Genomic DNA, 60,948 nt, shown 5'->3' with positions numbered 1-60,948 from the left:
TAATAAAATATAACTTTTTCTTGTGTTAATCAATTAAAATACAAACATATATATGCCTCATGTAGGTCAAGATGAGGCAAACATGTTTAATCTTGAAGCTAAAAAGCTAGCAAAAATAATGTAAGATTATATATTTCTTTGTGACCTACTTTGTATAGTTGTGTTTAAAGTCTCTTTTGCTTTGGTTGAGTAAGTGTTGAGTCACTTGTAATTTTTTTTGGTTCAGGTTAATCAATACTTTCAAAGGTTAACCCGTAGATCTGAACTATAAGATGCGCTTGGACAAAATAGTGAATGAATTTAAATGCATTGATCTTTCTTTGTTCACCCTAGTTGTAGTTACCTTCAAGTGATTGCAATTTCTTTCTCTCTTTTTTTTTCGTTCTCTTGCACTCTCTATAATTAAAGCTTTCACAACGGCAAATGAGCCATCAGATAAGCTTGCGGCGATAAAGAAAAGATCGTCGTACCGCACTGGCCTATTGAAAAAATAAGCCGGTGACAATATATTTGGTGTTTTTTTATAGGTTGGGTTTGGTATAATTGAAATGTTGGTTTTATTTCTCACCCGTCTGTAAAGATGGGCCATTATTCAAAACCTACGAGTGGTGTCGCTTGTTGCAATGTTTTGTCACTGCCAGCATCTCACGGACAGACCTTGTGCAAACTTAGTTGGCTCAGGGCCACATGCAACCACATGATTCATGAAAGCCCTAGAAGCTTCCAGGATCATATAAGGTAAATAAGCAACATGCACATGTAATTAATATCCTTAGAAACAAAATTAGCCTCGTAGCACCACAAACCCCTTATTTTCCCCAAAATAGTATCATTATCTTCTTAATTAAGGAACAATAATAATGCAATGCGGCTCGCAATCAGCTATCTGACTCGGGGAACCAATTCGACTCGGTGACAGTCAAGGACTGTCATCTTCCTACTCCTATAGCGGAAATCAATATTCTTTTATAATTACTTGACATTGCATATCGACTAGCTGACTTGAGGCTCGAACACCACTCTGTGACTCGGTCTACCCCTTAGCCTCAAAAGCTTGCTTAATTTCGAGTGTCTTGTACAACTTAGAGCAGTCATACTAGCTCTTTTTGCATCAAGCCGAGTCTTTGACCGGGGACACATAGCGATCGGTCGCGATCCTACTGACTGCAGACCAAGTCCCAAGCCAAGAGGGTGTTGACCGAGTCCGAGTGTTCCTCCTCTTGAGCCTTTCCCAAGCCTTGCCGAGTCAGAAATCTGGTTCGGTCAAGAAGATAGAAAGAGTAACATTAGGATGCGCGCGTGTGCACAACAAGACATGAACCGAGCGCTTTTACATGATGGGGGAAAGTTCGTTTCTTTTGCGTGTTCACATCTCTCTCTCTCTCTGCTGATCTCTTCGACGTGTTTGGTCTCTCTCTCTCTCTCTCCCTCGGCTGATCTCTTCGACGTGTTTGGTGGTACCCAACAATCCTTGATGTGATATAATTTTCTCGCTTTTGATTCCATCTTGGATGATGGACGTGGATTCTCGTCAATATGAGCATGTGGTATGGATTTCCTTTTGAATCTGATGGATTATTAGTGTATCAGTTTAAATATGTGAGTAGTGCCAGAAGCTATTATGTGGGTATCTTTATTTTTGTCTGATTGGAGTTTAGATTCTCTTGTTTGATTCTTTTGATGGTATTGCTGTTGCTTGGTTTGTGTGGCATCTAAGTTATACATGGCGGTATTGATAAATGGTTTTCTTCTCTGTGATTGCAAATGGTAGAAAAAAATTCTCTATTTCTTATTTTTCCTTCGTTGGCCGTGATAGAGACGGTAGGAATATGATGTGATCTATTACTTTATGAGTTTGTCCATGATTCAGTAATTCAGATTGGATGGTTTGAATGGTTGTAGAGGTTACTGTGGGATTCCCTGACTCTGGTTTATTCAAAAGTTTGTTTTTTCTTTTGGTGGTTAAGGGGAGGGGTTGTATGAATGGGTTTTGAATTGAGATGGCTACTATTGTGACTTACAAGAAGATTTTAATTATATATACGACTAGAAATATGTGCGTTGTATTTGCATTATTGTCTTACTGGAAGCATCATTTGATATGGAGCACTCTACTATATGACCCTTCTTTTGGGTACTTTGTATCTTGTACTAGAATCTGGTTATATAGCAACAATAAGAATTATTAGTATCATGAACATCTCATTGTATAGACTTTGCATTGTTTGGAAGGTAAGTGTTGAGTGCACTTTTAGGAGATGTCTTATACAAGTCAATAATGTCATTCATGGCAAGGGATTCTGAATGCACATTATCTTGCCAGCTCCATTTTTGCTGAACTTTTAGATATGGAATTACAAATGATAGGGGCATATCATTTTTGCAGTATTTTCAGATCTCTTTTGAGGTTACCGATTACACAAAATGTCTACCCTGTTTCATATATGTTCTAGTTAAAATTTATGTGCATTGCGTTGTTGGACTGCCATTTTTTGCATGATCAGCTATAAATGACACATCACTATCTATATGTATGGACATAACAAATGCAACTGCACACCTTTAGGAAAGAGTAACTTAGATTTTTGTTCAAAAGCATTTGTGGGAGAAATTTTCAAGAATCTTAGGTGGCATGCAATTATTCAAAGATACTACTGTATGAAAGGCTTCTGACTGAAAGTCTTTCCTTAAGCCTTTGCATAGGGCATAGTACCAATAGTCTCAACCATGTTTGCGCTTTCTTTCATACATCTATACCATTATGTGTGTAGGGACTATTAGAAAAGGAAGTCTTCACGTTCAGCTGTGTAGGAAAAGAAGGAACAAAATAACGGAAGAAGGGGCTGTAGGAAGAAAAGACGTCAGAGACACAGTCTCCGTCTATCAATGTATTAATATATTGAGTACAAAATTTTAGGGTACGAAAATACCCTCTAGCAATATCTTAAATTACATTACATAATAACTGGATCTTGACCCGGTTCAGTACATGGATCGGGTCGGGTCTTGTACATACACAAGTTGGGTCCAAGACCCAATAACGACTTCTTTTCAGCCTCCCTCAAGTTGTGCATGGTCTTGGACCATGAACAACTTGCCTTTCAGAAACCAAAATCTGTCCTTTGTCAGCCCTTTGGTGAAAATATCAACAACTTGCTTTTCAGTTCGCATGAACATGGGCTCAATCTCCTTTTCTTCAACCTTTTTCCTAACAAAATGCTGATCTATCTCAATATGCTTTGCTCGACTATGATGAATGGGATTGAAAGACATATTGATGGCACTTTGATTATCACACAGTAGCAGTGATCGAGCAATAGGTTCTCCCATTTCCGTTAGGAGATGCCTTATCTATGTGGCTTCAGCAGTGGCAGCTGCCATCGACCTGTATTCAGCCTCAGTACTTGACCTAGCAACCGCCTTCTATTTTCTACTGCTCTAAGATACCATGTTCGATCCAATGAAGCTGCAATAACCAAATACTGACCGTCGTTCATCTGGATCACTCGCCCAATCAGCATCAGCATAAATAATGATCTCATGGCCGCCGCCTGGATCTAATTCACTTTTCTTATATACCAGCCCATCACCAATTGTACCCTTCAGATAACGAAGTATTCGTTTGACTGCCTCCATATGCGACGTATGAGGTTCATGCATAAACTGAGACACCTGATTAACCGAATATACTATATCAAGTCTAGTAAAAGTCAGATATTATAGCATGCCAACTATGCTACGATACTTAGTGGGATCTCCATATATATCCCCTTCTTTAGAACTCAGTTTCTGATGAATGACACTTGGAGTTGCTAATGGCTTACAATCTGTCATACCTGCCCTGCTGAGAATGTCCAACGTGTATTTGTGTTGAGTAAGTGTGAGTGTATCACATCTTTTATCAACTTCCACCCCAAGAAAATACCGCAGCTCCCCTAAATCTTTCATTTTGAATCTTTGATTTAATAACTTCTTCACCTCCTCAATGTGACTTTTGCAGTTCCCTGTGATGACGATATCATCAACATATATCAATAGGAGAGTAGTGACATCTCGTTCATTGTGAATGAATAACGAGTGATCCAGAAAGGATCGAGAAAAGCCATGCCTTTGTATCTCTAGTGAAAAACTCTCGAACCAGGAATGAGAAATTTGTTTCAATCCATAGAGTGCCCTCTTTAGTTTGCATACATACTGCTTGGCATCTTGTTCTGCATACCCAGTGGGTTGCTCCATGTAGACTTCCTCTTTTAAATCCCCGTGTAAAAATGCATTTTTTACATCTAACTGGCTCAATGTCCATCCATGTTCAATGGCTAGACTCAACACAATGCGAATGGTTCCCATCTTAACCACAGGACTGAAAGTTTTATCGAAATCTTGTCCTTGTTCTTGTGTGAATCCCTTGGCTACAAGTCTAGCTTTATACCTTTCGATACTTCCATCTGGTTTATACTTTATCTTGTATACCCATTTTGACCCAACGACATTTCTATTTAGTGGTCTAGGCACAATCTCCCATGTCCCATATTCATGTAAGGCTTCCATTTCTTCGACCCATCTTCTAGAACTTGCAGCTTGATAGAACATGAGAGGCTCATCCTCTTTATTTATGGACGTCAAGAATAGTTGAAAATCCAATGAATTTTTTTTATAGCTTACCCATCTGTCAAGCGGATGTCGAATCCGTGAGGATCTTCTGATATTCATCATCTGTGGAGCAGGATCAGAAGGATCCGTATCTGTACAAGGAATGGATGAGGGCTCTTTCTCTCGCCGGGTGTATACAACACCCTTATACCTTGTTGACTCCAAGTTTTGTGTGACAATCTCTTCTGTTTGAGTTGCATTTGCTGATTCTTCATATATCTCCTTTTGACTGCAGTCTGCTGGGCAATCTTCCTTAGCACTGGAGAAGAGTTCTGAATTTAACCATGGGTAGTATACCTCAACACTCGGACTTGAGTTAACAACATGAAGACTTGAATTAGGCGGCTGATCATCAAAATTCAATTCATCAAAAACTACATTTCTTGATATTTTGACGCGTTTTCTCAATGGATCATAACACCTATACCCTTTGTAGTCTTCAGCATATCCCATAAACCTGCATTTTAAGGCTTTGTCTTGAAACTTATGTCTCAATGAACTGTCAATGTGAACATAGCAAATAGACCCAAACACACGTAATTCATGATAATCGGGTTGTATGCCAAATAGAGAAAAATATGGTGACTTATTTTCTAAAATGGTCATGGGCAGTCGATTTATCACATGAACTGTGGAATGAAAGGCTTCAGTCCATAGTGCTACAAGAAGATTGCTCCCGTGCATCATGTTCATTGCACTCTCAACAATATGTCGATGCTTCCTCTCAGCAATCCCATTTTGTTGAGGTGTATGTGGGCAAGACACTCTTCTCTTTATCCCATTATGTTGAAGAAAACTAACAAAGTCACTAGAGGCGAATTCACCTCCTCCATCACATTGGAAATTGAGAATGTTGGTAGAGAAATGGTTCTGAACAAAGGAATGAAATTTCTGAAACAATCCAAAAACTTCTGATTTGTGCTTCATGAAAAATATCCAAGTATAACGTGAATAACTATCAACGAAAATGAGATAATATTTACTGCCAGAAAGAGAAGCAATTGGGGCAGGGCCCCATGCATCAGAACATATGACCTCAAAGGGCCTTGAAGCTCTCTTGTTAATGGAATTGAATGGCAAAACACGACTCTTACATAAATGACAACTAGAACACTTTATATCAATGACTTCTGAACTCAGACTGGACTTAGGAATGAGATTATTCGAGACAAGTTTTTCAATAAAATAACGACCACAATGACCCAAACGACTATGCCAAAGTCTTGGCTTATTACATTCAGAAATGGCAAACACAAACTCAGAAGGAGCGAGAAATTGATGTTGATGAGGCTTCAAGGATGAATAGTCAGAATGAACAGATGAAGGATCTTCTTGAAAGATGTACATGTTGCCCCATCTTTTTCCCTCAACGAATGTCTTCCTCGTGCGAAGATCCTTAACATAAACAGAAGGGGGAGTAAATTCAACTGAAGCATTAACATCATCAACAAGTTTTGAGACAGAAACAATGTTCTTCTGAATATTAGGAGCATGAATAACATTTGGAAGGTTAAGAGAGGACTTGGACATGGGTATAATGGCATTTCCAATGTGTGAGATAGAATGATGAGAACCGTCTTCCGTGACTATGCTATTCTTACCAACATAAGGAGAGAGATTCAAGAGTTTACCCGCATCACCCGTGACATGAGTCGCTGCTCCGGAGTCGACGTACCAAGTGCCTTTATCATTTTGCTTCATATTCAAGTCTGCCAAGGCTGCCAACAACAACTCTTTTACTTCTCCATCCCTCCTAGCCTCTGCTTGTGGAGCTTTTCCCTTGTTTTGAGGATTGAACCAACAATTTGCTTTAATATGCCCTTTCTTGTTACATAAAAAACAGGTGGGAATGAGCCTTTGTCCTTGTATATTGGGCGTTGAAAGTATACCACGACCTCCAAAAGTATTTCTCCCGTGGCCTCCCCTTCCTCGAAAGAAATTTCCTCTACCTCTACCATAAGTCATTCCCATGGCCAGCACATCTTGGGTTCCTGAATGTCCATGAATGTCTTCAGAAGATCCTTTCAGAGTCATTTCATATTGCAATAGTTTGGCACGAAGGTCTTCAAATTTTGGAAGTTCTGGTAAACATAATAAAGTCGTCGTCATAGCATGATAATGTGACCCCAACCCACTAAAAGTTTGTTGTACCTTATCCTTTTCACTGACGAGACACCCCACAATAGCCAGCTGATCCGTGATACCTTTCATTTTGTTCAGGTATTCCATAATAGACATGGAATCTTTCTTCAACATTTGAAATTCTCGCTTGAGAAACATGATTCTCGCCTCAGAGATCTGCGAATATGTCTGAACTAGCTTGTCCCACAATTCTTTGGCCGAACAATCATCAGGAATGGATACAAGAACCTCTTGTGAGAGGGTTGAAGTGATGTATGCCACTAACGATTGATCCCTTTTCATCCAAGTAACATATTCTGGATTCTTGAGAAGAACAGTAGATTGCGCCCCTTTATCGTCCATCTTTTCCTGCGAAGTGAATTCTGGAGGAGGTGGAACCGATCCATTCAGATGATCAGAGAGGTCCTGACTCCTTATGAATGGAACAATCTGTCTTTTCCAGGTTAAGAAGTTGGAATTATTCAATTTTTAGATACTAGTTGACCGAGAAAGTTAGAGGAGAGACCTGACTGCGGAAGAGGGAAATCCATTTGAGAGGAAAGTAAATTATGACAAAAATCGGCACAGAGATATGAAAGAAAGTTATGATAGAGAATAAAAGTTTGACAGGGAATGAAATAATATTCAGATAGAAAAATAGAAAGATGATCATATATACTATTTCAGAACTGTGTAAGGCACACAATAGATCTGAAATAATATTCAGTTAAGTGAGACAAATAATGAAGAACTCGTGTGGACAGAAGAAACAAGAAAGGACAGATCTGAAATAACCAGCAGGTATAAAGAATAGAAAGGGAAGCTCGACTTTTGCGTGAAACAGGAGAAAGTGAATCAGATTCACGTGCCTGAGCAAATCACGTGAAGAGTTAGAAAGTAAAGCAAGAGAAGAAGGGCCAGGTTCACGTGATTAGGCAAATCGCGTGAAAGAATAGGACTCGAATCCAATAGATAACAACAGACTGAATATGATTCAGATCTGCGATGGAAGATAGAAAAGAGAAGAGGAAGAATCGTTAACTTAACAGAAAAGAAAAGTAGGAAGATAGTTGGAAACATAATCCACTAGGTAACAACAGACTGAATATGATTCAGATCTGCGATGGAAGATAGAAAAGAGAAGAGGAAGAATCGTTAACTTGACAGAAAAGAAAGGGAGAATAACCTGTCGACGAGGAAGAGAAAATCGATTTTTCACGTTGACAGAGTGAAGCCGAGACAACTCTTCACACCCAGAAGTCACGCTGCTCTGATACCATATTAGAAAAGGAAGTCTTCACGTTCAGCTATGTAGGAAAAGAAGGAGCAAAATAACGGAAGAAGGGGCTGCAGGAAGAAAAGACGTCAGAGACACAGTCTGCGTCTATCAATGTATTAATATATTGAGTACAAAATTTTAGGGTACGAAAATACCCTCTAGCAATATCTTAAATTACATTACATAATAACTGGATCTTGACCCGGTTCAGTACATGGATCGGGTCGGGTCCTGTACATACACAAGTTGGGTCCAAGACCCAATAACGACTTCTTTACAGGGACAAGAAATTTCTTAGTTACCTCCACTATCTACAAGCGGTTACTTAAAAGCGATGTGGTTATTCTTCCATCACTTTTGAAAATTTTAATGTCTCAAGTTGATCTCAATAAAGGTCTTGAAACTTCTGAAAACAGAAAATACATTGAATTTTATTTAAAAAAGAGTAATAATAAATAAAGGTCTTATAATGTATAAAAATTGAATAAATAATTACAAGGAGCGGTTTCCTGAACATCTGAATGGAGAGTATGAAAAGGATAAAAAGGTTCTTTCTTTTATTTATTAAATAGTAAAAGATAACTTTTAAAAAATGTGCAACAAACTTTTACAAAATGTGCAACTCTCACATGCTTAAGCTGAAAGTATCATAAAAAAACAGAATATACCACACCACTATTATGCAAAGCATCTAAAAACTCATTATGGAAATGATCAAGATGACTATGCCATAGTTTATGGCACTCTTTATCATGAATTTGAACATCTAACACGAGAATAAAAGACACTAACTAACCACATTCTTCCATAGGATCTGCTTTTAACGCATATATGTTTCAATGCTGATCATTCTTAGCAAACACTTGATTTGTATATGGGTCCTTCTTAACAATGAGAGGACATTTCTTTTTTGTCCAAGTTACTTCTGTTTGTGCCCAAATCACTTTGTGCATATCGGGAATATCTACATTCACAGATTCGAGTTCCACATCTATGAATTGGGATATCTAGAGAAAATAACATTAAAATCATACTTATGAATAGGATGAGACAGAGAAACAAAATAGTGCTTAATTTGTTGGAACAAAAAAAGTGCATAGAAGATTCAAACTGAAGATGTAAGAATATGTGCAAGGTCTGTATAAGACATATAGTACATGTTGCCATTACTTGTTACAAATTTCCCTTTTCCTATATAGGAGATTAACATAGAAAATTATTTGTATTACCAGAAACGTGATCAACAACCCTATATCCACATTCCATGAACCATTTCCTATGGTCTGCATACTCAAATTTAATGCATTAAGGCTGCATTATCTAAGTTTGGACCATCATTGCTATTTCCACTTATCAACTTCACATTGGGTGTGGATGCATTATTGGCTGGTCTTCTTTAAGAACCATTCCATTTGCAATATTTCCATGATAGTGCCAATAAATTGGATAGAAAGTGATGATGGATTCTACAATATGTTCAAGAATGAAGCATTTGTTTTGCACGTAATTGAACAAACATTAAAGAAAACAATACCCGAGGGTTTGAAAGTAGCAGAGTGTTCATTCCATGAGCATTTATTTGATCAAATCACTACATTATAGGATCAGACTGTGTTTCTCATTGTAGTTATTTCTTAAGTGAAGCCTTTTTCAAATAATCTTGTTTTTCAATATTTTCTGCTAACATCACTTCTCTATTTAACTTTTAGACCATTCGCCTATATAATCAATCAGTCTGTCTACAACTTCTCATAGTTTGATGTTTGTGCAAGGTCTATCACAAAGGGCTAAACACAAGCCACTAGTGGGCACACTCACAAATATCACTCAAAGAACACAAGAGTAAAAATGATATAATATTATTCACTTAGAAAAGAGCTTGAGAAAAGCATTCGAGAGAAGGGGACAAAAAGTTCCATTTATAGGCTAAGCACAAGGGCTATAAGGTCAAAAAACCTTAATGCCTATGACAAAAAAAAAAGAATAAAAATATTAAATCTGCCCCTAATGAGTAGAACCTATTACAAAATAACCAAAATGCCCATAGAGGACATTACCTATTACAAGCCAAAAAAAGATTATATATATATATATATATATAACAACCCCTCAAACTGACAGTGAGATAACTAAAAGTTTGATAATGAGGAAAGAAAACCGAGGTGACGACAAGGCTTTGGTCAAGAAATCTGCAAGTTAATCTCTTCATAGCACAATAACTTGTACCCTTCGTATCTAAACCAAATTGCCTATAGTAGGTTCAAATTCAACCATAAAAACTAACAAAGCATGTGATACTGTAACTTCTACTTAATAAAACCGACTAATCATTTTATATGCTTTTTCCTTTCATTCTTATTGTAGCAAACATGGGTTATACTTTTGACTACCTGCAGCTGCTTAACAATGTCTTGTTATTTCAAGCGTTGATGGAACAAGGACATCAATCAGCCTTACACTTGCAGATTTCTTAAAGCATTCTTCACTTAACACCCTCTAGTTCGTTATATTAAACAAAGTTTTTTTTTTCTTGTTTATTTTATTTGCATTCTCAATTTTCAGCCGTTATTGGATTAGCAGAATTATTCATTTTCCATTGGGAAACAAGATTAACATTAAAAAACAAAGATAATATTCTGAACTTTAATAAATGATGCAAGTTTAAGAGGCAAACAAATTGTTATCTACAGGTACATGAAGTAAATGATCTTCCTCATGCCCCATAATGACCTACGGAAGCTCTAACAAATGATAAGAATCATAAGATAACTAACCACCTCTCTCACCCTTCTTGTTTAAGATTTCACCTTTCTCTGTTAATCTGACTATATATAGCACCAATTATAAGCTATTTCTTTTCTCATTTGTGGCGGCAATTGTGATCCTTGAGATTCAATCAATCATAAGGAACCTGAAGTCTCTCTAATTTGCTAGTATAATGTGTCAATCACTGTGAAATGAGATTTATACCATTTTTTTTTTATAAGTTACAACTTATATGTCTCAGATAAATATTTATTTTTGTTAAGACACAAGAACACTCGCCTGCTCGCATGTATATATATATATATATATATATATATATATATATATATATATATATATATATATGCACGTGGTTATTTTTAAGTGTTGTCTCTATTTTGATATTGTATGCACTCTTGTGCTTGTGTAAGCCTTAGTGCTTTTTGGATTGTCTCATAGTGGACTTGTGCATGGGCACTTTGTGATTGTGTTCTTCATAAGCCCTTAGTGGGTTTTGTGCTTTGGACCATTTGTGGGTGTGATTTGTGCCTCTTGACTGAGGTGTGTGAAGACTCCATGTTTCATTACATGGTATCAAAGCGAGGGTGTTCTTGAACCTTCAAGGTGTGATCATCATGTGATCATGGTACTCATGTGATCGTGGTGCCCAAGAGGATGTGTTGTCTACGTCTTTCTCTCTCATAATCTTTCAAGTTAAATGGAGCTACATGATGTGGGCTTTAGTATGTATTCTAAAATCCTTATATATAACTATTTTTTAGTTCTCTACCTTTAAAAAGGGTATTTATATATTTTTGAAAAATTTGTTTGAAATATTATGGTTATTTCTTAATCGTGTAAAATGTGTTTTCTTTAAAAATTAAATTAAAACCAGAGTTTGTGTTTTGACATTAACTCATAAGTATCATATTGTTGAGCTCTTTATGATAAATCCTTCATATTTATTTTTCTACAAAAATATATATTTTCTATGCTCTCATGTATATCCATTAGTAAATTTGTGTACGTGTTCATTTAAAGTACATACATTTATTTGAAAATTTAATGCTTTTATAATTATTGGTAATTTCATGCATATGTCAAGGCATGTTCTTTGAAATCTTGGTAATTTCATGCATATTGCATTTGGTGGTAAATGATTTGTCGGTGCATGAAGGTGTTCAACCCCTTCTTACATTATTTCTTCATCAATAGAATATTAGTGTTAACCACCTTGGGTGGATTTGGTGTGTGAGCCCATTTTGTGGCTTGTGGTGCTTTGGTGGAACTCTTTGAGTGCCCACTTTGTTGATTGGTGAACATCTTTGGAGACTTTAATTTCCTTGCATATTAATTCAAAGTTTATTTTGGGTATATTAGTGTCTTTATGATTATTTGTGCATATTCCTATAATATATTAAAAATTATGTTCTAAAGTAAGTATATGGTTTCTTAAGAACTCTAATTACTATGATTATATGTTTTCTATTCCTCTTCCTTTCTTGTTGAACAAATTAAATTTTTATTTTGAGTTTTTTATGGATGCCCTTTTGTGGGCTTTGTTGGTATGCCCCTAATGGACACTATTTTTCTTGATTAACGGTTCTTGTCATTTATAAAATATTAAATATTATAGTGGATTTTATGTGGCCTTAAAGTTATTACACTGTAGAATATGCATGAATTTTAATCTCTTTGCGAGTATCCATGATTGATTGTGCTTGGATATGTTCATGGTCTTGTGTATGGTTCGTTGAGAATCGTTGTAAGTTTTGACCCCTTTTATGTTGTATACCATTGTTGTCTCATAATAGACTAGATTGAGCTATCTCTCTATATATCTTGTTTATATTGGCCATACACATTCTTCGTTGTTATTGATGTAACCTTGATTGTCTTTAGTTACAAGGTTTATGAAAAATTATAAATTAATATCTTGTGTGCATTTGATAGCACAAATCTTTATAAGGTTTTTACCTAACATTATTAGACTTGATTTAAAACTTTCTTTTTCAAATCAGATATTTGATATGAACTCACCTATTTGGAAATTGAATTATGTGAGTATCAATTGTAATGAAGTATGCGGAATTACAAATAACAAAGTATAAAACACTTACAAGTTCAATAATGGACAATTACAAAAAGAATAGACAAACACTCATATGCACACACAAAAATTAAGTATTATTGAATGGTGAGAGAAAAGGAATGAATACATGTAGGGGGGACACCCCTATTTATATACAAAAGTGAGAGAGAGGGACCCTTGGAAGCTCCCCATTCATAGTCATTAGGGAGCTCCCAATGGTCATATTTATGACTGTTGGAGCCCCAGTGACTCCATGAAGTGGGGCTCAAAAGCTCATAAAACAAGAAAAAAAGAAAAGAAGAAAAATAAGAAAAGAAACAAAAAATAGTTGTTTCTAATAAACAACTATTAATACATATAAAAAGACAAAAATGCCCCTATTGGGCAATACATTAGAATACCGTTTTTTATATATATATATATATATATATATATATATATATAATACTCCTCCTTAAACTTTGCGGGGAAAGAATCGAAAGTTTGCTAAGGAAAAAGAGAAAACAAGGAGCAAGAAGAGCTTTGGTGAAAAAATCAACCAACTGATACTCCGAGGTGACATACAATAATGTAATAGTTTCTCTCAGATATTCATCACGAACATAATGACAATCCATTTCAATATCCTTGGTGCGCTCATGGAAAGTGTGATTGTTTGCAATATAAATTGCACTCTTATTGTCACAGCACATCTTCGATGGTGTTGAGATGATGATACCCATATCATTGAGAAGACTATTTTCATTGTTGTTATAGCCATAACACGATATTCGGCTTCGGTTGAAGATAAAAACACCTTTTGTTGTTTCTTACACATCCAAGAAATCAACGAATCTCCTAAAAAAATACAAAAGCCAATAGTTGAGATTCTATCATTTGGATTACCACCCCAGTCAACATTAGTATAAGCAGTTAAATCAAAAGATGAGGAAGAGGATAAGAAAATCTCTTTTGAAATGATGTTTTTAATATATCACACAATCATCATCACTGCTGCCATGTGTACTGTGGTAGGGGCGTGCTGAAACTGGCTGGCCGCATGAACAACATGAGCAATATCAGGTCGGGTAATGGAGAGGTTAGTGAGAGATTCAATTAATTGATGATATGGAGTAGGATCTTCAAGCAATACACCATCTTTGAGTCTTAATTTAGCATTTATGACTTCTAGGGTCTTCACTTTCTTTTCATTTGAAACTCTTGACTTAGCACATATGTTAGCAACTAATTTCATTTGAGAGAGAATATATCCTCTAGGGGAGTAGGCAATTTCAATTCCTAAAAAGTATCTCAAGAAACCCAAGTCAAACATATCAAAAGTTTTATTTAAGATTGATTTAATTTCAATAACTCCTTTATCGTTTCCTGTGATGATCATATCATCAATATATAAAGGAAGAATCACAATTATAATACCTGTTTTATTGACAAAGAGAGTAGCGTCAGTATAACAAGAAAGAAATCCTAAATTAATTAAAACATTACTAAATTTGTCATACCAAGCCTTAGGAGCTTGTTTAAGACCATACAAGGCCTTTTTAAGTTTGCTTTTTTTTTCCATTTAAATTAACCCTTAGAGGAGGTTCCGTGTAGACTTCCTCACCAAGTTCTTCATTCAAAAATGCATTTTTAACATCTAATTGAAAAATAAGCCATTTTTTAATAGAGGCAATGGCAATGAGAGCTCGAACACTTGTCATTTGTGCTACTGGGGCAATTGTTTCCTCATAATCTATTCCATATTATTGACTGTACCCTTTGGCAAATAATTTTGCTTTATATCTTTCTAATGATCCATCACTTTTGGTTTTAACTGTAAACACCCATCTATATCCTATAGGTTTCCTGCTTAAGGGAGGATCAACTATTTCCCATGTGTTGGCTTTCTTAAGAGCATTAAGTTCAAATTCCATTGCTTCATTCCAATGTGGGTATTTTTTGGCATCATTATAATGAGATGGTTCGTAATAAGAGTGAAGAGTTATTAAACATGCTGTAAAGTTTGGAGAAAATGACTCATATGATACAAATCTACTTGGAGCACTAGAGATACAGTTTGATTTTCTAGGTTGGGATTCTTCTAAAGATATGTTTTGAGAGAACTTGTCAAGGGCATATGGATGATTATCTTCACCCCGTCTAGTATACACATGTGTATCATTCGATGCTTATTCATTCAAATTCTCATGTTGATCACTATCCTTTTCATCAATTGCATGCTCAATACTAGAGTCATTGTCAAAAGATTCAAATACCTCAATAGAGTTAGACTCATCATTTCTTGGTAATAGATCAAATAGAAATGAATAATCAATTTTTTTTGTAGATTCTTTGCTATCAAACCCATTTTCATTTTTAAGAAAAGTAACGTCTTTTGAAACATAGTTTGTTATTTATTAGATCAAAACATCAGTATCCTTTTTTTATTTTCTCCGTAGCCTAAGAAAACACACTCAATGGCTTTTGGGGATAGTTTATCATTTTTATGAGTAAGAACATAGCACCTACAACCAAAGATTCTTAGTCTTTTAAAATCAGGAGTAATTTTAAAAAGCTTTTCAAATGGAGAAACATTGTTTAATGAGGACGAATGAGTTCTATTAATTAAGTTGAGGTTAGAACGGCTTCGGCCCAATTTTTTTTTGGAATATCCTTTGAAATTAAAAGAGTTCTAGTGGTTTCTATTATATGTCTATGCTTTCTTTCCGCTAACCCATTTTGTTGGGAAGTTCTAGGACAAGACCTTTGATGACAAATTCCATTTTGTTTTAAGTAATTTTGAAAATCATTAGACATGTATTTTTCTCTCAAATCCGATCTAAGAATAAAAAGGTTGCTTAAGAATTGGTTTTTAATCATGATATGAAATTCTTAAAAAAAAGAGAACACATCGGATTTATGATTTAGAAAATAAATCCATGTGTATCTAGTAAAATCATTAACAAAAATAACATAATATGAGTAACCTCTTGATATGATAGGTGAGGGACCCCATACATTCGTATGTACTAATTCAAAAGGCCGTGTAGAAACAAAAGTTCTTTGAGGAAAGAGGATTGCTTTCATTTTTCCAAAAATGCAATCTTTACAAGATATGTCTTTTTCATTACATGTATTTCCCCAAAAAGAAAAGAGAGACATCTTCGAAAAGCTAGGGTGGCCAAGTCTCTTATGCCAAGTATTAATACTTTCGATATATATAAAATTATAAAATGACTTGGGTGGAAGGCATAAAAATCCATAAAGTAAAGATCGCCTCTCCTATGGCCTTGCCCAATCAGCTTCTCTGACTAGAGATCCTGTAGAGTGCAATCTTTAGGTGAGAGAAATTTTGCAACCATGATCGAAAATTTGAGAGACGAAAAAAAGATTTAAATTTAATTTTGGAACCACCCTTATTTTTGGAACAATTTTTTTTTTTAGAATGTTTTGAATCAAGTGTTCCAATACTTTTAATTTTTAATGAAGTTCCATCGGCCGTTGAAACATAAGATGAAGTATGATTAGTGTAAATTTTGGAAAGAACATTCTTATGAGGTATCATATGAAAGGAAGCAGCTGAATCAAGAATCTACATACCTGAAGGAGATGAGGAAGATGCAATGGCAACACCCGAAGTGGAGGATCACTTGAGAAGTTGAAGTGCCTCCGATATTTGGTTAATTGTATCTTTAATATCTTTTCCATTTTTGCTTGCTTCCTCTTTCTTAGGTGTGATTTCTCCAACGTAAGCAATTTTACCTTTAAGCTTTGGACATACTGGTCTAATGTGTCTCGGTTCATTACAATGATAGCAAGTGACTCCTTTTCTATATCTACTATTATAGTTGGGCCCATTACCATAGTTATTTTGTTTTACAAAGTGGGGTGACTTATAGGTTTTTATATTGGAACTCAGCCTAGTAACGGCCAAAACATCATCATTTTTATTGGTCATACCAAGACGAGTTTCTTCTTGATATACCTTGGCAAGAGCATATTCAAGGGGCATAGCTTTGGTTCTATGAAGGAGAGATGATCTCACTTGTTCAAATTCCGGTCTTAGACCATGGACGAATTGAAAAAAGTGCTCATTCTCAATTTGCTCTCTTCTCATTTCAATATCTTCAGGAGCCACCCATTTAGGCTCAAGAAAAGCTAATTCATCCCAAAGATGAGACAAAATGCTAAAGTAATCCTAAACACACGTCCCCTTTATTAGTGAATCTAATTTTGTCTTTACAAAAATATTGTCTAGTAAGATCCTTTTGGGTATACATACCCTTAAGAAAGAACTAAGCTTCATTGACTCTTCTAAATTTAACAATGTTGGCACATATTTTTATGTCAACATTATTCATAAATGATGCCAAAATTTTGGCATGGTTACTTTCCCAATCTTCTACCTTTATTTGATGATCATTAATGACTTTAAGACGATCATCCCCAATGAGAGCTTTTTCAACACTTCAACTTTGGTGAGCTTCAATGATGGTTCAAGAGAGGTTTCCATCACAAAACCCCAAAGTTTCTTCCCTCTAAGATGATTTTCCATGGCCGATGCCCACATCAAGTAGTTGGATCTATTAAGTTTGAAGGAGAGCTTCACTCTTGATTCATGCTCCATGATAACAAGAGAAAGATAGAAACGAAGAAAGTGATAGCACCTTTGTCACGATCTTCAAACATCACAAAAAATGCTTCCAAGATCAAGAGAACCCAAATGGCTCTGATACCATGTAATAAAGTACGCGGAATTACAAATAACAAAATGTAAAACACTTACAAGTCCAATAATGGACAATTACAAAACAAGCACTCAAGTGCAGAGGAAGTCCACTAAGGGACAATGCCAAAAGACTAACAAAAACTAAGTATTATTGAATAAGGAGAGAAAAGGAATGAATACATGTAGGGGGGACACCTCTATTTATATACAAAAGTGAGAGAGAGGGACCCTTGGGAGCTCTCCATTCATAGAGTCGTTGGGGAGCTCCCAACAGTCATATTTATGACCGTTGGGACCCCAACGACTCCATGAAGTGGGGCCCCAAAGCTCATAAAACAAGAAAAAGAAAATAAAAGAAAAAAGAAAAAAGAAAAAAGAAAAAATAAGAAAAGAAACAAAAAATAGTTGTTTCTAATAAACACCTATTAATACATGTAAAAAGACAAAAATGCCCCTATCGACAATACATTAGAATACAAATTTATATATATATATAAATATGTATATATATACATATACATATTTTTAACATGAATTGTCTTTTGTGGCATTTGGATTGTCCATCATGGAATTTTATATGATGCATCATTCTCTTGACGTTTTTTGTTCAGAGATATTTGTTCGGGTGAGTTGTGTGCATCTTGTTTTATGTCAGATTAGATTGTCAACTTATGGTTTGGCTCTAACTGACGGTTGATTGATCTCTGGATTTGTGAGTGTATTACATCACTTATTTGTTAATTTTTCATCGTTATTATTATAGATGCTTATAATTATGTTTGTCTATGATGGCTATCTATTTTTGAAACCATGGTGTTTCAAAAGATTGTTAAAATTGCTATTCTTATTGGTGACATTAGTTTATTTTCATTACAAAGTCTCTTACGTCGTGTGTCCTTTCCTTTTTTATGCCTTTTATTTAAGTGTCATTTTATGTAGACAAAAGACATTGTTTATCAGTGTGGTGAGGTATGTGCACCTGATGAAACTGATGTTGTTTATAAGAGATTTTGGATTATCAGTGTGGTGAGTTATCTGCATCCATTGAAATTAATGCTGTTTACAGTTTTACAATCATTTGTAAGGTGAGATATGTGCACCTCTTGTGGATTGTAACTGTTTTGTATTGTTAGGGAGCTCTATATTGCTTGTGCATGGTCACAAAGATGATTGTTGCTGACATTTGTAATTGATCTCTTAATTTGTATTGCCAAGGAGCCTTGTATTGCCTGTACAGAGATAATTGTTGTTGACATTTATAATTGCGCTCTTGTTCTATTAGTTGATACACTTAAATTTTGAGGTTTGGAGGTCTAGTGAGGTGATTTGTTTGTGGTGGTCAAACTAGTGTTTTGATTTGTAAAATTCATTCATTATAATGTATGCGATTTTTCATAATTTTTCTAAACTCATTTGTTCTTTTATGAGAAATTGTTGAAATATTTTCATGCATTTTGCATTATATATGCCTTAGTGGCATGAGTACTCCATGATTGGTTGTCTTGCATAATTTTCATAAGTTTATGTATTTCTTTAGTAAAAACTCTTATGTATATGCCCATAGTGGCTATTGTGTGCTTCTGATTGCTCTTGAGATTGTTCTCACTATGTATTACTTGGTGCTTATTCCCTCCTATTATATTTGTGTGGATTCTCATTGGGATCCCTTTTTTGTATTTTCGCTTGTTTATAAGCATGTGCTATTGAAAGTTTGTTTATTATTATCTCTTAAAATTGGTCCATAAGTGACTTCTGTAGATGCATGAATGATATCGCTTCTAAAGATATAATTGATCTTTGTTTATTTGACTTCTCTTAATTAAGTGAGGGAAATCATTTCTTGTATATTCTGCAATGTAAAAATATTTTGGGATTTAAACTCTTTTGTGGGTTATTTCTTTATGGTATTAATGTTTGTTTAAAAAATTCATATTTCAGGTCTATTATGTATTATTGTGATAAATATATGTGTATTGAATAATGTATGTTTTCATGAATGTTTAAAATAATTAGTGAGTTATGAGCTTATCTTTGAGATATTTTGTGCATGCATTTCTCTTTTTGATAATATGCAATTCTGTTCTTTTATGAATTAAGAACTATGATTTCTTTATTTGAAGTAAATCATTTATTCATGGTATTAATGTTACTCGAAAAATCCTATTTCATGTCTTGCATGCATTAATGTGTTTTTTCTTGATAAATATGTGTTGATTAACCTAAAGTTAACTTCCTTCTATTTGTTGGCAGTTTCTTGAGTTTTTCACATCTTATGCATGATTGTGAAGTTTTCCTAGTAGGTTTTACTTTCTCATTTTGAGGTATTGGGGTATTATGCATATTTCCATAAATGTTTAAAGTGATTAATGATTTATGAGCATGCCTTCTTCCATAATATCAATATATTTTATGATTCTTTGTTTTTGTGATATATATGTTCTTTTATATAGTTGGCATATTTGGCTTGCTCTATTTATAGGTTCCCAAGTATTGAAGAACTGATTAGAGAAAATGATTGACAAAAATATTGGAGACTTTATATACCCTTTAATAGAAGAAACTAACGAATAAACATGATGAAGACTATGAAGACTTTTAAAGACATGGGTTCTTATGGATTTGCAAACCTATGGTTACATCACCATAAGTTTGAGGGGGGGTGTTAAGTTATATGTATAACTTCATATATAGTTATATATATTCAAGATATATGTGACTATAATGAATAATGTAATTTGAGTTGCCCACTAGGGGCATTTTGGTCATTTTGTATAAGTTAAAAAATAGGTTTTTATTTATTCTTCTTTTTAATTTTTGCATTTTTTATTTCTTTATGTAAAGGCATTGTTGTATATGCCTCCACATAGTCGTTGGGAGTAATCCTAACGGTCATAAATATGACCGTTGGGAGCCTCCCAACGTCTATTTTGGAGGGAGCCTCCCAACGTCTATTTTGGAGGCTCCCTCTTGGCCTCCTCTTGTCTATAAATAAGGGCTTAAGGTTCCTTGTATTCTAAGCTTCTTTGAAGCTCCTTGATAAATAAATTCATTAATTTTAAGTGTTATCTCTCTTTTGATATTGTATGCACTCTTGTGCTTGCGTAAGCCTTAGTGCTTTTTGGATTGTCCTATAGTGGACTTGTGCATGTGCACTTTGTGATTGCGTTCTTTATAAGCCCTTAGTGGGTTTTGTGCTTTGAACCATTTGTGGGTGTGATTTGTGCCTCTTGAGTGAGGTGTGTGAAGACTCCTTGTTTCATTACAATTATTAGGCTGGGTTCCAATGTAAGGGCCTATAAACTCCCTCACTTTGTAAAATAAAATAAATAAAATAATTGATCCAACTATAATAGTGGATATAGGAAGGGTGTTATTTGCCACTATTGTAATGAACCACGGTATGCCCAAAGCTTAAAGGCAAAATCACTTTCGTTGGAGAAATCACACCCAAGAAAGAAGAATCAAGCAAAAATGAAGGAGATATTAAAGATACGCTTAGTCAAATACTGAAGACACTTCAACAACTTCTCAAATCATCTTCTCCTTCGGGTGCCTCCATTGCATATTCTTCATCTCTTCCATGTATGTGAATTCTTGACTCGGGTGCTTCCTTTCATATGACACCTCATAAGAATGCTCTCTCCGAAGTTTGTATTGATTCTACTTCATCTTACGTTTCAACAACCGATGAAACTTCTTTAAAAATAAATAGTATTGAAACACTTGACTCAAAAAATTCTCAAAAATTTCTTGTTTAAAAAATAGTCTTTTTTCCGTGTTTCAAATTTTCGATCATGGTTGCAATTTTTTTTTCTCATGTAAAGATTGCACCGTGCAGGATCTCCAGTCTGGGAAACTGATTGGGCAAGGCCATAGGAGAGGCGTTCTTTACCTTATGGATTTTTTATCCCTTCGACCCAAGTCATTTTGTAATTATGTATAAGACAAAAGTATTGATACTTGGCATAAGAGACTGGGGCATCCTAGTTTTTCGAAGATGTATTTCTTTCATTTTTTTGGAAAATATTTGTAATGAAATAGATATATCTTGTAAGAATTGCATTTTTGGAAAAATGAAAGCTATTCTCTTTCCTCATAAAACCTTTATTTATACTTGATCTTTTGAATTAGTGCATTTGGATGTATGGGGTCCTTCACCGGTCATATCAAAAGGAGGTTACTCCTATTATGTTATTTTTGTTGATGATTTTACTAGATACACATGGATTTATTTTTTAAATCATAAATCCGATGTGTTTTCTTTCTTTAAGGAATTTTACATAATGGTTAAAAATCAATTTCTCAGCAACATATCTCTTCTTAGATCGGATTCTGGAGGAGAGTACATGTCAAATGACTTTTAAAATTACTTGAAACAAAATGAAATTTGTCATCAAAGATCTTATTCTAAAACTCCACAACAAAATGGGTTAGCGAAAAGAAAACAGACATATAATAGAAATCACTAGGGCTCTTTTAATTTCAAGGGATATTTCAAATTTTTTTGGGGCCAAAGTCATTTTAACCTCAACTTAATAAATAGAACTCCTTCGTCTTTGTTACAAAATCTCTCTATTTGAAAAACCTTTTAAATTGACCCAATTTTAAAAGACTAAGAGTCTTTGGTTGTAAGTGTTATGTGCTTACTCATAAAAATGATAAACTATCTTCAAAAGCCATTGAATGTGTTTTCTTGTCTTATGGTGAAAATAAAAAAGGGTACTGATGTTTTGATATAATAAATAACATGCTCTATGTTTCAAAAGATGTCACATTTCTTGAAAATAAAACTGAGTTTGATAGCAAAAGACCTAAAGAAATTGATTACTCATTTCTATTTTCTCTATTGACAAGACATGATGAGTGTAACTCTATTGAGGTGTTTGATTCTTTGGACAAGAACTCTAGTATTTATCATCCGATTTTTTATGAAGTTAGTCATCAAAATGAAAGTTTGAATGAAAATGTATCAAATAATTTGCATGTGTATACTCGACGGCGGGAAGGTAATCACCCATATGCCCTTGATAAGTTCTCTCAAAACATACCTTTAGAAGAATCCCAACTTAGGAGATCAAATCGAATCTCTAGTGTTCCAAGTAGATTTATATCATATGATTCATTTTCTCCAAACTTTAGAGCATGTTTAATAACTATGTTAAAATGTATTCCATATATATATATTTATATATACATACATACACCTATATATATATTATATATATGTATATGTATCTATATATATATATAATTTTGGTTGTAAATACCCTTTAAGGGTAAACTGTCATTTTTATATTTTACGCATATTCTCCTTGGAATATGATTGTATTTTTTCTTTCTTTATTTTTTTTCTATTCTTTTTTTTCTTTTTATTCCTTTTTCTAGCCTTGGGGGGGGGGCACACATAGACGTTGGGCCCCTCCAACGATCACAATTGTGACCATTGGAGGGGCTCCAACATCTATATGGAGCCCCTCCAAGGTCTCCTTTTTGGCTTCATAAATAGGGGTCTTCTCCCTTTGTAATTCTTAAGCTTTTTAGCAAAATCTCTCTCATTTCTTCAATAAAGCTTCATATTTTGTATGCCTTTGTGCATTTGTGCTCTCTTGAATGTATTGTGCCTTTGTGCACATTTGTTCCAAGTGTTCTTATTGTGCCTATGTGCACATGTTTTTTCACTAAGAACTTGGTGTTCTTATGTATATTGTCTCTTTAAAGACAATTTCACATGATATCAGAGCCAGGTTTGGAAGGAGAAAAGCTTGTGTATCGGGTCATCACGGTGGTTACCTCGAAAGTCGTGCCCACACTTCATTCTTGTGTCTTGGCGTGTGGAGCTCTTGTAATCCGCATCTAGTGAAGACACGCTACAAGCATAAAGAAGACCCGTTATGGTAAGTGCTTCATTTATTAAAGGCTTCTCTTGTCTCATAAAAAGCTTCTCAAATGGCCGAAAAAGACTCATTTTTCTCTTGGCTTCAAACTTAATGGCTCAAACTATCATGTTTGGGCCGAAAATATGGAAGCTCACATCAAGGGTAAGGGACTTTGGGGTTACATCCAAGGTACAATTGCGGAACTCAAGCAAAAAATTACTATAGTTAAAAAAGGAAAGATAAAGGTTCTTGATGGAGAGGAGAGAGCAAAAGCATTTGAAGAGTACAATAAAAGTATGAAGAATGAGAGATGAAAAACTACAAGATTCTCTCATGGATTTTTTTCTCGGTTGAGACTAGAGTTAATGCAAATATCTTGAAATTCAAGAAGGCGTCTCAAGTATGGGAATATCTTGAAAGGATGTATACCTCAAGGGATTTGTCCCACAAATATTATCTTCGAAAAAGGGTTTTGACCCTCCAACAAGGCGAATTGACTATTAGAGAGTATTTTGCCGAACTATCATCTATTTGGGATGAGCTTGCTATGCTTGAACCCAAATGGAGTGGAGAAGCCATTAAGCTTCGACACAAGCAATTAGAAGATCGGTTTTTTAATTTCTTGAATGAGATTAGATCCGAATTCAAACAAATAAGATCTTCCCTTCTATCATTTTTCACTTCTCCACCACTTGAAGACGTTCTTACCAAGCTAAGTGGAGAAGAAACTCGCATGGGATTGAGCAAGATCAATTCAAGTATTCTTGTGACGCCTTCAAACAAAGAAGAAAATGATGGAACATATGTCGTTTTAGACCAGGGAATAACTTGAAAACATACAAATCCCTTTATTTAAAAAATCAAAGAGCGAGAAAAAATGGTAGCCAAAATGGAAGATGAGATTATAGCAAAATTATATATCATTTTTGCAAAGAATAGGAACACATTAAACCGGTGTGTCCAAAATGGAAGAAGATGGCTATGTCTACTACATTTCAACTACATATGGAAGAAGGTTCATCTACTTCCACTAATGGAACAATTTTCGGGGGCCGCCATGTCAACCCTCTCTCCTCCTGGTAAGACTTCTTGACTTTTGGATTCGGGTGCCTCCTTTCATATGACTCCAAATATCTTCTCTCTTTTCGAATATTAAAAAAATGTATCTCTATCTTTTGTTCCAACCACGAATGACACTTATCTTGAAATTAAAGGTATTGAAAATTTTGAAAATCAAAGATTTTTTGTTTCAAAAATTAGATTTATACCAAAATTAAATTTAAATTTGCTTTCGGTCTCTCAACTCTCGGACCATGGGTGTGATATAAAATTTCCATCTAACAAATTTCTCATTTTGTTAAAGATCTTTGTAAAAGTGATTTCATTTGTAATGTTGCCCAACATAAAGATATAAATGTTTGGTACAAAAGACTTGGGCATCCCAATGTCAGTTGATTGGAGAAGGCTCTAGGAAGGGAGATCTATACTACGTGAATTTTCTTCAAATACCAAAGAACTCTTTTTGTAATATTGCCAAACATAAAGATATAAATGTTTGACACAAAAGACTTGGGCATCCCAATGTCATCAAGCTTTCTTATTTACATTTTGTTAAAGATCTTTGTAAAAGTGATTTCACTTGTAATGATTGTATTCTTGGGAAAATGAGAATCTTGCCTTTTGAACAAAGATCTATGTTTACAACCAAACCATTTAAACTCGTTCATTCGGATGTATGGGGACCGACACCCGTTATATCAAAAGGAGGGTTTGCATGTTATGTTATTTTTGTTGATGATTACTCTAGATATTGTTGGATATACTTTCTTAAACATAAACATGAGGTGTGTACATCTTTTAAAGCATATCACATGATGATTAAGAATCAATTTAATGAAAACTTAAAGATTCTTAGAACTGACTCCGGAGGTGAGTATCTCTCAAATGAGTTCAAAAATTATTTTGAAAATTATGGAATTGTTCATCAAAAGTCTTGTCCTAAAACACTTCAACAAAATGAATTAGCCGAAAGAAAACATAGACATATTATTGAAACCACTAGAATCTTACTTATTTCTCAAAACATTCCAAAAAGATTTTGGGTCGAGGCAACGCTTGCATCCGTTTATCTTATAAATTGTCTTTCATCCAAAAATTTAAATAAATTTTTTTCTTTTGAAATATTATATCAAAAGGAACCCGACTACAATAGATTGAGAATTTTTCGATGCAAATGTTTTGTTCTTACGGATAAAATGACAAACTCTCACCAAAAGCCATTCCTTGTACATTTCTTGGGTATTCCGAAACTCATAAAGGGTTTCGATGTTATGATATTAAGAATGACAAATTATATGTGTCTAGAAATGTAACCTTCTTGGAAAACATTACTGGTTTTGAAAAATGTAAACATTATGAAGAAAATGTAAACTATTCCTTCTTGTTTGAATTATTGTCTAGAGATGATGATGTTTCTAGTGATGATGAATTCACATATAATGATCTTAGTGATAATAAAGTAGAAGAAAATAAGAACTCTTCCCATCAATCTACCAATCATCATATTGAAGAAAAAACATCTAGTGATCTTATCACTTATACCCATAGAGATAAAAGCATTTTTAGAAGTGCAATTGAAAAATATAGTGAACCTACCCCTTCACAGGAAATAAATCCTTGAAGAACCGAAAGGACTAGAAAAGTTCCTTCTAGGTTTATATCATATGATTCTTTTTCACTTATATATAGAGCTTGTCTTAGCACCATTCACTCGTATGTGGAACCTAAAAACTTTGAAGAAGTCAAGAAGAGTGTTGAATGGAGAGAAGCTATGGATAGTGATCTTAGATCTCTTAAGAAAGCTAAGACATGAAAATTTCAAAATCTTCATAGGGGTAAGAAAACTATAGGGTGTAGATGGATTTTTAAAGTCAAGACCAAGAGTGATGAATCTCTTGAAAGATACAAAGCACACTTAGTTGCCAAAGGGTATAGTCAAGAATATGGAATAGACTATGATGAGACATTTGCCTTCGTTGCACGTATAGTTACCGTTAGATGTCTCATTACCATTGTTTAAATTAAAAAATAGAACATTTATCAAATGGATGTCAAAAATACTGTTTTGAATGGTGATCTTAACGAAGAAGTGTATATGGATGCTCCTCTATGTATGGAGATTCTTAAAGATCTTTGCCTACAAAAAACTTTTTATGGTTTGAAACAAACTCTCAAAGCTTGGTATGATGGATTTACCAACATAATGGTATAAAATGGTTGTCTTTTGCTATACTGACACTGCTTTATTTGTCAAGAACTCTAAAACAATTATTATAATTTTGTTATTATATATTGATGATATGTTGATTATGATGCAGTAAGAATCAAGAGTATCAAGTCTACTCTAACTGAAAAATTTGAAATGTCAAACTTGGGTTTTCTGACATATTTTTTGGGCATTAAAGTTGCCTATTCTCACAGGGGTTATTTTTTATCCCAAACTAAGCTTGCATGTGAGGTAATTGACAGGTAGGTATTTCAGATGACAAAACTTGTGAAACTCTTGAAGTAGTGAGAACAAAGATGAAGATTGATGATGAGATTTCTTTAGAAAATCCTACTCCTTAGAGGCAACCAGTTGGTTCATTTATGTATCTTAGCATCACCAGACCAGATATTTCTCATGCAGTGCATGTTGCAAGCCAATTTCAACATGCACTTACATAAGTTCATATGAGTGTTGTTCTTCGGATTATCAGATATGTGAAAGGGTCCATAAATAAGAGAGTATTTCTATCTTCATCTTCTGAGTTAAATTTAATTACCTATACGAACTCTGATTGGGGAGGTGACCCAAATAACCGTTACTCCACCATTGTTTTTGTATTTTTTTAGGTGAATCTTTGGTTTCATGGAGATGTAAGAAACAACAAAAGGTGTTCCTATCTTTTATAGAGGCTGAATATCAAGCCATGACAACTACAACCATAAAAATTGTTTGGATTCAATAATTATTGGAAGATATGAGAGTTCATGTTCAAGGGTCCACCAAGCTATGCTGTGACAACAAAAGTGCAATATGTATTGCAAAGAATCACACTTTTCATAAGTGCACAAAGCATGTCGAGATGGACTGCCACTATTGTTAGAGAAGAATATCTAAAGAATGTCATTGATCTACCTTATGTGACATCAGAATACCAACTGACGAACTTCTTCACTAAGGCACTCTGTTCTCTTAGATTCAATTTTCTTCTTGGCAAACTTTTGTGTTAAAGAAGACATGATTTGGTTCTGGATCTACGCCTGGTGCAGATTCATATCAGGTGTTTTAGTATTTATCCATATCACGTGTTAGTATTTCTATTCTGCACATGTGCACTTTTTTTTGTAGTTTGTACTTATAATCAGGGACATTATCGTCCATTGTAATTGTGAGTCACTGTATATTAACAAAGTTTCTCTAGGTCAAGTAACGACCTTTTCTGCGCAACCCCTTTGCCACCTGTCATCTCCTCTTTCTGTAGATAGTGAAGACGTGGGCTGGAACACTGAGTTCTGACATGGTATCAGAGCAGGCCCATTGAAGGTTTCCTTTCTATTCTTTATTCTTCCTTTCTTTTATTCCTTCTCTCATTTTCTGTTTCACGACAGATCTGATTTCCATTCAGATCTGGGTCCCTTCTAATCTACTTCTTGTTCTTTATTCTTTTTCTTTAAGGGCAGATCTGACGTGCTGCCTCTGATCACGTCAGATCTGGTGCTGTTTTCTCTGGTGCTGTTTTCTGTCTAAAGAACAGATCTGACGTGCTGCCTTTGATCATGCTAGATCTGGTGCTGTTTTCTCTGATGCCTTTTTCTGTCTAAAGAACAGGTCTGACGTGCTGCCTTTTGTCTAAAGAACAGATCACGTCAGATCTGGTGCTGTTTACTGTTATCTTATTATTCTCTCTGTCTAAAGGTACATCTAAAATCAGATCACGCTAAATCTGATTTGTTCATCTTTCACAATCATCTTTTACTCTTCATTCATTATTTCTTTCTTTATATTTCTTATCTTGTTTAATAGTTTCCTACGTAAACAATCTTGACTATTCGTATTATTTCTGTTGGGTGGATTTTTCTTTGTTGACCTGTGCTGATATATTGGATCTTCATAAATTGGACCGCGGTTCTGGTATATAACCAGTAACCAGATCTCTTTGCAAAAAAAAAAAGGTGCGCAGCACATGGTTCGAAATTAAAGACATTTGAAAGTTTCTCTTCTTTTTCAATCCATAATTGAAAGATATGGATCCGTCCTCTACTCATTCGGGTCTTTCCTCTAGCTTTTTGAGTCAACTTGTTTCTGAAAAACTCAACCATTCAAATTTCTTGACCTGGAAAAGGCAAATAATTCCCTTCATACGAAGCCAAGACCTTTCTGGGCACTTAGATGGATCAACTCCAGCCCCGCTTCAATTTATCATGTAGGAAATACAGGATGATAAGGGGGTTGTCTCATCTCGGATTATTCAAAATCTTGACTTCACGGTTTGGATGAAAAGAGACCAAGCACTAGTCGCGTACATCACTTCCACTTTATCCCAAGAAATACTGATTGCAATACCAGATGATTGTTCAGTCGCTGAACTATGGAATATGTTGGCTCAAACCTATTCTCAAATGTCGGAAGCAAAAGTTTTATGTCTCAAGCGAGAATTTCAGTCACTAAAGAAGGGCACTATGCCTGTTATGGATTACCTGAACAAGGTAAAAACCATCACAGATCAGTTGGCTCTTGTTGGATGTGCGATCACAGAGAGAGATAAGGTGCAACAAGTTTTAAGCGGATTGGGAGCAAATTATCATGTTCTTGTCACGTCTCTCACATGCTTGCCTGTTTTACCCAGTTTTGAAGACTTACGGGCTAAACTTTTACATTATGAGATCAGTTTGAAGAACCTTTCTGATGGTGATGATGAACAACTTGACTCCCAAAATGTTTTGGCTACTGGGCTGGTTTATGGACAAGGTCGTGGTGGAGGAAATAATCATCGCGGAGGTAGAGCTCAAGGCCGATATGGTGGACAAAGGGGACGTGGGTTGCTTCCTACCCCAAACATGCCTCCTAATGCTCATGTAGGAACTCCAAGAAATATTCCCACATGCTTCCTCTGTAATAAAAGGGGGCACATTAAAGCTGACTATTGGTTCAACCCTCATAACAAAGGCAAAAATTCTATTATTCAGTCAAACAAGCAGACTGATGGGAATAAATTTAGTGGAGATATGCAACAACTTTTGTTGGCAGCCCTTTCAAAGATGACAATAGCACAAGATGATCAGGAAGTATGGTATATAGATTCTGGAGCAGCCACCCATGTTACGGGAGATGCAGGTACACTCTCGAACTTATCTCCTTATTTCGATAATGGCAGTATTGTCACTGGAGATGGAACTCATCATTCCATTTCTCACACTGGGAATGCCATAATACCCTTCTTAAATTCATCCATAAAGCTGTCCAATGTTCTATATGCTCCTAATATAAAAAAGAACATTATTTCTGTCTCCAAACTTGTTGATGATACACATTCTTATGTCGAATTTACTTCCTCTTTTGTGTATGTCAAGGACCTTCAAACGAGGGAGACGTTCGTTAAAAGGGAGCGACGAGGAAATATGTACATCTTCAAGGAAGATCCTTTTATTCGTGTTTCTGCTCCTGTCGTCTTGAAGCCTTTGTTGAAGTCCAATGAATCCTCTTCTAAATGTCTTCTTAGTCTGTCTAAAAGTAATAAGTCAAATGTTTGGCATAGTCGACTTGGTCACTGTAGTTTTTCTTTTGTTGAAAAGCTTGTAAGAGATAATCTTATCTCCTCATCTAGTTTGAGTCCTACTTTTGGCAATGAGCAATGTACAAGTTGTCAATTGTGAGAGTCATGTTCTTTCTTTCAATTCAATTAATAAAAGAGCTTCAAGACCTTTTGAGATTATCTACTCTGATGTTTGGGGTCCTGCACCTACTTGTTCTTTTTCTGGTAGTCGATACTATGTTATTTTCATTGATAGTTATTCTCGTTATACCTGGATATATTTCATGAAACATAAATCTGAAGTCCCTAAATTGTTTAGAATGTTTCATGCCTTTGTTAAAACTCAATTTTCGTCAAATATTATGAATTTTCAGTGTGATGGGCGTGATGAATACACTTCAAATGACTCTATTGCCTTTCTTCGAAACAATGGTATAAGTCGCAGAGTTTCCTGCTCACACACACCGCAACAGAATGGTGTGGCTGAACGGAAACACTGTCACGTTGTTGAGAGTGTGATGAGCATGTTGCATGATAGTCATATTCTTATTGAGTTATGGACAAAAGCTTTTCACTCGGCGGTTTATATTATAAATCGGTTGCCGATGGTCATTTAGCAAATAAATCACCTTATTATACTCTTTTTGGGCAGCATCCAGATTATGATAATTTACGAATTTTTGGCTGTGTTTGTTACGTGTGCACATTGATAAATCATTAAGAAATAAGTTTCAGGATAAAGCTTCTAAGTGCAGATTTGTGGGATATGCGGGCGATTATAAGGGATATCGCTGCTACGAGCCTCTGACCAAGAGTATTAAAATCTCCAGAAATGTGTTTTTTGATGAGCAGAATTTTGAAGATGGGCATCCTTTACAAAATACACGTCAGTGTTGAAGTTTATTCTCCATGGTTAAATGTCGAGTTGTTTGCTAACATCAATGGAGAGTGTTCATCTGAATGCAGTGTTGCTCCCATGCCCTTTGTTGTACCAGATGAAACCTCTTGCACAACTCAAATTGAGATTGACAACTTGCCGCCCAAGGAGATTGAGAAGTTTTCAGGACCAGTCTATACGAGAAGAACAACAAAAACTACTCCCACCATTACTGATGTGACTGTTGATGAACCTGAAAATCATTCTTTTGTCAGAAAATCTGAAAGAATTCGACATCCAATTCAGAGATGGGTTAGTTATGATAATTTCACTTTGGATTTTCAGTTATTTCTGTCATAGGTCGAAAAACAAGATGAACCTACTACCTTCTATCAGGCAGTCAAGTCACACAAGTGGATAGAGGCAATGAATGAAAAAATAGAAGCTTTACATTAATGTCAAACATGGGACGTTGTTTCGAGACCCAATGATAGAAATATCGTAGGGTCTAAGTGGGTTTATAAGATCAAGTATAAACCTGATGGGAGCATTGAATGACACAAAGCAAGACTTGTTGCACGTGGCTTCACTCAAGAATATGGCCATGATTATGATGAGACTTTTAGTCTTGTAGTCAAGATGGGGACAATTCGTATTATATTATCTCTAACTGTTCATCACCAATGGACGTTGAGCCAGATGGATGTGAAGAATGCTTTCTTTCATGGGGCCCTTAAAGAAGAAGTTTATATGAAACAACCACCTGGATATGCGGAAGGAGATCCTAAGGCGTATGTTTACAAATTGAAGAGAGCTCTTTATGGTTTAAAGCAATCATCACGGTCTTGGTTTGATAGTTTTTCTCTCAAGGTTCAAAATCTTGGTTTCTGCAGATGCACTCTTGATCACTCACTCTTTATCTTCAGGGATGAGCATACAATCACATTCTTATTGATTTATGTAGATGACATAATTATCACGGGTAACTCTTGCAGTCATATCCAGAAAGTCAAGGAATTCTTAAGTTAAAATTTTAAAATGAAGGATCTTGGTGAACTGAGATATTTTCTTGGAATAGAAGTTGACAAGAAAGACAATGTGTTGACCCTGACACAACATAAATATACTCTTGACTTGTTAAGTAGAGCCAGAATGAAAGATTGCAAGCCTTTAGCTACTCCGAGCATTTTACAGCAAAAGTTGAGTTCCCACGATGGAGACTTATATGATGATCCCACCAGATACCGAAGTATAGTCAGAATGCTCCAGTATCTTACCTTTACTAGACTTGACATTGTCTATTCTGTAAATCAAGTGTCTCAATTTATGCAAGAACCTCGAACTGGGCACATGGATGCAGTTAAACGGATATTGAGATACTTAAAGGGTACGGTGGGCGATGGACTTGTTTACAAGAGGAATCTTATAGATATTGGGGTTCATAAATTTTTTATCTATACAGATGCAGACTGGGCAGGAGATCCAGATGAGAGAAGGTCAGTTTCAGGCTATTGTATATTTCTTGGCAGCAATATTGTGTCTTGGACTAGTAGAAAACAAAAAGCTGTTGCCAGATCTAGCACTGAGGCTGAATATCGTTCCATAGCAGCGGCCACAACAGAAGCTACATGGGTTATACACTTTCTAACAGAATTGGGAGAATCTATTTCAAAATCGTTATTATTGTGTGACAATCAAAGTGCGATAAATATTACTTTTAATCCCATTCATCATAGTCACACTAAACATATCGAAATAGATCAACATTTTGTCAGGTAAAAGGTTGAAGACAAAGAAATTGAGCCATACTATGTTCGCACTGAAGATCAAGTGGCCGATATGTTTACAAAAGGGCTGACCAAATATAATTTTTGGTTCTTAAAAGGCAAGTTGTCCATGATTCGTGATCATGCACAACTTGAGGGAGGCTGTTAAAGAAGACGTGATTTGGTTCTGGATCTACGCCTGGTCCAGATCCATATCACGTGTTTTAGTATTTATCCATATCACGTGTTAGTATTTCTATTTTGCACATGTGCACTTTTTTTGTAGTTTGTACTTATAATCAGGGACATTATCGTCCATTGTAATTGTGAGTCACTGAATATTAACAAAGTTTCTCTAGGTCAAGTAACGACCTTTTCTGCGTAGCCCCTTTGCCTTATGTTGTCTCCTCTTTCTGCAGATAGTGAAGACGTGGGTTGGAACACTGAGTTCTGACATTTCGTTCATCACACCGTAAGTTTGAGGGGGATGTTAAAATGTATTCCAAATATATATATTATATATATATGTATATGTATCTATATATAGATATGTATATATAGATATGTATATATATATATATTATATAATTTTGGTTGTAAATACCTTTTAAGGGTAAAACTGTCATTTCTATATTTACGCATATTCTTCTTGGAATATGATTGCATTTTTTCTTTCTTTATTTTTTTATATTCTTTCTTTTCTTTTTATTTTTTCTTTTCTTTTTATTCCTTTTTCTAGCCTTGGGGGAGTCCACATATAGACGTTGGGCCCCCTCCAACGTCTATATGAAGCCGCTTCAAGGTCTCCTTTTTGGCTTCATAAATAGGGGTCTTCCCCCTTTGTAATTCTTAAGCTTTTTAGCAAAAGCTCTCTCATTTCTTTAATAAAGCTTCATATTTTGTATGCCTTTGTGCATTTGTGCTCTCTTGAATGTATTGTGCCTTTGTACACATTTGTTCAAAGTATTCTTATTTGTGCCTTTGTGCACGTGTTTCTCACTAATAACTTAGTGTTCTCATGTATGTTGTCTCTTTAAGACAATTTCACAACTCTTGGCTCCTATTATGAACTATCTTATTATAATGATGTGAAACAATACTCATTGGAATGAAGCAATGAAAATAGAACTTAATGAAATAGTTGATCCTCCTTAGGCAATAAACCTATAGGATGTAGATGGGTGTTTAAAGTCAAAACCAAAAGCAGATCATTAGAAAGATACAAAGTAAGATTAGTTGTTAAAGGATATTGATGTAGAATCGACATATGAGTCGATTCACGATTCGAGATCCAAATGGATTTCCACGCACGGAAGCTAAGTAAGCAGGTGAGTCCGACCAGGACTCAAACAATCGGCTATTTGAGGTCTGGGCACTCTGTTTCGACAGAGGTGGACAACACGGGAAAGTTGTGCGACACACACAACTTTCGAACAGATTAAAAAACACAGGATTCAGATCTGTGTAGACAAAGTTACAACATATTCAACGAGGTGGATGAACAGGACACCCTGCACTGTCAGGTGACCAGTCTGATTGTTTCGAGGGGATTTATGATCCCTTTGACGACTGGAAAAGTTCTGCGATTTTTTTTTTAACTTTCCAATGAACCAAAGTTTTTAAATTTCAGAGTAATATTCTGCGACTTATGCTTAAATCAAGTTGTTGTAGTTTTTGTTTTAGACTATCTGAGATGCAAAACAAATTTTCTAGCATGCAGCAAGACAGGCAATTTTTTGATATATCAGACGATCGAATCAACGAAAACTCAGAACATGAATATTCTCAAGCAGACAACTATCTTTCCAGATCAGGTTTTAAATCGAAAAACTAAGCATGGATGACGAAGATACACAACAAATACGACAGGCTTTCAAGTAAATAACAGACATGCCAATTCAATAAAATAGCTATCGCCAAGCAGAGATTGTCGGCTATTTTAGGCTATCAATGAATTCGATTCAGGAAAAATCACAAACATGAAAGATGCAGCGTATGATGTTATCTTTCTAACAAGATATGATGTGCAATTTTTCATGCAGTAATAAAAAAGATATGCTGAAAATACGGAACAGTAACATAGCTGTTTTCCACAGAACAGGACTCAGGTCTTGTCCAGACGTCAGAAACTTGCTGGGAATTTTCACGGCCAAACAACGACAATTCAAGAGAAACAGTAAACTGCAAAGTTGACAGGTACGATCTTAGCTTTCCAACAAGCCAAAGATCATACGATTTGACCCAATATCTAGGGAGATACGACCCGAACACTGGGACTGTGTTAGACAGACCCGAGCACATAAATGGGTTTCTTTTGCAGAAATGAGATTCAATCAAACCAAACATACAACAACCACAAATGAGATGCAGAACAACAAAATCACATAAATAATTTCCTTAGCACTTTGGAGAACAGTTTCATAAGTTCTAACATAAAATCTAGCATACAAAGAACAACTAATATGAAAGACACCAAAACAAAAGATAACAAGTTTGAAAATTGTTATCTTGTTTGTTGCAACAAGATTGAAGAACTCTTCAACCACTTCCACAAGTTCAACCGATGACCAAGCACTCCACTAATATGTCACAACGAACACACCGCAACAAGAGGAATCAATCACCACGAAGAGGGCTAGACCTCGAAACCTTCAAGGTTCGAATCCACCATTCACAAGTTATCCTCAAACTCAAACAACAAGAACTACCTTCTTCAAAAATGACGATTTTTCTTGAATCAAAAGCAAGCCTCCCCCACCATGGTCGACCCCCTCTCTTTATCACATATGGGAAATGGGTCTCATTAAAGAGAGAAAACCCTTTCCCCAAGCAAGGGCTCTCCCAAGGCTTGACTAAGCCAAAAATAGCTTGAGGCTTTTAAAGCACAACCAACAACTAATTTGACTTTAAGTCAAATTAGAAATTTGAAATATGGTCATGGATGTCCACACTAAGTGGCGCCACCCATGGGGTCCAACAAGAGTTTGGATCTTGGACAAGATCCAAACAATGTTTAACGATCTGGACCTGTAGGCAAAAGCATGCATTAAAATTTAAAATGCAGAAAATAAAAGAAAAACTACCCTTAAGCCTCATACACCCTCTAGTACCACAAAAAAATCCTAAAGGGCACTAGAACTATCCGGATCCATAGAATTAGGCACCTAAAAAAAAAAAAAATAAAAATAAAATATCTAATATGATTCCTTACTTTGACAAAAAAAAATCGACACTGCAAAATGCAATTTCTGAGAAGGTAAAAGCAAAATCTCAGAAATTAGAATACAATAATCAAAAATGGATTTTGCTCGAAGATCCAATTAGACTCGGATAGTCCTGCGTGACATTGGATACCCAAGGGTATTGCATCTCGGATCGGGTATGGTGAGTTGGGTTTGGATCCAACTCATCTTCTCTGAATTGAAGATCTGAATGCTCTGCATCAGATATGCCCAAGAATATGGAATAAATTATGAGAAAATCTTTGCTCTCGTCGCAAGAATGACCAATGTTCGAACTCTCATTGCCATTGCCTCTATTAAAAAATGGCCCATTTTTCAATTAGATGTTGAAAATGCCTTTTTAAATGGAGAACTTGGTGAGGAAGTTTACATGAAACCCCCTCTAAGGGTTAATTTAAATAAAAAAAATTTAAAACTTAAAAAGGCCTTGTATAGTCTTAAACAAACTCCTAAGGCTTGGTATAATACATTTAATAATGTTTTGATTAATTTGGGATTTATCTCTTGTTATACTAACACTGCTCTCTTTGTCAAGAAAACAGGTACTACAATTGTGATTCTTCTTTTATATGTTGATGATATGATCATTACAGAAAATGACAAAGGTGTTATTGAAATTAAATTGATTTTAAAGAAAACTTTTGATATGTCTGACTTGGGGTTTTTGAGATATTTCTTAGGAATTGAGGTTGCCTACTCTCTCCAAGGATATATTCTCCTAAATAAAATTGATTGTTGACATATGTGCTAGGTCAGGAGTTTCGAATAAAAAAAGTAGAAACTCTAGAAGTCATAAATGCAAAATTAAGACTTGAAGATGGCGTATTGCTTGAAGATCCTATTCCATATCATCAATTGATTGGATCTCTCACCTACCTCTCCATCACCCAACCTGATATCGCTCATGCCGTTCATGCAGCAAGTCAGTTTCAGCATGACCCTATCACAATGCACATAGCTACTATTATGAGGATTGCGCGATACATTAAAAACACCATCTCAAAAAAGATTTTCTTATTCTCTTCCTCATCTTTAGATCTAACTACTTATACTGATGCTGACAGGGATGGTAACCCAAATGATAGAATCTCAACTACTGGTTGGGGATTCGTTGATTTCTTGGAGGTGTAAGAAACAATAGAAGACTTCGTTATCTTCAACTGAGGCAAAATATCGTGCAATGACAACGACAACAATGAAGCTTGTTTGACTTAGATCTCTCCTCCAAGATATGTGAGTTTCCATCTCCAAATCCTCGAAGATGTGTTGTGACAACAAAAGTGCAATCTGCATAGCAAGCAATCACACATTCCATGAAAGAACCAAACACATTGAGATGGATTGCCACTATGTTCGTAATGAATATTTAAAATGAACCATTGGGTTTTTGTATGTCACATCAGAGTACCAAGTTATGGATTTCTTCACCAAAGCCTTTTTCACTCCTTGTTTTGTTTTTTTACTTAACAAACTTTCGATGATCTCATCGTAAGTTTGAGGGGGGTTGTTAAGATGTGTGTATATATATATATATATATATATATATATATATATATATATATATATAGTCATAACCCTTAGGGGTATTTTTGTCCTTTTGATCTTATGTAATTAGCACAGTCCACTAGATTCTTTTTTTTCTTTTTTCTTTTTTTACTTTTTCCTTTTGACTGTTTGACCATGGACAAGCTGATCCATTTAATAGGACTGTTGGGATCCTCCCCAACGGTCACAAATGTGATCGTTGTGGAGCTCCCAACAGCTCTATGAAGCTCCCCTTTGTTGTATAAATAGGGGACCTTGTCCCTTCTCATGGTTGTGTGGTTTTAGAGCATTTCTTCAATAAAATACATTATTTATTTTATTCTCTCTTGTGCCATTGTGCTTAAGCACCTTGTGACTTTATGTATCTTGCCCATTAGTAGCCTCGTTATTGTGTGTTTAGCTATGTCACATGGGTGCGGGTGCGGGTGCGGGTGCGGGTGCGGGGGTGCGGCAATTTAAAAAAACTTGGGTGCGGGGATGCAAGGGTGCGGCAAAAATATAAAAAATTATATATATATATATATATATATATATATATAAAGTCTAAAAGTTGGACATAAATAACCCTGGGTGCGTTGACTGCACCCAGGGTCAGGTTGACCACACCTGGTGCTGCACCCGCTTCGCGTCGACGCGGGTGCGGCACCTAGTTGGTCGAGTCCCTGTGACATAGGTGTTTAGGGATATCTCTTGTGATCTCCCATTTCATTACAGCATCTCCTTTTAATGTTCCACTTTGCACAGGCTTTCATGAATGTTTTTTTCTTTTAAAACTGATTTATGATCAAGTGAATAATTCTAGATACTGCCAAAATTGAAGCATCACCATCTCTGCGGTAAAAATATTTTGTAGCATATTGAAATGAAGGACATCATTAGATATTTCTGATCTTGTACCTAAAATGAAAAAAGATTACGTAGTAGTAATTTGGATTGTGTTCCTTAAACATCAATTGATGCAAGTTTCATATAATGTGCAAGGGAGTTATGAATTTTGCAAACAGCGAATTAATTTGGACTACAAGACTTGGATAATTAGATGCAAGGCCTTCATTATGTTGATAACATTTGAAAACCCTCAATATTAAAGGAGCCACACTTCAACTCTTGAATTTTTTTAGAAACGTTAATGTGATACTAAATTATGCCATAATTGGTTTTATTGGTGATATTAACATGTGAAAGTAGAGATCAATATGCACAAAATTTCTTTATGGTTTCCCCCCATTGCATATAAATATCCATCTCTGTTGCTCTTTTAAAGTCTTCTTCATGCTTAGTCCTGCATGAATACATATTTTGCCTTTGTTTCTTTTTAGCTCCTTTTCCAAGTATTAAGTTTCATGTGAGTTAGGGATGTCTTAGTGTGTTGTGTATCATTATAATGTATATATCTCTATCGGGTCTGTTTTACTTTGTGTCCCTATTGACAGGTTATCAATGATAGTGATGTCCACAATGTCATACTTTCTTACCTTCTACACAACTGTTTCAAGGAGACTGCAGAGACATTCATTTCTTGTGCTGGGATGAATCAACCTGCAGATTATCTTTTGGAGATGGAGAAAAGGAAGCGTGAGTCATTATGTACAACATAATTCTTATATAATTTATAATTTGTAGTATGAGAATGTTGGTGTGGCTATTTGAGAAAACTAAACTCACCTATGTCACATGGGTGCGGGTGCGGGTGCGGGTGCGGGTGCGACACGGGTGCGGCACAATTTTAAAAATTTTGGTCACGGGGACTCGGCTATATATATATATATATTTTAAAATATATATATAATAATATATCCTGTGTGCATATATGTAGATATTGTCCTCTAAAGTTTGGCACCAGCATGAGTGTTTTTATAAACTTTGCAAATTGTACTTTTGCCCTTGCAGAAAGGGGGGTCCGGGCCTCCCCCCGGCGCGGGTCCAAATTTTTTTTTCTGGGGCTTATGTTTGAGACTCATGCTATATATATTTTTTAAAAATATATATAAAAAGATCTTTTTTTTTTGTTTTTTACCCTAAAAATGGATAATTTTTGGACTCAGTCAACGTTGATCGAGTAAAAAAAGGACAGACTCGGCCTCGGCGCGTTGACCGAGTCTGACTCGGCGTTGACCGAGTCCGGGCCGTGTCCGTGTCCGCACCCGTGTCGGGGCGTGTCGACTCGGGTGCGGCGCCTCCCTAGCTGAGTCCGTGTGACATAGAAACTCACGTATTTTACATTATGTTCTGATATCATCTAATCATATGCTTTCTGCTTGATGTATATCAGCAATATTTCTTTCTGCAATGGAGGGAAATGCTCTCAAAGCTATAGAGTTGACACAAGAATTGGCACATGATTTACTGGAGAAAAACCAAGACTTGCATTTTGATCTTCTGAGTCTTCATTTTGTGGAACTTGTCTGCTCTAGGAAATGGTGAGTAAATGGTATTTTATCTTGGTAGTTCATAGTGAATGAATTCAGAATAAATATGTGGCTTTGTCTTTCATGGCAGCACAGAAGCTCTGGAATTTGCTCAGACCAAGCTGACACCCTTCGGGAAGGAGCAAAAATTTGTTGAGAAGCTAGAAGTAATTTTTTTACTTTTTGGTTATGCTTGGTATTTAGTTCTTATTGCTCTATAGTAGAAAGAAACATGCCTGTATTCAGTCTCTGTTCAGTTTTCTAGGTGGATGCCACAAATTTTCATCCTTGTTCCTGGCTGAAATTTTTGCAGGATTTTATGGCACTTTTAGCTTATGAGGAGCCAGAGAAATCCCCTATGTTTCATCTCTTGAGTATGGATTATCGCCAAAATGTTGCTGATAGTCTAAATCGGGCAATTCTTGGTATATATGTCCACATTCCCGTGTCGTGGGCTGCAAGATGGTTTTAAAATTCCTGGTTAGTCAGTTTCTTTAGTGGAAAATTCCATCAGTGAACATTAACGCAAATCTTGTCATTATTGCAGCACATTCCAACTTGCCTAGCTATCCATCATTGGAAAGGCTTATTCAGCAGACAGCAGTTATCAGACAGTGTCTTAATTCAGAGCTTGGGAAGGTAATATGCCATTGTTCTTATCTTGGAAAAGTTGTATATATTTCTTCTGTTTTTCATAATAATGCATCTGATTGCTAGAACACAAGGAGATCAGAAAAATATTTTGGTTAAGAAAATGTCTAAAATCATTCACTTAAGGATTTTCTTTCTTTAGTTTTATGAGTGAAATCAAATATGTCCCTTTTAAGTTTATAGGAAATAACGGTAAATATAATCTGTCTTTGCTGAGTACCTGTTTTCAACGAGAACAAACCATTATTGCCTTGCAGTCTAGTAATTTGTTATTTTTTGTCAAGCTATTATAGAGAAGAACCCAATATATATAGATTAAGGCTTGATCTTGTATAGTTAAGGACATGCCTATGTGAGCTCGTTGCCAGCCCAGTCCTAGGTAAGGCTAGGGCACAGGTTACTAAGGAAACATCTAGTAGTGCCTGCATGTGTGTGTGGGTGATATTTTTAAGTGATACCTCCTTGTTGCTTAGCCCTCACCCAAGTGCCTTGTGGGGCCTGGTGCCTAGGCACATCCATCACATCTAAAGCAAGTTTGTTGATGGTGATGGTTATCAAGAATGCTGTATGTGGGTGTGCCGGATTTTGTTTCTACTTGAAGTATTCATGTTGTTGGTTTACCAGGATGGGCCTCCGCCGTTTTCACTGAAGGCTTTCCTCAAGAGCTAAATGCATCGTGATATATGAAAGGCTGGTAGTAAGACCCTTATGGGATGGTCAAGGCTTGCTTTTTTTAATTATTTTGTGGCGCCTATGGTTTTCTTGCTGAAATCTACTGATGAGTGCCATATTTGCCAAGTCTCTGAATAGGCATCATCTCATGTAATTGATTCTTCACGTTGCTTATAAAGAGGTACACATGCCATTTTCCTGTAATATGTATTTAAAATGCTTCCTTGTAAGCTTCACGCCGGTCCTGTGTAATTCTAATAGTTCTTGAAGATTCAAGTTGCCTACTGTTTTTGCTGTCTAGTTGTCATTTATGTTTTTATTTTTGTGTGCATACATGTGCACAGAATGCTTCTGTTCATTACTCCATACATTATAATCTAGAATGGAGGATACTTGAATGTATTTATCTTTGTTTAATTGAAGATAACTTGGCAGAACCTGCAACTTACGGCAAATATTGCACCAAATTAAGTTGCAGAACTTGTTTCACAAAGGCACACCCTTTTTTTCTTGCATGAATCATTAGCTCTTAATTTGGAACATTACATGATTTTCGTTATTCGAGAGGAAGCGATACTCCAATACACTTATTCCTCAGTTATAAGTATCATTGTCAACAGGTTGCTGAGAAATACTGATAGTTCTGGTCTTAATCTAATGCCATCTTGCTTAAATCAATGTCTTCTTAGAGGCAAGTACTGAAAGAGTTGGTGTTGTGTGGTGATCAAATCTTTATGAATTATTGGGGTTTGAATAGCCTTGTGGTTATGATCAATCTTGACCTACTATGTTAAAATTTCCACATTTGCTTGAACATGCTCATTGTAAAAAATGTAGTATCATTATAGTTCTGCAAGTAACAACTGGCTCATATGTGCATCTTGCAAATATATGCACACCTTTGACTAGCATCTTTTAATCTAGATCACAGTTTTGCAAGTGTCGTTATGACATGACACGATTGAAATGTAGCATGGGTATGCTTCAACTTGCAGGGAAGACTGAAAACAAAGTTCAGCACGGTCAACCACATGTTTAAGCCTGTTTTTTACTTGATTTGATTTTTGTTATTATTTTAAAAATAAAAGGTAAAAATTAAAACTTAAGGAGTGAGTCTATAACATAGATCAAAGTAAATTGTCATCAGTCATTAATGATCCTTATTAATTACACTTTAATGTCTTGATAATGCCATGATGCTCTCTCTCTCTCTCTCTCTCTCTCTCTATGGGCTGAAAGAGCCGAGCTTGAAGTGTTCAAGCTTGGCTTATTCTTGTGGCAAGTGAGCCAAGCCGAGTTCAAGCTCATAATGAGCCTGAGTTAGACTTGAGTTCAAGCGGGCTCGTTTATAAAAAAATTACATTGGTTTAGGGCTGGAAGAAATAGGATTACATAAAAATACATGTAAAATATATTTTTTAATACATAATGAGCTTATACGAGTTGAGCTGAGCCGAGTACCTATTGTTCATGTATAGCTTGCCAAGCTTATTTTACGAGTTTGAACAAGCTCTTTACGAAACGAACATGAGCGGCTCAGCTTGTTTCCCAACCCTACTCTCTCTGTCTCACACACAGAAAAGGGGTAAATCATGCATTTCAATATTTTTAATTAAAATGACCAAAGATTTTTCTTTTGAGATTTGAAAATTTTTATTTATGTTGAGATTTTTTCAGGAAAATATTGGCTAAAAATAAATTAATTAATATTTAATAAATATGGGGCAAAATACAAATTTTAAAAAATGAAATGGGTTTAAGGTCTTGTCCAAAATTGAAACTTCTAAATAAAATAATTTAAAACTTCAAAATATGGGTTTAAGTTACACGTTGGACTTTAGGAGACCTTTTCTATTCTCAACGCCTTTAAAGTTTTAAATTTCTAAGATAGATTTTAAGAAACCATTTTTCTATTATCGACACTTTCCAAAGCTGCCATGTTGAGAAACTCGTTTTATGTTTTTGGTGGATGAGAGGAAGTTTTTTTTTTTGAGAGAATATGAGAGGAATTTTTATTACCATTAAATGAGAGAGAGATGAATTAAAAGATAGTTTAATAAGAATTTATTCACTTGAAAATAAATGAATTTAAAGTAAGGGTCTCTTTTGTCAAAAAAATGAGAATTTGAAGTTTAAAAATGGTAGGATAATACATCGCATTTTTTTCAAGATATTTTTAAAATATTGCCGATATTTGACAGTATGGATGTTGGTCATCCCCTTTTGATTTATATCTCATGCAACTGAGTGAAAACCATATACGTGGATAGTGGTTAGCAATACGTGAAATGGCAAGTCTGTTATAAAACGTTACATGATTAAAAAAGTTTATATTAAAAAAGAAATGGGCATAATAAATCATAAGTTAAAAACTGCAAAAATAGTATAAGAACTATGGGATTCAAATTCAAGACTCGATGTGATTCAAACCATGATCTAATAAAATTAGATGCATATTTGTTTTTTTTTTAAAGTAAATTTTCATAAATATCTTTCCCGTTTCTAAAAGTTTCTCCCATAATGATTTTGGGGAGAAATTTTCAAAAAGGAGCTTTTTTGTGTTTGAAATTTTATTGAGAGGCTTGTTCTAAACGAAGTTTTGCCAAATTTGAGTCATATATATAAGCGAAGCAGGTTATATGTCCCCCCCCGAACACGCAGGTGCATGTTCTTGGGTCTGAATGAGTGCCACGCATGTAAGCACGTGGGGCTCATTTCCCCGTGTGTGTCGGCATTACTTAGCATCGGAGTCCGGTGCGTTTGCAAAGACCTAAGTATCATTTCCCACCATTAGTGCCATAAAACGATGTTTTGAGTAAATGACAAAAATATCCTCCCGCCAGAAAGGGTTATTTCTTATAGTTCTGGATCACCCTTTGACGATGCACCATCTGCTGTAACAGGAGCTTTCTTTGATGACGCAATCTTTGACGTTGTCTGCTGCTGTGGGAGCACCCTTTGTCATCGTCTGCTGTCGTTGAAACACCTCTTTGCCGTCGGAGCACCCCTTTTTGTCGTTTGTTGTTGTCAGAGCGGTTTCGGAGCACTGTTGCCACCATTGGCTGCATCTACCTTTTAGGTGTTTCTCCTCCACTGTCGGATTAGCAAAACTTGTATCCTTTCGGTGAGTTTTATGTAAACAAATCGATTTGTAAATATGAATATTAAATCTTACAACTAGTTGTACTATTTATGCTAAATAACACTTATTTTCATACTGAAACAAATCGATTTGTACATATCCACATTCTGGGCGTCGAAAAACAGTTAGCACAATTTCTTCTTATGAAGGCCAAACATTACAACGATATGTACTTATGAAGGCTAAATTTTTACAATGATTTATAAGTTGAATTTAACAATAATTTATACATTTAATGCAGTAGCGATTTATATGTTTAAAGAAATAGCGATTTACGATTCATGATTTATACATTTAAAGCAACAACGATTTATACATTTAATGCAATAGCAATTTATGATTTACAACGATTTGTATGCTTGAAGCAATGATTTGTACGTTCGATGCAGCAACAATTTATACGTTTGAAGCAGTAGTCATGTGTATTTATGATTTATGAAGTTACCACAATTTGTACTTAAGTTTGCTAAATCGTACTACGATGTTTAGTTATGAAGCCAAAACGTTACAACGATATGTACTTATGAAGGGTGCGATTTGTACAATGATTTGTATGTTTGAAGCAACAATAATTTATACGTTTGATGCAGTAGCGATGTGTAATTATGAAGTTACCTTGATTTGTACTTAATTTTGCTAAATCATACTACGATGTTTACTTATGAAGCCAAATATTGCGGCGACTTGTAATGTTGGTGATTGTGTAATGAAAGTAATAATTTGTAATATATATATATATATATATATATATATATATATATATATATATATATATATATATATATATATATATATATATATATATATATATATATATATATATATATATACTTGGGAAGGCGGTTGTAACATATAATGATGCAGTTAAATTTATGTGTTGTCCGTTGAGAACAAGACATCGATTTAAAATTTTGAACTGGCAGGGGAGAAAAGCCACAATATTTTATTTTCTGTCTGTAACGGCTATATTACATTGGCTTTTTTAGACACATTTCCTCTTATCAGTCCCCAACCGCCCTTTCTCTCTCTCTCTTTTCAGCGATAATGATGTCTGAAATGGAGAGGACAACCACAACGCCACCACACAAGTCGCCTGCGGCGGCTCTGAGAAGCAAGGGCGTCTCCTGTGCCTCCCAACTCCTTAACCTCCAACCACCACCATCCCTTCTTGTCGATGTTGTGCCTCCCACCCCTCATCCCACGCCCAAAGTTTCTCTTTCTCCCACATCACTCGTCACCAATCATCCTTCAATCCGATATATATGAGGGTTATGTAAAGTACCAAAATATAATGAACATTGAGATTATGATTTATTATTTACGTTTAAAGCAGAACGATTTATACGTTTGATGCAATAACGAATTATACTTGTTGACGATAGTGATTCGTGTGACAGCTATTTAATTACAGGTATGATACGTTGAAGCGATTTCCATAGAAATCGCTAAATGAGCAACGATTTGAACACGCAAATGGCCACCTCATGTCACTATAATGTAAATTCCTCATGCACAGGTTTCAATTACATACTACAAATATCTAACAAATTGACACAAGAAAGCACTTAATATTTTACAAATCGGTACACATATCACATAATATATTACTATACCTAACCCTAAACCCTAAACCCTAAACCCTAAACCCTAAACCCTAGACCCTTAATATCTTACTAAACCCTAACCCTAAACCCTAAACCCTTAATATCTTACTAAACCCTAACGTTAAACCCTAAACCCATAATATATTACTAAACCCTAAACCCTAAACCTAAACCTAAACCTAAACCCTAAACCCTAAACCCTAAACCCTAAACCCTAAACCCTAAACCCTAAACCCTAAACCCTAAACCTAAAACCTAAAACCTAAAACCTAAAACCTAAAACCTAAAACCTAAACCCTAAACCCTAAATCTAAACCCTAAACCCTAAACCTAAACCCTAAACTTAAACCCTAAACTTAACCCCTAAACCCTAACCCTAAACCCTAAACCCTTTATATCTTACTAAACCCTAACGTTAAACCCTAAACCCTTAATATCTTACTAAACCTTAACGCTAAACCCTAAACCCTAAACCCTAAACCCTAAACCCTAAACCCTAAACCCTAAACGCTAAACCCTAAACCCTAAACCCTAAACCCTTTAACCCTAAACCCTAAACCCTAAACTTTAAACCCTAAACCTTAACCTAAACCCTAAACCTAAACCCTAAACCCTAAACTCTAATCCCTAAACCATAAACCTAAACCCTAACCCTAAACCCCAAACCCCAAACCCTAAAACCCTAGCCCTAAACCCTAAAAGCCTAAAACCCTAAACCTCAACTGTAAACCAAAATTATGCTCTTGGCACACGTGTTTTGAAAACACAAATCGCCACCTCAAGCGCGCAAATCATAACAATATAAATTTCACAGGCACATGTTTCAAAATCATAATACAAATATATTGCAAATCGATACATCTTAAAAATCGATATAATATGACACACATGTTTTGAGATATTGTTTTGGTTGTTAATATCGATTTGTAATATATTATGCTGAATTATCGTATATCGATTTGTAAGATATTATGTGTTTCCTAGTGTCGATTTGTGAGATATTGTTTTGTTTGTTAATATCAATCTGGAATATATTATGCTGAATTGCTGTATATCGATTTGTAAGATATTATGTGTTTTCTAGTGTCAATTTGTGAGATATTGTTTTGGTTGTTAATATCGATTTATAATATATTATGATGAATTGCCATATATCGATTTGTAAGACATTATGCTGAATTATCGTATATCTATTTGTAATATATTATACTGAATTATCATATATCGATTTGTAAGACTATATGCGTTTTCTAGTGTCGATTTATGAGATATGATTTTTTTTGTTAATATCGATTTATGTATAAGTGTAGCACACAAATGCCACTGAACAAATCATTGTCATGATAGGCATTCGTAAATAAAAATCAAACAAGCGTTTAGCAGTGTACAGTGAAAATACCATTGTTTGCATAAACATTGATAAATGGCTGAAACGATTTGCACAAACATTGACCATGCACTTTTACTGCGATTTGTACTCATGCATGGTGCAAGTTTTATCCAGATGTGGCCGACATAAACGTCATTGTGTAAATTGTTATACCATCACGATTTATACAATGACTTCTGTCTTTTAGACAATGAGCTTTGTCTAAGTGAATGACACGTACCATCGTGATTTACACAATGACGTATGAAGGCTACGTGCTATCGCGATTTGCCTTTACGGACCATGTCTATGTCAATGATATTTCCTAATCGCTTTTACGGGTGATTGGGGTTTAGGTTTTAGGTTTAAGGATTTTGGGTTTTACTTCAACGATACAAATCGAGTTAACTTCTTAAATACAAATCGATTTCGTTCACAAAGATATATCGTTCTCGCCGTAACTTCGAAACTACAAATCCACATGATTTACAACCACATTCATATATAAAAAATATTAGTATTTAGTTATAATACAAAATGACCAATGGTTTAGCTTAGATACAATACATGACCATCATAAAGAAAGAAAACAAATATCATCACTAGTATGAAACCCACGTCCAAAATAGTGATATGCTTCTAATGCAATCCAGGTGAAGGAATGCGGAAAGCTATTTATGGGAGGACATTTCCGTCAAACACATATCTATCTTTTAGAGACTCATTTTTACAGAAGAGATCACCAAAACATCTATATCGTTTATCGTCGAGTTCATTTCCTGCTACAAAGCGATTCTATGTGCAGTTGCAGATACATCCTCTCCAAGAAAATGAGCTCATTAGTAATGGCAGCCTACTGCACCATTTTCCTCAGACTGAGACTGATAGAGACTCTAGCAATGGTGCACCTTGAGAATATGCTTCACAAACTTCAGCTCAGGCACTGTCCCCTTGAAGAGCCGATGGGCTACATCATAAATCATTTTTACGTATTTATCATGAAGTATATCGAAGATAAATACCTAAAAGCGATTTATGATGTAGCTAATCGGCTCCTTCAAGGGGACAGTGCCTGAGCTGAAGTTTGTGAAGCATATTGTCAAGAGTGCACCAATGCTAGAGTCTCTAAGAATCAACCTCAGTCCGAGAAAAATGGTATAGTGGGCTGCCATTACTAATGAGCTCATTTTCTTGGAGATGATGTATCCGCAGCCACACATAGAATCACTTTGCATAAGGAAATGAACTCGATGATGAACGATATAGATGTTTTGGTGATCTCTTCTGTAAAAATGGGAGTCTCTAAAAGATAGATATGCGTTTAACGGAAATGTCGAAGAAGGAGAAGAAGAAGAAGATGATGGCAGAGGAGAAAAAAGAAGAAGAAGAAGCTGCGCTACCGCAGAAAAGAGGAAGAGAGGTTAAATAGACTAGGGTTTTACACCCGGACAACGGGTCGGGTAGGGTTTTATATATATCTATATTAGGGTTTTATATTTTGCAAGGTTTTACTCATATATACCTAAATCGACATGATGTTTAGACGTAGTAAAGTACAAATTGATTTAAGCAGCTACCGCGACAACGATATATTTTTGTTTATCTTTGTGAACGAAATTGATACTAGAAAACACATAATATCTTACAAATCGATATACATATCGCATAATATATTACAAATCGATACAAAAATTCAACATAATAGCTTACAAATCGACTCTACAAAACACATAAAATCTTACAAATCGATGTACATATGGAAAAATATATTACAAATCGATACGAATATTCAGCGTAATAGCTTACAAATCGATATTAACAAACAAAATAATATCTCACAAATTGGTAGAATGTTACTACAATCACGATTTGTGATACATTGCATATATTGAGTGAATGACGATACCGATTGTAGCATATTTGTCATGAAGTATATCGAAGATTAGGCAGATATTTTTTCAACTATGAAGTTTGGTTTTTAAGCAGCGATTCAACTACAGTTTATGTATAGCGATTTGTATATGTGAAGGCTAGATGAGACAATGATTTTCACTAATTGTATAAGCACTGAGCAACAACGATTTACCTACGATATCAAAATTGTAGCTCTGTAGGTTAGATGAGACAACGATTTATACATGTGAATGATACATATTACAATGATTTATATATGTTAATGATACATTATTAAATAGAATTCACACGCCATTCCTATGTTTTATAGCTTTTTGGATGAAGCCATTTTCATGAATGGTGATCCAAAAAAATATTAACAATTCTATTTTTGTACCTCACAATTCATGAAAATGGCTTCATCCAAAAACTCTTTCTTTGTGAACAAAATCAATACTAGAAAACATATAATATCTTATAAATTGATATATATATATATATATATATATATATATATATATATATATATATATATATATATATATATATATCACATACTATATTACAAATCGATACGAAAATTCAACATAATAGCTTACAATTTGACTCTACAAAACACATAAAATCTTACAAATCGATGTACATATGGCAAAATATATTACAAATCGATACAGAAATCTAGCATAATAGCTTACAAATCGATATTAACAAACAAAACAAACATATGCCTTTCTCACCATGACACCCTGTGCATTTTTTTGCCCAAGAATACCTTCTAACACTCAAGCCAAGTTTTAAGGCATAATCATTATGAAATTTGTATGCAGCTTCCTCATTATTAAACTGCATTCCCTCTACGGGAACAGAGTTAAGTGTACTATCATATAGACTTGAGGTGCCTGCACCTTTGTCAAATGCACTGTCATGATCGTCTACCTCATTATCGAATTGCATTTTGTCTGTTGGAATATTCAAGTCAAGAGTGAATCCAATGCCTGCACCCTTCTTATCATGTGCATCATTAGTGCACACATTCACTTCTTCAGGTGCATCGATAGTACTAATGTCCATTGCTCCATGACTTTCCAATGATTGAAATACATCATCTTCACTGCAACTAGTTGATATGCTCAACACTGTCATGAGCAAAATATCAATTTGCGTTAGCCAGCGCATACATTTACTATGATTTATTCAGGATGTATATAACAACGGCTACCGATTAGTTAAGCAAGTCAAATAAATGATTGAATGAATCACAGTATCAAAGCAACAACATAATAGCTTACAAATTGATAATAACAAACAAAACCATATCTCACAAATCAATACTAGAAAACACATAATATCTTACAAATCGATATACGATAATGAAGCATAATATATTACAAATCGGTATACAGCAATTCAGCATAATATCGTACAAATTGATATACAACAATTCAGCATAATATATTACAAATCGATATTAACAACCAAAACAATATCTCACAAATTGACACTAGAAAATATATAATATCTTACAAATTGATATACGACAATTCAGCATAATATATTACAAATCGATATTAACAATCAAAACAATATCTCACAAATCGACACTAGAAAACACATAATATATTACAAATCGATAATAACAAACAAAATAATATATCATAAATTGACACTAGAAAACACATATTATCTTACAAATTGATATACGACAATTCAACATAATATCTTACAAATCGATATACGACAATTCAACATAATATATTACAAATCGATATTAACAACCAAAATAATATCTCATAAATCGATACTAGAAAACACATAATATCTTACAAATCGATATACGATAATTCAACATAATATATTACAAATCGGTATACCGTAATTTAGCATAATATCTTACAAATCGATATACAACAATTCAGTATAATATATTACAAATCGATATTAATGACCAAATCAATATCTCATAAATTGATACTAGAAAACACATAATATCTTACAAATCGATATACGGCAATTCAACATAATATATTATAAATCGGTATTAACAACCAAAATAATATCTCACAAATCGACACTAGAAAACACATAATATCTTACAAATCGATATACGACAATTCAACATAATATATTACAGATCGATATTAACAAACAAAATAATATCTCACAAATCGACACTAGGAAACACATAATATCTTACAAATCGATATACGATAATTCAACATAATATATTACAAATCGATATTAACAACCAAAACAATATCCTGCAAATCGATATACATGTTATTACAACCATGATTTGCGTTACATTGCATATACTGAGTGAATGAACGATACCGGATGAGGTAGAGGCCCTTGCTCGCATCTGTAACCAAGCATTCTTGTCAACAGATCCCACCGCCTTACAAATATCTTCAAGTTTCCAACTACCGAAACAATAAAATCTACCTCCAATAACAAAACAATGCCTTAATGACACTCACGATGACATACGTTCTTCAACAATAGCATGATGACATGGAAATGTACTCACCATGCTTTAATGACACTTGTTGGAATGTTTGTGCATCATTGTTTTTTTCCATACTGCCTAACGAAAATGAAGAAGAAGAGAAGACTGTAAAAAGAGATGGCCGACAAATCCCCCTATGACGCCCACCAATGATTGAAGCAGTCGTTCGATTTATAGTTATCTCTACGAGGTAGGAACGAACCCGAAAAAGTTTTCTGTCTAACACAAGGCAGGAACGAGAAGGTGGTCATGTGTTGTAACACAAGCTAAAAACAAAGGCAGAACGTGCAAATCTATTTACAGGGAGCGGGATGACATTTTCGTCCAATGCATATCTATCTTATGAGAGGACATTTCCGTCAAAAGCATATCTACCTTTTTTATATGTTATTTTATTATAAAGTCATCGTAGGCAACATTGGCATATGAATTATCGTGGGTCCCAAGATATTCCTCCGTACACACCGGAACATGCAAATTTGTGTTCCGGGGAGAACACACAACACCCTCTCCCAAGACAGTGTTTGAACCATAAACAACGAGAGCGAGAGTTTTTTTTTTTCTGTAGTCACAAACGGGTGGGATTTTGGAACCTGCCTAGTAGGGATGCAAATGGGTCTGGTTTCAGATCCCAAAATACATTTGGGAGTCGGGTCAGTTCGGGTCTGGAACAACCAAAATTTGAAAAAAATGACTTCCTGAACCTGGCCAACCCTACTGCCTAGGAGCGAGGATCACTTAATGCTCCCCGTCCCCGCCCCCTCCCTAGATAGTAAACCCCTGGGTGAGTGCCTTAGCTCGCAAAGAACACTCATCGGGCAGGCCACCGGTATGATCCCCAAGGGAGAATCGATCCTGGGCAAGATTGGGTTTCACCATCTTTCCAAAACCATCCTAGCCACTTGGACCACCCGGAGTTTGCTCAAGAGATGCCCATACATAATACATTGTTCGGACTCAAAATAATTAGTGGTCCTCGTTAAATAAAGCAAGCTTGGTCCTGGTTTGGTGGCATCCCACATGGTGAGCCATATGCAAACAAAGGGTGATACATATCTTTTTCTTCCAACCTCACATGCAGACAGGTCTAGTATCTTACACATTATTATACCCTACATAACAACAAAACCTCTCACTCTAGGTCACATCTTTATGGGTATGACCACAATCGTAGTCAACATTGGCATCCTGCCTCCCCCCCCCCCCCCCCCCCCCCTCACACACCACTTTATGGCTTCCTTCAAGTAATAAATCAGGGTGGACCACATCGTATGATGCAGCCACACAAGATTTCTGCCAAACTTGATAGCTTGATCCATATGGCGTCAAAGACAAGTTTTTAAATTTTATAATCAATCAAAAGACTATGTCACAAAGACATGGACATGAACCGTGACTCGTTACCAGTTCAAGATGTGAGTTGCAAATTTTTTCAAAAAATAGGACATGAGGACATGGACATGGATTCATTAATTTAATTGATTAAAAATATGTTCAGATACTTTAATACAGAAAATATATTTATTACTAAAAGATTATTAAAAACTATTATATTTTAAAAAAAAAATATTGTCCATATATGGCATGGGATATGTCACGTCGTGTCATTGGACAAGGCGAAAAATGGGATCTTTGTGACATAGTCCAAAGATGGGGTGATAAACAAACAAGAGAGGCTAACATGTGTTCATCTATGATTGATGTTTACAAGGGTCCAACCTGTCTTGAATAAGACACACAGACATGAGAAGACATGACTTTGGAGGAGGTAGTAAAATGACAAGCAACTTTCCCCAACATAATAACAAATCAGAAAAGGTAGCAATACTATAAGCATATATACCAAGCATATGTAGGACAGGAGTGTGGGACAGTTGGAAAAACTTAGTCCAATCTAGTTTAGAATGGCCACAAATACGGTTTATCCCATGGGACACATGCTTTTAACATGTAAAGTATGGTAAGATATAACCTTAAAATAACCTTCAAAATGCCATGTTTTGAATATATATATAACAAGGCCCTTTTGGCATCACGGGCCATCCTAATTGTATCATAATGATTAAAAGCATCTAAAAAACTTGAAAGCTCACTTTAGAAGCATGAAAACATGGGCTTCTTTCATACTTCTGAAACTCTATGAGATCTAGAAAATGAGAAATTTTATGAAATCAAACTTTCTTAAGTTGGAATGCACTTTAATTATAAACTATACTTTTTTCTTTTGAATTATGCCATTATTATAAAACCTACATGTAAGATGGACATTTCACAGTAGAAAGGTAGGAAGATGCATTTGTAAATAAAAATATAGAACTTGTTTAACTTTTTATGTCCCACTATACTTTCTTTTGTTGTTATTTCTTACTCACTTCCCCACATGCTTCTCCCATTCCCCTTCCCGGGGGCAAAGGGAGGTTTTTGTTATTTCAACAGACCACAGTGTTTTACTGATGCCTCGAATCACAGTTCTTTTTAACACATTTCTTGCCAACATATCTTACTCCAGTAATTATTATTTGTACCATCATGGGGCTAGATGAAAGCTGTGCACACACACAATATTATGATATAGGAAGATGAAGAATTGACAGGTGGCAAGATTTGATGAGAACCATAAGACAGGTCGATCGGTCAGCGTCGGTATCCATTCAGACAGCTCCACCTGTCCACCAATTGAAGCATTTAATGCCAGAATGGCAACCTCTTAGTTGCCTTCTCTTCCACCTTTTCACTCTTTGTCCATCTATGATCAGCTTGGCATGATGATGATTGAGAGATGACAAGGGAGAGATGGTAGTTGCTCCTCCTCTCCTTTGAGCAGTGACAAGGATGTCTCCTCCACAAAATTACAACACAACGCTTGCAAGCTTAGTGGGAGAAGCCAGCTTGAAATTATGGATGAGGGGGATTACGTAATAAAGGAACAGCTTTACTTTCAGCTGAAATAACACGTTATTTGGAAAATAAAGCTTTATGTTGAAGCCATTAATAACGCAAGTTGCACCTCTAGGATTTTTCTTTTTCTTTGAACATATATAATCTATGCTAAGAGGTTTCTATTCTTTTGTACTATCAGGTTTTAAGTGCATTATAAATAAATAATACATATATATCGACTATTGAAAATATTATGTTAAAATCACGATATTCGTGACATAGTATATGACTTACATTTGGTATTTTCAAGGGTATGGTACTCTAGTAAAACCTCTCTTTTTTTTTTGGCGGCGGGGGGGGGGGGGGGGGGGTGGGGGTGGGGGGGGGGGGGGGTGGGGGGGTGGGGGGGCGCTAAGCCAAGGGAAAATCCCCCTTCCCCCATTGATAAAACCCTTGAGGTCTCCCCAGCCCATGGTCTTGTATTATTTAGTTTGACCTTGCAGAAAGGAATGGCCCCACGTAGGAATTATTTAGTTAATTAGAATTTGTGTGTGAATTATGATAGTGTAATAAGCCCTGAGGGCAGGGGTCCTAGCCTCGGGGTTTTACACTGCCGACAGGATGACCATAGGTATGGCAGGCTGAGCCAACACGACCAGGTGCGGTTTCTTTGGGTTATAAATAAAAAAAAAAATTATACTGTAGCGCCACACCAAGCTTTTGATTTACATATCTAATTTGCAAGAGCAAAATGAACATTTGGGTTAGGATTATAGCATCTTACATGCACTATTTTCATGTGTTAAAATTGATAAAAAATGATGTTTAAAGCCATTTTAAACCATCATTTAAACTATGATTTTTCACCATCTCGAGAAATGAATCTTATGGTATATTGTAAATTATTAACTACTAAACAAACAATGATAAACGCATATGTACAATTAGCTGTAACATTTTGCAGCTAGATGCATGTAAAACAAATGTGTTCCACATTATATACCAAGGATCAGAACGTATACCATGATATCATATGGTGATATACACTCTTGTTTGCATAGATCAGACGTATTAAGCATGATTTATTTTCTATATGAGAAGGTTTTATTATGTTTAACAATATTTTATTTTTGAGACAGTAAAAATCCACCACTCACAATTCATAGAAATAAGGGTGGTTTAAAAAAAGTATAAAACATCATATTTGAGTCAACTTTAACACATGAAAGTAATAAATTGCATATGCTAAACATGATCCAAGTTCTGCGTTTGGAGATTGGAACTATTTTAATCAAGTGTGCAGCATACAATACCACCATACAAGTGCACATACATATAGTTTTAAAATTTCACTCTTTACTCTTTTCTTTCTTTGAGAATCTGTCAGTTTAGCAGGAATAGGTGTTTGGAACATTCAATTATAACATGCTGCTGGTTTAAGACTTTAAAAATAAACTCAGAATTTGTATAAATTTAAGGACACATATGATCATATTTTTATAATAAAAAACACAATTCAGCAATTGATTCCTGTTATCATTTGCCAACAAACTTTCAGAGGGCGTCGCTCGTGGCCATCTCTTTCTCCGGAGGGTTGTCATATGAGAAATATGAACTCTTAAATGCTGCATTGAAACATGTTGATGCCCTGGAAACTAACTTGCCGAAACTAAGAAGGGTTTCTATCCTCTGGGGCGACCGCCGGGTTCTTCTGTGATCATAGGACTTTGGTCGGCGGGTCTTCTTCGGCTGGGTTTGCCGAGTGCTGCTGCAAGAAGTTGAGATTCTGGCTGATTCTTTGGCCGTTGTGCTGTTGGATGGCGTCTCGTCTTGTCCTGCTGGAGCTTCGGCTGATACATGCCCCCATGTGTCGCCTGAGATGAAGGGCGCTACATTGGGTGTTGGCTCTTCACCACCATCGGCTGCATCTACCAAGATGAAGGACGGTGCCCTGAATGCTCTTCACCACAATTGTCCGAGCTGAAGGACGATCGTGGATCTGACATGAGGGGGCGGGGGATGCCGCCTCATCTTCTGAATCTACATCAAAGAATTCAATGTTCTTCGAGCTGCAAGAAGAGCATAAAGATACATCTCCCGTACTTCTTGAAAAAGTGCAGCCAGAAAAAAGGTGCAGTCTCCGTCCAAGATAAAGGATGAATCTGATCAGGTAGGCCTCTTTGACCGTCAAAAATTATCTGATGATGCTGATTGCAATAATTTCATTGGACGTGATGAATTGCATGGGGGTTCGCCCAAGCCGATGAACCTAAATCATTCATGGGCGTTGATTGTTGACTGCAAAACTATGTCTCAAAGCCTTAATTGGCCAAAGCCAGTGCTGGTGGATGGAAAAATGACTCTTGTTATTCCTCAGGAGAAGTACGATCAACATATAAAAGTATTTAGCTTCTCGCTTGTCTGTAAATGGAATACGCGTTCTATGGAACGTGAATTCTACCTGGCAGAGCTATGTAAAATGTGGAAGCTATAAACTAAACCTTTGTTCTTATCGCTGCCTGACAGCGAGTTTCTTATCCGATTCGATAACAAAGAAAACACGCTCTCTTTGTTTCATAGAGGTCCTTGGATGTTGGCCGATAGAACACTGCTCATGGAACAATGAGATGGCTCAGGGATTCCCAAGTTCCATGGGCTGAAATCTATTGCCATATGGACCCATGTGTTCTGGGGTTACCTCCAACTATGTGGTGCGTTGATATGTTCAACATGATTGTTAAAGCTCTCCGAGGTAAGTTAGTTATTGTGGATGAATGGACGTCTTCTAAGGTGCATTTTCAAATAATGATTGAATTTCTGGTTAATGTTGTTTTATGTGATTTATTGCCCCTTAGTCTTGGAGCCTCTTTTAATTATGAATCTTCTCTAAAAAATTGTGGTAAATGTCAATCATGTCTCATAAGACTGGTTGTTGCCCTAAGAATCTTAAAGTTGAGCATAATAGAGATTCTAATGGCTGACAATCAATTTGTAAGAAGAAGGTTCATAAAATATGGGTTTCGAAGGCCCCTGTCAGAATCTGTTTGATATCCTTCAGGAAGATATGGAATAAGACACTAATGCTGACTTACAAGTCGTAGTTGAAGCTCCCATGGACCATCCTCTTGAGGATGCTCCAAGGCATAAGAAGAACGTCTCCCAGGAGGCAGCTCACATCGTGGGGGTGGAAAATGCTGTTTCTAATCACGGTTTGAAAGATGCGGATACTATTGCTGATCAGGTTTTAGGTGTGAAGCATGTTGAACATGCTCATTAAGTTGACTCTTCCTTTGTGTGTATTGAGCCAGTACAAGATCTTGAGAATAGAACTCTCTGATTTGAAGGTAAGGTCACAGATGAATCTAAATGTAAGGTTGGAAGGCCTAAGAAAGGTACATTCATTTTTTTGTGGAGAATAAGATTAATCTTCGGCGGTGGAGGTAAGAACAATTGAGTCAAATGAAGATCTTATCTTGGAATGTTCAGGGTTTTGCAAAACCCCAAGCTCATAGGGAGATTCAATTCTTTTTGCATAGTCATTATCTTGAGATGATACTTTCGAAAAAAATTACACGATACTCTGTCATAAGCTTTAGACAAATCCAATTTCATGCACAAAGCTAGAGTATTTTCATGCACAAGTAAAATACTCTCCCTAATATACTTTTCTTTTAAAAATGCACTTTGATTTTTAGAGATGATTCTCAGGGGTATGGCTCTCATTCGATTCACCATAACTTTAGAGATGATTTTGTATATGAAATTGCAAAGGGCAATAAGCCAAAAATCCTTGAATTGCTATGCATCCGGAGATTTAGGAATGAGGGATATAAGTGTTGAGTTCATATTCCCAACAATCTTACCTTTGCGAAAGAAATTCATGACAACAACCACCATATCTTTTCTCACAATAGTCCAATACTTTTGGAAGAACAAACTAGGAAACCCATTTGGCCCAGGCATTTTCTCTTCATTTGCTTGAAACATTGCTATGTGAATTTCATCTGGCGACACAAGAGATAAAAGTGCCTCATTTTCAGCATCAAACACCATTGATTCATCCTGCAATGACATCTCATCCAATCTGATTTCATCCTCATGAAATAACTCTTGAAACAATCTTGAACATTAATCCTCAATCCCTGCTGGGTTAGAGATATAATCATCATTAACTAACAATCTATTGATTTGGTTATACCTGTGTTGTCCTTTCATAGATGTCATGAAGAACTTGGTGTTTCTATCTCCTTCTTTAAGCCATAACCCTCGGGCCTTCTGACGCCATTGAGACTCCTCTTGAAACAAAACCTTCTTAAAATCTATTTTCAGATTAATTTTTAAATCTACATCCTCAACTGATGGGCTGCTACAATCCTTCTTTTGCTTAATAAGACTGAGCTCATCACGAAGCCTGTTAGCTTTATCTTTCAGCATTTTATTCTTACACCAAAGCATGGAGTTGGATTTCACTACGTCAAGACTATTGAGAACCCGAATCATTGGACATCCCATTTGGGGAGCTTCCCAACTACTAGAGATAATTTCTATACAACCCGAATCTGAAAGCCACCATGAAAAGAACTTGAATGTTAGACGGTTTCTTTGCATCACAACCCTCTCTGAATAAAAAAACAATAGACTGTGATCCGCCACTGATCTAGGAAACACCTTGAGAGAGCTCCCCATACTGATGTCACCAAACTACTGATAATTAACAAAATATCTATCCAGTCTACACTGAACGTTTACCAATCCTTGATGGTTATTAGACCATGTCAATCTTGCTCGTGGATTACCAATTTCAAAAAGTCCCTCTTGCTGAAATAAAGTCATGAAAATTCGAAGCACAATAGATATTTGGAGGCAGCCCCATCTTCTCATTATTGTTCAATATGCAATTGAAATCACCAATGATAACCCAAGGATAAGGATCTGCATTCATTAAAGCAAGAATCATTCCAAACTACGTGGATCAATGCTCGTAGTGATTACTTAGGTGCACTCCAACACCTTGAATCTCTTGTTATTCTTTCAATAAAAAACTGAGCAACACATGAGCCCATCGTTGGTTTGGAAATTGTAGTACTCCATCAACTTCTAGTCCCAAAAATACAAACCCTAGGGTAGATCTAAAAATTACTCACTTATTATTTGCGAATGATGTTCTTCACTTCTGCAATCTTGCTGAGGATTAAGTATGTGTTGTTAAACGTATTTTGGCTGATTTTGAGAAGGTGGCAGAGATGAAAATCAACAATGAAAAACTTGTTATAGTCCCACTGAATATTAAACATGCTTTAGTAGAAAGAGTTGCAACTGTTTCTGGTTGACAGTCTTCCCTTGAAATACTTGGGATTACCACTTTGCCATTGTCTATTAAAATCTTATTTGTGCCAATTGTTGGTTGAAAAAAACTAACATCGTATGGACTCATGGAAAACTAAGATGCTCTCTTATGCTGGAAGGGTATTGTTGATCCAGAATACTCTTTCAAGCATCTCTATTTTTTTGTTGTCTTTTAAGCTCCCAAAGAAAGTTATTGACCAATTAGAATTTCTATTCAGAAATTTCCTCTAGCAGGACTATGAGTCTGGAAAACAATCACATCTAGCTTCTTGCTTTGAAAACCAAAGGGAGAAGGAAGTACCGGACTTCAGCGAATTGAGGAATTGAATGCTCTTTTTTTGGTCAAACTGGCCATAGACATTTTAAATGGGAACTCCTTTGGGGCGAAGTTTATGCAAGCCACATACCTGCTGAATAGAAGCATGTGGGGCATCAATTCTAATATTAGTTCTGGAGCCTGGAAGGGTATTTGTTGGGGATGGAAGCATATTGAGCAGCTTATATCTTATCAAATGTCAAATGTGGAAGAAACCCCATTTTCGTCAGACCCATGGTCAGATCTTCCTCTTATTCCGTTTAAGTTATGCATGAGGTGAGGATGATTTCTAATGTTAAGAAAATTACAGTTAAGGAAGGGATTATTTGTAACGCCCTGCCTCGACTAAAGGATTTTTTTTTTGAAACACAACGAAAGACTTTTTTTGAACCAATTTGAAACTATCCCAAAACTCGGGCTTGTCATAGAGTTAGAATAAAACCATTATAATTCAAATGTCACA

General features: G+C 35.5%; 1 protein-coding gene across 2 annotated transcripts; it reads left to right on the top strand.

The window, feature by feature from the left end:
* Window positions 1-1,368: 1,368 nt before the first annotated feature.
* LOC149831588 (uncharacterized) lies at window positions 1,369-41,825 on the top strand. 2 transcript variants are annotated; one of them, XM_090014000.1, is made up of 7 exons: window positions 1,369-1,547; window positions 39,132-39,273; window positions 39,971-40,118; window positions 40,198-40,273; window positions 40,420-40,531; window positions 40,654-40,745; window positions 41,382-41,825. In XM_090014000.1, the coding sequence occupies exons 1-7, from the start codon at window positions 1,512-1,514 to the stop codon at window positions 41,424-41,426; spliced, it is 651 nt and encodes a 216-aa protein (XP_089870126.1). In that variant the 5' UTR covers window positions 1,369-1,511; the 3' UTR covers window positions 41,427-41,825. The 2 variants fall into 2 exon arrangements, with proteins under 2 accessions (XP_089870126.1, XP_089870127.1); XM_090014001.1 differs by having other exon boundaries at window positions 1,378-1,547; window positions 39,195-39,273.
* Window positions 41,826-60,948: the final 19,123 nt, after the last annotated feature.

The sequence above is a fragment of the Nuphar pumila genome, chromosome 7 (genome assembly GCF_984573655.1).
Source record: "Nuphar pumila chromosome 7, dmNupPumi1.hap1.1, whole genome shotgun sequence".
Taxonomy (NCBI): Eukaryota; Viridiplantae; Streptophyta; class Magnoliopsida; order Nymphaeales; family Nymphaeaceae; genus Nuphar; species Nuphar pumila.
The sequence above is the reverse complement of the archived record's forward strand: the minus strand, read 5'-3'. Positions and strand labels throughout refer to the sequence as shown.

Coding starts and splice junctions, on each gene's coding strand:
- LOC149831588 (XM_090014000.1), top strand. CDS start 1,512: ATGATGGACGTGGATTCTCGTCAATATGAGCATGTG. Junction 1,548..39,131: donor CTCGTCAATATGAGCATGTG/GTATGGATTTCC, acceptor CCCTATTGACAG/GTTATCAATGATAGTGATGT. Junction 39,274..39,970: donor GGAGATGGAGAAAAGGAAGC/GTGAGTCATTAT, acceptor GATGTATATCAG/CAATATTTCTTTCTGCAATG.